Below are 55,266 nucleotides of genomic sequence, written 5' to 3'. Positions count from 1 at the left end.
AGAAAGGCAACTTCATGTAATGGAATTACAGTCTTTACAATCTTTGAGTCATTAAAGTCATTCCAGTCTTTGGGTCAGGAAGAGCTGGGTTCAAAACCCACCATTGGCATGGACCGGATGTGCTCTTATTGGTAAATCATGGAACCACTCAGTGTCCCCAGGCAACTCTCTTAACGTTAGATTGTTTACTCCTTCCTGACTTTTTGTGACCTTATTTAGGGGGTTTGGGGGCAAAGACCCTGCAGTGGTTGGCCATTTCCATCTCCAGCTCATTTTATAGATGAGGAAACTGAGGTACTGGCCTCCAATGGCAGTGGCTGTTTGCATTCCACTCTGTCCAGAAGGATTCCCAAATGGATCTGAACTGGTCCCAATGGCCACAGAGGTAAAATGTTGTGCTGTAACTAGTCTCCACATGGGCAGGGGTCCTTCACAAACTCCATCTTGTTCCCCTACTTCCCCATCTTGCCTAAAAAGGCAGAAATCCCTGCGTTCAAATGGCCTACCTTCTATTCCCAATCAGAGAACGTCAGCTGTGGGGCAGAGGTGTCGGTGGAGGAAAGGTTGAGGAATGAGCCGGAAGGAATCTTGAAACGCAGAATTGAGAAGTAGGGGAAGACGTGGGTTCAAGATGGTCCACGTAAGACAAGACCTTATGCTAGGTCAAAAGTGGTAGAGTTGGAAGAAACCTTGGGGATCCCCAAGCCCATTCTTTTTTTAATCTTTTCTTTATTAATGTTACTGAAGACACAAAGGAGGCCCACCCAGAGGTGAACTGAAATAGCCCTGGAGGGTCACAGGGAGGCTAGAAAAACTGGACCCATCTGTTCTCTGCTTCTTGAATCCAAGGGCTTGGCTCTTCTCTGGCTTCAGACAAAGGGCAATGGCCAGCGACCCAGCTGTGGCAGTCACAGGGCAGTGGGGGCCACTCTCTCTCTAAAAGAAAAGAAATGAAAATAAAGCTGGGGTGGGCATGGCTAGAAAGCCAGTTTCCTCATCTGTACCTGGGAGGCTGGGAGGATCAAATGAGATCACATCTGTGGAGTACTGACCACGTGCCCAGCCATCGATGGAGCGAGAGAAAGGCTGGTGGTTATTAGGAGTGATCGTTATTACGGGAACAGCCTGGGAAGGGCACTCCAAAGAGCACCGACTTGGAGACCAAGGTAGACCTGTTGGCCCAATGGCCTCCATTTCCAGAGCGAGGACCGTAGCCCCCAGAAAGGGAGTGATCTGGCCAAAGTACTCCACAGAGTCAGCAGCCTATTGGGGAATTATACCTGACCCTCTGGATTCCAAGCCCAGGGTAGTAGTAGTAACAGGAGGAATAATAATAACAATGACGATAGTCATATTTAGTACTTCTATAACACTCTAAGGCTTACAAAGGGCTTTTAAAAGATCATTTTCTTTTATCTTCACAATAATCTGGGAGAGAGGTCTATGTACGTATGATCTCCATTTTACAGGTAAGGGAGCTGAGGCAGAAAGGTGAAGAGATGTGTCCAAGAGTCTCTCGTGATTTGAACTCCGCTCTTCCTGACTCCAGGCTCAGACAGCTCCATGTAGGGGAGCACCACATTGCCATGATAACATGACAGAAGATGAGTCTGTGGTCCCCCAGGAGGGGCCCAGATATGTGAGCAAGAGGTCACCCAATCTCCCTCTCTGCTGCTGTTTCTCACTTTTCCCTCCCATCCTACATGTGGAGGAGGCAGAGAGCTCATTACCTGAAGTTGCCACCAGGAGATGCTACATCACCAGCAGCTGATCCGCCCATCAGTCCTTTAAGGCCTTGCTGGACTTTGGAGTCCCTTGGCTGTCTGGATTCCCCCCTCCCTCCCTCCCTTCCCACCACCTCCACTTCCAATAAGCAACAGAATTCTCAAAACCCCAGGAAATGTAGCAGCAAGGCAATGATCCAGGACAATTCTGAGGGACTGAGAAGAACATTTTCCACATCCAGAGAAAGAACTGCGGGAGCGGAAACCCAGAAGAAAAACGCCTGCTCGATCACATGGGTCGATGGGGATATGATTGGGGGTGTAGCCTCTAAGCGATCACCCTGGGACAATTATCAATAATATGGAAAGAGATCTTGATCAATGACACACATAAAAAGCAGTGGAATTACTCGTTGGCTACAGGAGGGAAAGAACATGAATCATGGAACCATGGAAAAATATTCTAAATTAATTCATTAAATAAAAATTTCCAAAAATAAATAAAAATAAACCCAGGAATTGAAATGAATGAACATAAAAGGCAGAAGGAATGTTAGGGGACATGCAGCCCAACCACTTCATTTTCCCACTTTACATAGGAAAGGACCACTGGATTTATCCATTAAACATGGAGTCACAGGTCCTAGGTTCAAATCCCACCATTGACATATTTCCTGTGTGACCAGTCTCAGTTTCCTCATTTGTAAAATAATGTCAGGCTAGATGGCTTCTAAGGTTCCTTTCAGCTCAAGAGCTACAATACTATGAAACTCTATCAGAGAGATGGAGAGACAGATGAAAATGAGATGGAGAGAATGGAGATAGAAAGAGAGATGGGGAGACAGAGACATAGAGAGGGACTTGCTCAAGGTCATACATACAGTCAGAGGCACAAATGGAGCTAAACATCAGGCCCCCTTCTTTCTCTACCCAGGCCATCATAGTTGCTGTTCAGTCATTTTTCAGTAATGTCAAATTCTTTGTGACCCCAATTGAGGTTTTCTTGGCAAAGATCCTGGAGGGGTTGGCCATTTCCTTCCCCAGTTCATCTTACAGATGAGGAAACTGAGGCAACAGGGTGAAGAGACTTTCCCAGGGCCATACAACTAGGGTCTGAGGCTGTGAGTCTGTGAACTTGGGAAAGGAAGTCTTCTTGACTCCAGATTCAGTGCTCTATGCACTATGGCTCCACCTAGCAGGCTGGCAAAGTCAATTCCCTGAGTCTCATTTTCTGAGATGCAGAATAGTGTCATGAATAGAGCATTAGCCTTAGTGTCTCAAGAAGATGTGGGTTCCAGAGGCAACTGGGTGGCTCAGTGGATTGAGAGCCAGGCCTAGAAATGGGAGGTCCTGGGTTCAAATCTGGCCTCAGACACTTCCCAGCTTTGTGACTCTGAGCAAGTCACATAACCCCCATTGCCTAGGAACCAATGCATAGTATTGATTACAAAATGGAAGATAAGGGTTTAAAAAAAAAGACAAAGATATGGGTTCCTTTGATCCTGTAATGCCACTCCTGGGTCTGTATCCCAAAGAGATAATAAAGGGGAAAGGACCTACTTGTACAAAAATATTTAAGGCAGCTCTTTTTATTGATGCAAAGAATTGGAAACAGAGGGGATGTCCATCAATCGGGGAATGGACAAGCAAATTGTGGTATGTGTTGGTGAGGGAAGACTGTTATGCTATAAGAAATGATAAGCAGGAGGATTTCAGAAAAAAAATGAAAAGATCTGCAGAAACTGATGCAGAGTGAAATAAGCAGAACCGGGAGACCATGGTACACAGTAACAGCAATATTGTACAAAGATCAATGGTGACACCTTGGCTCCTCTCAGAAAGGCAAACATCTGGGACAACCCTGAAGCACGCATGCTGGGGAATGCTCTCCTCCTCCAGGGAAATACCTGTTCAGTTGCGTGGATTCAGATGAGTTTTGGTTTTCCATGAGTGTGCCAATATGGAAGTGGGCTTTACATGATAATGTATGTGTGGTCCTGATCAAATTGCTTGCCATCTGAGTTGGGGACTGGGAAGGGAGGGAGAGAGAGAGACAGGTTGGATCTTATAATTTTTGAAAACATGTTGAAAATTATTATTGCATGTTATTGGGAAAATAAAATATCTTTGAATTAAAAAAAAAAAAGAAAAGATGTGGGTTCAAGTCCCATCTCTGACCTCTTCAGATTCCATCTGTAAAATGGGAATGATAATAACACTTCTCTCCCAGGGTTCTTATAAGGATCCAAGGAGATCCTCTATGGGAAGTGCTTTGCAAAGCATAACCCATTTTATAAATATTCCTTATTCTTATTATGACTACTAGACTGGTGACTCCGGTCAAGTGACTTAAATGTTCAGTGCCCTAGATAACTCTATGGCTATTGCTACAGATGAGTTTCTATCTGCTTTATGAAGAGAATGTCCATAGTGAGAGTTCTCCATGTGTATTGGAACATTGGTCTAGACCCAAAAAAGGGAGAATTACTTTCCTCATCACTCCATCTTTAAAAATGGGTGTACAGGGGGCAGCTGGGTGGCTCAGTGGCCTAGAGATGGGAGGTCCTGGGTTCAAATCTGAGCTCAGAAACTTCCTAGCTGTGTGACTCTGGGCAAGTCACTTAACCCTCATCGCTCGCTCTTACCATTCTTCTGCCTTGAAAACAATACTTAGTACTGATTCTAGGGAAGTTAATCTCTATGAAGCCATTCTATGAAGGAGGAGGCCTAAGAAGCCCACCACTGTATCCCTGTGGCCTTCTCCCAAGTCCTGGGCCTCTAGAGTTGAGGAATGGACATCCTTACCTTGCTGCGATGACTTCCACAGCATTACTGACCTGAGGCGGGAGAGAGAAAAGGAAAGTCATGTAAGTGGGACGAATGCCGAAGGAGACATTCCTCCTTCCTGGTGCAGAAAGTCCCACTTCCCCAGGTCTGTCTGCCTTTGCCACAAAGGGGAGCTCCCTCTCCCAAAGCATTCCTGTATCCCGATGATAGAGACAAATAGGCGACCGTTCCTGCCCTTGGGGAGCTTACAATCTATTTCATTTGCAGATGGTTCTGATCACGATGGAGTCCCTCCTCCAACAGAGCTCCAATCTGCCTCCCTGTAACTCCCCTGTGTGACTCCTGATTCTGTCCTCTAAGGCCAGGCAAGAACAAACAAATCTCTCTTCTCCATAACAATTCTTCAGGTACTTAATACAGCTCCCACACATGGGCTCCCTCCACCTTGAATCCTTCCTTCCCAGACCAACCAGCCCTGATCTTCAGCTGATCCTCCCATGGCCCGCTCATGAAGTCCCTCCTCATCTTGGTCGCCCAATCTAGACATTCTCAAGCTGGTCAATTTCCTTTCTGAAGTATGGTGTCCACACCAGGATGGCTTCTGAGCAAGACAGAGGGCAGATGGGCCAGCATCTTCCTCCCTGTGGATGCCAGGCCTCTTTGCTCCCTAATCTCTCCTCGCCTGTGTTCCTGGGCCCACTGCCTCCATCTTTAATTCCCTAGGTCCATGAACCTTGCTCTCTGACTCCCCAGACTACTGAGCCATTCGCTGGCTTTGAGAAGGAAACACGGCCGAATAATTGGGGTTATCCAAAAGGAACAGGAATAGCCTTAGGAGGTGGTGAGCCTCCCATCACAACTTTGGGGTTCATAATCATCTCTGCATAACCACTATATTACAGTGGGTGTTCTTTTCATGTACACATTAAGCTAAATAGCTTCTGAGTCTCTTCTAACTCTCTAGTGGTCTGATTCTGTGACTCTCAGATCCATAAAGCCTTCCCTGATTCTTGCCCAGAGCTCTGGTGCCTTCTTTCCAAGAGCCCCCTGGGCATCTCCCTCTGGACATCCAATCAGCAACTAAAACCAGCATGGCTATGGTGGAGCTGCCAGTTGTTCACCTCATTACACCCTCCCTCAGAAACAGAGGAAAGGCTAAGGACAAAGTTTGTCGGAGCTAGAAAGGTCTTAGAATAGGTTATGGCAGGGGGCAGCTGCGTAGTTCAGTGGATTGAGAGCCAGGCCTAGAGACAGGAGGTCCTGGGTTCAAATCTAGCCTCAGACACTTCCTAGCTGTGTGACCCTGGGCAAGTCACTTGACCCCCATTGCCTAGCCCTTACCACTCTTCTGCCTTGGAACCAATACACAATATTGACTCCAAGATGGAAGGTAAAGGTTAAAAAAAAAAGAATAGGTTATGGCGGAGCTGGAGGACCCTGTATGTTCTTGCCAATCTTCTAAGCTTTGTCTGACCTACTGGACTAATTGTGAGGTGGTCATTATTCTGATTCTAGCCCTCAGTGCCAATGCACTCCTCTGGACCTCGAGGTACCCTTGGAAGCAAGCATTACTGGGGCATGGTACACTGCCAAGCCTTAGGTCCCCCCAGGCCTCAGTTTCCCTTTGGCTCATTCTCCCTAAATGCCATCCAGCTCTGACAGTCTATAACTGTGATCTCTGAGTCTCCTGCCACAGGGCCCAGTCTACATCCACAGTCCCCAGCACTCTTTTTCAGTCCTTCAGGACCATGTCCTTGACTTCTGTCACTACTGATATTACCTCTCCAATATATACGCCCACCATCATCACCACCATCACCCACACTGCCACAAAGGACAGAATACCTGTTCAGGTAAGCCAGTCATACCTGGGACTTCATGACACCAACAAAGTACCCAAATGCTCCTGTCAAAACCACCCCTACCAGGATGCCAATTGTAATTCCTGCAGTGGCCCCACTGGGGATGGACTTTCCATAGAGAGCTTGGTTGGTGCCTTGATTGAAAGCTTCTGTAGAAGAGAAGGAAGAGGCAAAGATCAAGTCTGGACTGTGATAGACTATCCTTTTCACTGATCATCCCTCAGAATAGAAAATATCAGAGCTGGCAAGGGCCTTAGAACAGAAAAGAAGAATAGTTAATATTTATATAGTGCCTACTGTGTGCCAATATGCTTAACTCTTTACAAATATTATCTCATTTAATCTTCACTATAATCCTGGTACTATTATTATCCCCATGTTACATCTGAGGGAACTGAAGAAGACAGAGGTTAAGTGACTTGCCCAGGGTCACACAGCTAGTAAATGTCTGGGGCCAGATTTGAACTCAGGTCTTTCTAACTCCGGACTCAGCATCCTGTCCTCCATGCCACCTAGCTGCCCCTAGCTAGGATATCAGAGCTGGGAAGCCAGTTAAGACACCGAATTTCAGAGTTGGGAGATCCCTTAGGACATGGAACATCAGAGTTAGGAAAGATATGAAGAAACAGACTGTCACATTGGAGGACTGTAGGAACCACATAGTAGGATTTCCTTGAGCAGATGAGGCCTTCAGAAGACCATGTCTTCCCCAAAATCATAAGAGATAAAACTGTAGTGATTTCAGTCAATCAACAACCACTGTTCTGTCAAAGATCTAATCACAAAAACACTTTTGGTCAATCATAGGGATTCGTTTCATGCCATTCTTGGCACAGTGGATAGAGCATGAGTAAGGAAGTGAGGATGACCTGAACTGGAGTCTTGCCTCTGGCCCATACTGTTTCTGGGACCCTGTACAAGTAACTCATTCTCTCAGCATTCTATACTGCTAAGGCACAGACATAGGGTGGGTGTCAAACTATCATAGCGAATGATCTTTCCACCAATGCAATCAAAGGTCTGACACTGTCCCCCCAATTCCATACCACCCCATGCTTACAAGTGGCTGACAACCCATCAACCCCATGTCCACATAGTACAGAGAAGGACCAACCCAACCATGTTCTAGAGAATGGGCCTGTCCCTGATCTCTTCCTTAGCCACTGGACGGCTCTATTTTTTAGATGTAATGGCTAAGGCTGGATTGACCCTTTGAAAATCAGTCTTCAAGGTAGAAGGCCTGAACTAGAGGCTGTGGCTCAAGCATCATCTTCTATTTAAGGCCTTTCCTGATCTCCTCCAGCTATTAGTGCAAACCACTCCTATACCCCTCCAAAAAAAAGGATGAGGAAAAAACCATGCCTTGTATACATTCTGTTTAAACTCATTTCATAGGATGATAAATTTAGAGGAAGAGGGGACCTTAGAGACCATTGAGTTCACCTGCCTGTTTTTACAAATGGGGAAACTGAGATGTGAGAAGGTTAAATGTTTCTTGAGAAATGGTGTGACATGGTTAGGCTTGTGCTTGAGGAATATTGGCTATCTGTTACATGACATTGTCTCTCATATGACCTCTCAGGGCCTTGGTTTCATCTCTGAAGATCATGGGTTGGACATCTGAAGACTTTTCTACTCTTGACATTCTCTGGTTCTTTGTCAATATACCACGGATCTGTGATTTGGAGCTCTGTACATAGGCACAGATTACAATCTTTCTATATCTTATAATTTTAAGGAGTTCCCTAAGGTTCAGAGGGGTTGATTTTCCCAAGGTCTCAAAGCTAGTAAATCTCTGAGGCAGTATGTGAACTCAAGTCTGTCTGACTCCAGGTCCAATGCTCTCTTGACCATGGTAGGCTGCCTCTCTGCTTCCAATTGATTTCAAGAGGCAGAATCAGTTTCTCTCCAAACTTAACTACAAAGGACTATGGACTCTAATAAAACTAAATTGCTCCCTTCATATACTAAATGTTTGGTCCCTGTGGCAATAAGAGCAGTCTCTATATGACTGTAGGTTCTTTATAGGAGACAAGGTAATTGGCCTCTCAGCTGGCACAGACTGAAAATCTTACAATATACCTGCAGGGTACAGGAGAATCTGGTCTCTCACACTGTCAGCTGATTATCAACTCCAATCATCCTTACAGTAATCTTCCAGGGAAAAAGACCTTCCCTGATTCTGGACTCTGACTTCTGCCTCATCTTCAGGCTTTCACCCTCCAGCCTCTTCCAAGCCTGCCAAATGATTCTCCCTATAGACAAGATCAGACCTCATCCATCTCCTCTTTAGGGGCCTATCATGGATCCCTCCTTTGTCAGGATACAATATCATCTGATTCTTCAGGCTGGCATTCAGGACTTCCAGAGTTCAGTTCCAAACACCTCTCATTGCCCCTCAGGTTCAGCTTGCGAGTGTCTCTTCTTCTCTTCCTCTATCCTACCCCAAACCCCTACTCAGGTAGCTAGAAGGAACCTTAGAGGCCATCTAGTCCAACCCTTTCATTTTATAGCTGAGGAAACCAAGGTTCAGAGAAGCTAAACCGCTAGTGCCAAAACACTCAGAAAGTAGGTTGCAGTCAAAATTTGAATCTAGTTCTTTTGTCTCCAGTTCCACCATCTTTCCTTGCCCTGCATGGCCTAAAATGCCCTCCTCATCACTTCTGCATAGCTTTATCCTTCAAGGCTCAGCACTCAGCTCCCCACCTCTGCCAAGAAGACTGTCCCTGATAACTAGCCCCACCCATCAGGCCCTCAGACTGGCTGAGCCTTTTTTCACCCAGTCATAGAAAGCCTTTGGGAAGTGGGGTAGAGAAACACATGGGATACAGGGACCTTTTTGTGGTTCCCTGTTTTATTTCCCCAAGTAAGCTGTCAACTCCTTGGGGCAGGGCAGGGATGATCAGAATTCAAACATTTCTGTGTGTCCCATGGCATCCATATGTAATGCAAAGGGTAGATTGCCAGATTAACTTCATCTCACTTTTGATAGGTTTGCTAAATTCATGGTCCCAGGGAATGCCAATGAGTCAGGGTTTCTTCCCTTTTTCTGTGTCCTGGATCCCTGGGCAGCCAGTCTAGTGAAGCCAGATGCACTACTCTAAATCATGCCTTTGATGATGAATTAAAATCCATAGGATCACAAAGGAAACCAACTCTATTGAAATGCCGTTATCCACATTTTTTTTTAATTCAAGTTCATGGATTGTTATAAAAGGAACTCACGGAGACCTTAGCAACACTCTCAGGAAACTGTCATATTCTTCTGAGGCTGGCTATGTGTAACTGATTATAATATATTGAGATGGATTCTTTAACAATAGAACAGAAAAGAGAACCATTTCTTATAAAGGGGATTCTTTAACTGGCTTCTAATAAGACTAGATGGTCTCTCCCAACTTTGAAATTCTATATTTCCACTATAGATATCTTGCACACAGTTTTTTGCAGGCTGTCTTCCCCATTAGATTGTAAGCTCTTTGAAGGCAGGGACTACATTCTTGCCTTTCTCTATATCTGATGCCCTTTACACAGTGCCTGACATGTTGTTGTTCTTGTTCAGTAATTTTTTTAGTGCGTCCAGCATTTTATGGCCCCATTTGGAGTTTTCTTTGTAAAAATACTAGAGTTGTTTGACTAGCTCATTTTACAGATAAGGAAACTGAGACAAACAGAGCTAAAATGACTTGCCATTGTGAAGACTGGATTTGGCTCTCCCCTGATTGTAACAATGAAGATACTTGGCTCTTCCCTGATTGTGAAGATTTAAATTGTAACTCATATGTATTTTTAGATTTTAATCCCCATAAGTGTAAACACCCTACTTAAAAGTTAAGTATGGAAACCTGTCTATTTTTAGATTCAATCACAAAAAGTGCAAATATCCCACTTAATTGTGAAATGGAGGTCTGTGACCCACATGTTTGATAATGGGTAATGAATCAGAATCAACTAACTGCCTTCTGGGCACTCCTAGAGCAGAGCGCCAGCTGTGATTAGTAGATGTGTAATTAGGGGAAGTGATGCAAGAAAAAATGCCTTTAAAAGAGAGAGTGCTACACAGAGTTGGGGAATTCTTGGAGCAGAGTTCAACTTGGACTTCCACTTCTGTTGGAGGATAGTTCTTCATGCTTTTGAGTTGAGGCTGGTGAAGAGGGGCAGAAGAATCTGCTGACTGGACTGACACTTGGTGAGTGAAAAGCTGACTCTTAACTGCTGGATTTTCTGAAGAGACTTCCCAGGTCCTCGGCTTTGCCAAGGCCAAATGAAACTAATTCTCCCTGCCCCGAGGGGCCGGGAGCAAATTACTTAGTGCTCAAGCTAGATATCTTACCTTATCCTCTCTCTGATTTATTACTTCACTCTTTCTACATTTTGTAAATAAAATCTCTTTGGAATTAATTAAATTCCTGGCAACCAAACTCTTAAATAATTAAGTCCAACCCTTTTAAAAATAACACCTTTTCGCCCCTTACACTAGGGTCACATAGCTAGTGTTTGAGGCCAGATTTAAACTCAGGAAGATGAGTCTTCCTTACTCCAGGTCCAGTGCCCTTACCTGGCATATAATAGGCTTTTGATAAATGTTTGTCAAGTGACTAAATGATTCTCAAATTATTTTTCCAATACACAAGTGAGAAAACTGGGACCCAGGAAGGTGAAGGGATATGCCAAAAGTTACATAGCTAGTTTTACACTGGAGCTGGTGCTAAAACTCTGTTCTTGTGACACCATGACACTAGTGAGTCTCTTCCTGTTGTACCACACTGTCCTTGAGTAACCACTGGCTGGGATGGGCAGATATCTGTCTGCAGGGCCTACTGCATCCCAGGTCAAAGAAGCTCAATCCACAGAAGTCACAAGGCCCCAAGTAGAGCCTCTAGCCTCAAGGGAAAGCTGAAATTATCTGTGTTCTTTGGAATTTGGAGGAGGTAGTCTCTGGATGAAGGAATTTCTAATAAACAGAATGAGCCCACCCCAAATTCCACTTACCCGACACCTGGATCCTTGCCTGTGCTGTGCTTCTTTGATGGGTGATGATGTGGGAGGCCTCACAGGTGTACACACCTGAATTATCCAGAGAGACATCAGGGATGGAGAGATGTTGAGTTGATGGCTCAGGTGTCCCATCAATCTCCCACTTGTACTGAGCAGCAGGATTGGAGTCAGAGAAGCAGGAGATGGTAAGGGCATAACCCTCCACAAAGGTAGAGTTTGGAGGGGTAACAATGGGAATATCTGGACCATCTAGAAAGAAATGGAATAGCAATTAGGCACAGAGAATGAAAAGCTTCTGGCTTTTCTGTTTCTAAATCTTTAAAATGAGGAGCCAAATTGGATAGTATTTAGGGATCCTCTATGTTATGGCATTCCATAGTCTAGAGCAGTGATGATATAATAGTGAAGGCAAACCTATGGCACATGTGCCAAAGATGGCATACAGAACACTCTCTGTGAGCCTATGCCAACCCCTCCCCCAAGAGTTCATTACTAGAAAGGTAGAGGGACTCAGGCACAGCTACTCCCTTCCCCTTCTCCACCATGTCTGATAACATTTTTTCTCAGCATCTGATCCTCTGCCCAGCAGCCCAATAGAAGTGCACGAGGGATTAGGTGGGTGATTCACAGGCAGTAGAGCTAGATGGGAGCAGAGCACCGAGGCCATTCCCCTCCCCCTCTTCACCTGCTCTGAGAACATTTCTTCACTTTACTCATCCCTCTGCCCAGCAGTCAAATGCGAGTGCTTTCTCCCTCCCCTGTGTGGGGTAAGGAAAGGGGTAGTCTCTGTGGTACTCTGTGGGGAGGTAGAGCATGGCACATGGTCTCTGGGGGACAGGAGTGGGGCACAGCATGTGATCTCTAAAAGGTTTGCCATCACTGTTCTAGAGTCCCTCCCAGCTCTGAAATTCTCTGTTCTAAGAGCACTCCAAGCTCTGACATTCTCTGTTCTAAGGGCCCTACAAGTTCTTGTATTCTCTGTTCTAACATTCTGTGATCAAAGGCCTCTCCCAGATCTGACATTCTTGGTTCTAACATTCCTTCCAGGTCTAAATTCTATGATTTCCCTTCCAGTTTTGAACTTCTCTGTCCTACTATTTTCTCTATTTTGCCCTGTTCTGAAAACCCAACCTCTAACTTAGATTACTTATTAAAAGAAAATAGGGGGTGGAGATAGATATACATAGAATTTCTAGGAGAATCTAAAGAATTACATCTTTCAGAAGCCAGGCAGGGATTGGTGGCTATGTGAGAGAAACAACAAAGATGACTGTAATCAGTTAAGAGACCTGAACTGGGTGAGAGGAACAAGAAGTCACTTCTACTCTGTGCTTATTTCCTCTCAAAATGAGTTTAACAATATCTGCTGGACTTCACTGCTTAGAAAGCAAGAGAAAGGGGGCAGCTGGGTAGCTCAGTGGATTAAGAGCCAGTCCTAGAGACGGGAGGTCCTAGGTTCAAATCTGGCCTCAGACACTTCCCAGCTGTGTGACCCTGGGCAAGTCACTTGACCCAAATTGCCTAGCCCTTACCACTCTTCTGCCTTGGAGTCAATACACAGTATTGACTCCAAGACGGAAGGTAAGGGTTTAAAAAAAAAAAGAAAGAAAGCAAGAGAAAGTGGGTCACATACAGCCTTCCCTCCTTCCTAAGGTACCCATCATCACCGACACCATCATTACCATCTAACCATCTTTTTCTTCACCACCACCACTGCCACCATCATCACCATCAATTATCTTTTGGTTGGGAATTTGAATTATTTGTTCAGTCAGATTCTTTCTAGAGTACTGGCTAAGTGATCTCCCATCCCTCATCAGACATTTTCCTAGTTCTTTGACATTTCTCTGCTGTGTCCTTTTTGTGAGTTTTGTTTCCACTCCTATGATCAGGAACTCTCATTGATTTTCCACTTCCAAAAGGTTATTAAGCTTTTCAGACATTTTCCAGCCCATCCAATCAACAGAATAGGGAGCTGAGAGCACGAGTGGTCGCCTCTGCTCTCACGTCCACTCTCAGCTCAACATAGTTCCAAATAGCTTCCTTCTCTCTGCCCCCATGTACCACCAAGAGCTATACTTCTCTTCAAGTTTGTCTCCTGGACTCAGTGAACTGACTTTTAAAGTTCAACCAGAGTCTTCTCCTACTCTCCTTCATCATATTCCCTTGTTACCTTTCTGATTCATTCAAGAGACCAATATGCATTTCATAAAAAGATAACTGGGCATGGTATCATCTTTTACAATCCCTTTAATGCCCCCTCGGTGTCCTTTTCTGTAATTAGATCCTGATCCTCTTCCTTTTACTTATCTGTTCACATATGTGAATATCCCTAGAGGACAGAGTGGGATTTTCAAATTAGAGATTTAAAGCTGCAAAGTCCCTCAAAGGTCATATAGTTGACCTTCTTTTACATTTGAAGAAACTGAGACTCAGAATCCAGAAGGGTCATGCAGACAGTAACAGATGGCCAGGGCTAGAAGGAATCTGAGACCATCTAGTCCAGCCCCTTTCTTTTGAAGGTGAGGAAACTGAGGCTTAGAAGCCAGAATAGTCCTGCAGAGAGTAATCTAACTCTTGAGCTAGTAGGGGCCTCAGATATCCCTGCAAAGGCAGCTCCATTACAGGTCTATGAACTCCAGAATTGGTGTTCTTCTCACTGTCCCAGGGCAGTAACCCTGACTCCCAATCCAAAGCTTTCCCCCCCTTTGCCCCTCTGCCTCTAGAGTCTGGACAATTGCCTTCTGATGATTACTCTTCATATTCATGGTGACTCACAGATGACTTTGAGGGTGATTGGGGCTCTGGTACTGGCCACATCAGGGTTCCTGGCTTCACACTGGTAAAGGTCACTGTCGTTCCTGGTGACAACTTCCAGAGTAAGGATTCTGTTGTCTGGAGACAGGTCTAGCCCCTGGCGACCACTGAGGAGGATCTCACCATCATTGAACCAGACGATGGCCACCAGACTCTTTGGAGGAACACAGGTCAGGTTGACTGAGTCCTTGTTCTCAACTGGGCCTGAGTTATTGACCAGAACACCTGGCTGGGTCAGTGTCTCTGTGAGAATATGAAAAAGTAGGATTCAATATCAGTGGATATTTCTGGAGGGAACCTTTAGGATACCAAGGGAGGGAGGAAGGTTAGGCCCAACTGCATTTAACTCCCCAGGATCTAGCACAGTGCCTGGAACATATTGAATACTTATGGATTGATTGATAATGGAAATCCAAGATCATCTGGTTGAAGCCTTCATTGTACAAATGAGGAAACTGAAATCCAAGGAGATTAGCCTAAACCAAGGAGATTAACCAAACAACTAGCTTGACTTTACCAAGTCAGGAAGTAGAATATATTGGATTTAAATCCAGGACCTGTGGGCCACCGAGGCTTTTCTTCCTCCCTCTCTTTGCCCCTACTCCCTTTTCACCTTTAGTCAGCTACCAAGTCCTGTGGATTGCATTATCTCTACTACCTCTCTCTTTTTCTCTTTTGTTGTGGTTGCCATCCTACCTAAGTTCTCATTACTTGGACTATTGCCCCCTTTCCCCTCCCATATTCCCTCACCTGCCAAGTCCTATGGATTCTCCCATTCCTTTATCATCCCCTTCCCCCTCTCAGTGACTTTGGTCACCATCCTAGTTCAGCCCATTAGTTGGACTATGGCAATAGCCTCCATGTGGCTTGTCAACTGATTGGACAGAAGAGTTGAGAAAGAGTTGAAACAAAAGAAAGAGCCCAAGTCTAGCTTGGAAGCAATTTGGTGGACCCAGGAAAAAAAAAGGCAGTTGTTCTGTTTGGGGATGATTGACTCTCAAAGTCAATGGCACCAGAGATGATCATAGATTTAGGGCTGGAAAAGACCTCAGAGAGCATCTAGTGCAGCCTGTGCCTCAGTTGGAATCACTTTTCCAACCTTAACAACAAATGCTCACCTTGCCTCTATTTAAAGACCCCTGGTGATGGATGGTGAGCTCATGACCACCCATCCCACTTGGGGGAAGTTTCCCTTCTTCTGGCCTTAAACCTGCCTATTTGTTGCTTCCATTTATTTCTGGGAAGACCCAGAAAAGTTCAAGGAAAAAAGTGAATTTTTTCCTCACCTCCAAACTTCAAGAGTCTGTGATTTTATTCTGGGGCATCTCACCCCTCCATTAACAGAGCATGTGGCTCCCCTACAAAAGAATAAGTCTGATAGTCTTTTTTTAAACCCTTATCTTCTGTCTTAGATTGAGTTCTTAGTATTAGTTGTAAGGCAGAAGAGCAGTAAGGGCTAGGCAATGGGGGTTAAGTGACTTATCCAGGGTCACCCAGCTGGGAAGTGTCTGAGGCCATATTTGAACCCAGGAACTCCCATCTCTGGGCCTGGCTCTCAATCCACTGGGCTACCCAGATGCCTCCTGATAGTCTTCTGATAATGATTCTCTAAGGAGATTGGGCCCCAGAGGAAAAATCCATTCTCAAAATCTTAATAACATGTCAGCTTACACAATGCTAACATTATGTCTCTAGAGTTTCTCTATCTGTGAATCTCTGATTCTAAAATTCTATCTTTAACTTACCTACTCTGATCAATGCAATAAGCCATGACCATTCCAAAGGAACTCTGAGGAAAAATGCTATCTGCCTTCAGAGAGAACCCATGAACTCTGAATGCAGATCGATGCAGATTTTTTCCCCTTTTTTTTCTTTGCCTTTTCTGTGGTGATCCGACTAATATGTTTTACATGTTTACATGACTTCACCTGCATAATGAGTATCACATTACTTTCTTTCTCCATGGAAAGGAGAGGGGCTGGGGGGGGGGAGAGAAAATTTGGAAATGAAATAAAAATGGGGAAAATCAATGAACGAAAATTTCTGTGTTGCTGCTGTTGACAATGGATAGAGCACCAGATCTGGAGTTAAGATGACTCACGTTACTGGGTTCAAATCTGGCTTCATACTCTTATAAACTGTGTGACTTTATTAACTGTGTTTGTCTCAGTTTCCTCATAAAAATGAGCTGGAGGACTGCTTCAGTACCTTTGCCAAGATCACAAATAGTCAAATGTGACTTAAACAACTGAGCAGCAATAACAACCCCCCCAAAAAAGTTCCATGTTTATAAAATGCTCAAAGTCTCCTGGCACCCACTCCCCAAACTCAGGGTCTCCCCCATGCTGAGCACAGGCACCAAGGGCAGCCTCCCCACCTTGCACACATCCAATTTCAAACTATCCTGAAAGCCAATGCCTCCCAGAACCTCTTAGCACCTTAATATTTTGTTCCTTAGATATAACTTCTTTTTAACCCCTCAACTTCATCTTGGAATCGATACTGTGTATTAGTCCCAAGGTAGGACAGTGGTAAAGGCTAGGCAGTGGAGGTTAAGTGACTTGCCCAGGGTCATACCTCTGGGAAGTTTCTGAGTCCAGGTTGGAACCCAGGACCCCACCTAGCTGATCCTTGTGGTATCACTTCTTATACGCCACAACTTGCCTGATATACTGACTGCTATTTCTGCTGTGCTGTGGAGGCCAGAGTCGGGATTGGTTGCATGGCAAGCATAGACTTCCGACTTTCCACCCGAGATGTTTGGGATGAAGAGCTGCTGGCCAGAGGGCCCGGCAGTCCCATTGACCCACCAAATGTAGTGAGCTGCCGGATTAGAGCTGGCGAAGCAGGACAGGGTGAGGTTGGAACCCACGACAAAGTCTGAACCCTCGGGACGGAGCACAGGAGGATCTGGACCATCTGAATAAGAGAAGGGAAAGTTTCCATAAAAACTGGGCATCTAGTTGTGGGGGGGCCTTCCAGGGATGGATCGCCGGGGGCCACCAGCCAGTCCTTGCCCCTCTCTAAGCATTGAACAATCACGGAGCAAGTGCTTCCCACAGCGACATTCTACGGCCCTGCGTTCCCAAGATTCAAGGGTTTCAAGGGGTTCATCACCTGACTTCTAGGATTGAAAAGTCCTCATGATCTAATACCCTAAACTTTTACACATGCTGCAAGGCTGCCCCAGAAGTCCGCCCCTCGGAAGCACTGACGTCTTCCCTGAGAGCTAGAGCAGAGAACCTCGCCCGCCGGGAGATTGTCGACAAAACAGGCCAAGCTATTGTGCATAATGTGACCTAGAAGTCTTGTTTTTTATTAAAAAAACAAACAGACAAACAAACCCTCGGACCTTCCATCTTAGAATCAGTACTGGGTAGTGGTTCTAAGGTAGAAGAGCCATCAGGGCTAGGCAATGGGGGGTAAGTGACTTGCCCAGGGTCACACAGCTGGGAAGTGGTCACATTGGAATCCAGGACCTCCCATCTCTGGGTCTGACTCTCCAGCCACTGAACCACCCAGATGCTCTAGACCCTAGAGGTCTTGAAGAAACACAGAGTTGACTATGACTTGTTCCTATGTTATACCTGGGTGGAGGTCCTACTACCTTCATGTCATGAAAAATCTCCTAGAATTAGGAGGATGACAGGTTTTTATTAGCCTTCAACTTCTGTCTTATCATTGATTTTAAGTATCAGTTCCAAGACAGAAGAGTGGTAAGGGCTGGGCAATGGGGGTTAAGGGACTTGCCCAGGGTCACATAACTGGGAAGTGTTTGAGGTCATATTTGAACCCAGGACTGCCCATTTCCAGATCTGGCTCTCTAGTCGTCTAGCTTCTTGAAGTACATCAAATTTTTAACATTCTATATTCCTAAATTCTATGAGTCTAAGTTCTATTTTTGAAAATATTCCCTGATTGTAAAATTCTGTGTCTTTATGGTTCTTTAATCCCCTAGCACATAGAATAGTAAATAAAGAATTAATTAATTGATGAATATTTACAATTTAATAATATTTTAATATTTTATCTAATTTAATGCTATAATATATATTCTGTATTATATACAATAATATATAATTATATCTGAAAATAAACAATAAATGAATGAATAAATAAATAAATGAGCAAATAAATAAATAAATGGATGGATGAATGGATAAATAAATAAAATTGATAAATCAATCAATCAATACATGAAAGTTCATTTTTTAGCTTGGAAAATGGGTGACCCTGAAAGCCCACAAGCAGGGATTCATGAGTCTGGAACAACTCTGTCCCAAGTCACCCTAGCCAGGAAGTCACAAGACAAATCAGGAGACGGTGACAGACCCATCTTTAGAGCTCAGAAATGGAGAATGGTCACGTGAGGCTCAGAAAATACTGGGACATTCTAGGTGAGTCCCAAGGCTGGGGTTAGATGAGATTTCCATGAGAGTCTACAGGGGCCAAGAGCTGGGCTCCTTCCACTCTGCCCCAGTGACCTGCTTCTTCCCTTCTACCCACTATCAAGGGCTCAATGTTGCTTCTATCTTCCTCTCCTTCCAAGGCTATCCACAGCACATTTTAGCTTCTCCCAATTATAAACTCTTTATTCCTTGAAATTACTGTGTATTTACTCTTTTATGTATGTGTGTGTGCTGTTAAGATAATTTTCATTAATTTCTACTTTTAATATTTAAGAGGAAAAGGAATAATAAGTTTTTTTCCAGTCAGAGACCCCCTGCTAGGCCGCTTGGCAGTTAGAGACCCTCTCCTGAGTAGGTTGTCAGAGATCCCCTGCTGTGCCACCTGGCAGTTGGTGACAGTTAGAAGGGCATGACGGATGGAAGTTAATCAGTGGGAGACAGTTGCAAAGGGCTTTTGTCTCTGGGCCTCCTGGGGAGAGGGGTGTGTGACTTGCGGGATCTCTCTAGTTGGACACAGAGAAATGGAATTTATGGCCTTATCAGCCTTATTGATCATTGCTAACTTGGGTAGACAGGTAGTTCGATAGTGGATATATCATTAGATAGTCAGAGTAGAGAAGAATAGGCAAGGGCTGCAGCCTAGCAGAAGGTACTGCTCTCTGAGGCAGATAAATTTAGGGTTTTTTAGAATAAATTTAGTCAGGATCGGGCTCTTGGGCATAGTTACAAGCTATTATAAGATTACTCTCACTTTCCTCCTTCCTATTTCCTCTCTGTATTTTCATAATAATAAACTAAGTGTTTTGCATTTAATAAACTGAGCTACTGACTTTTGATCAAACTCCTGCCCCCCCCCCCAAATTTAACACGTCACGGTACTTATTCTCTAAGCCCCACATCACATAGAAAGTAAGTTTCTTAAGGACAGGAACAATCACTCTTTTCTTCTTTATATCCTCAGCAACTAGCACAGCGCCGGATACAGGGGGACAGGAATAAGAACTCTTCATGGGCACAGAGAACCCTTAGAAGAGGAAACTCCCTCTACCATGGCACATCCATGCCAGTTCTGTATCTTATGATTGTAGAACGGGGATCAGCCAACCATGACTTGTGGGCCAGATTCAGTCAACTGCCTGGTTTTATACAACCCTTGCCTTACCATTCTCAGCTTGAACATGGTGGCCTGGATTTGGCCCTTGGGTCATTGTTTGCCTAAAGACAGCCTCAAGAAACTAAATGATTTCCCCAGGGTCACACAGTTGATGTGTGTCACAAGTTAGGACTTGGCCTCAGATATTTGCTGGCTCCAAGGCCAGTTCTCTATCTACCATGTCATGTTTCTTCTCCTCTGTCACATAATAATACTTCACAGATGGGTAGATGGATGGATGGATGGGTGGGTGGGAATATGGATGGATGCATGAATGGATGGATGGATGGGTGGATGGATGGATAAGTGGATGGATGGATGGGTGAATGGATGAGTACATGGATGGATGGATGATGGATGGATAGATAAGTGGATGGATGGATGGGTGAATGGATGAGTACATGGATGGATGGATGGATGGATGGATGGGTGGGCGAATGTATGGATAGATGAATGGATGAGTGGATGGATGGATGAGTACATGGATGGATGGGTACATAGATGGGTAAATAGGCAGATGGATAATTAGATTTCGCATGGTGAGGAGACCAGAAAAGAAAGAACATAAAATGAGATTTTCCAAAAACCAATGACTATACCAAGTAGAGTGGTCTGGGATATGAGAATATCTCACCCCTCGCTATCTGGCAATGGTCTACTTTTCAAGAGTTTATTACACATCACTAATCTCTGCTTCTACCTTCCAAAGTAGCCAGCTTGCTATTCTCCATGCAGAAAACTCCATTCCCCAGCTCTATCCCACAATTGCCTTCCATCCTCACCTCCAGTTCCCAGAATCTCTAGCTCCCTTCATAGCTCTGCTCAGATGCTACCATCTACCCAAGGCCCTTCCTGGCCTACCTCCCACCATACCTAAATTACTTTGTGTTTTGTGTCCATATACTCTGTATTTGCTTATGTGGATACAAATAGTTTCCATCATTAGACTGAAGGGTAGGGCAGGTCCTTTTTTGTCTTTGTATCCCGAGCGCCCACCACAGTAACAGGCACATAGTAGGTGCTCAGTTATGGGAGTCACATAGTAGGGTGGGTGCCTAATTCACCTGACCTCTGGAGGCTGGCTGGGATCCTCCTCCCTCATCCCCCAGGACTCACAGGTCACATTGATTACAAAGGGGCTACTCGGGCCGAATGTGAGTTCATTGAGGGTCTCACACTGGTAGATTCCTGAATCATCCCTGCTGACCCTGGGGATGGTCAGCGTCCTTCTATCTGCAGACAGCTGGAGCCTGTCACTCTCTGTAACCAGTTCATTGTCTACAAACCAGCGAAGGGTCACCCCACTGCTCAGAGGGCTACAAGACGGGTTCCCTGAGCCCAGGTATTCGTCGGTCTGTCGTCTTGGGCTGTTACGTTCCGTGGGAACAACTGCTCTAGAGGAGAAATGCAGAGACACGGGCAATGGATTCATGGGATTTCGAGCTGGGGTGGTCTTAAGGGATCACGGGGGGCCAGCGGTTCTCCAGCTGCGGACCAGGAACCTCTGAGGATCCTGAGGCCCTTTCAGGGGGTCCCGCAAGTTCAAAATTATTTTCATAATCATACGAAGAGGTTTTAACGCCTGATAGGGTGAGGATCCATCGATATCATTGGGGAGGGCACGAAGAGTCACTGTTACACTTACAGTCTGATCGTCTACACCTCAGAAACAGGCAAACACGACAAATTGGGGTTCGATTTGTTTTGTGGTCCATTTTGAGACTTAAGAAAGTGATGGAGGACATGTCAATAATGCAGATTAAACTTAGTAGAGGATCTTGGCTAGGGTTGTTTTTTTAACCCCTGCCTTCTATCTTAGAATCGATACTTAGAAAAGCAGGAAGGGGGTAAGCAATTGGATTAAGTGACTCGTCCAAGGTCACAAAGCACCAGGTCCTCCCAACTCCAGGCCTGGATCTCTATCCACAGTGTTACCTACCTGCTCCTCCAGAGAGCTGGTGGTTAAACATTTACAAACATACCCCTAAATACAACCTACAAAATTAAAAGCTCTTCAGGATTCTCTTTTTTTTTTTTCAAGAGAATCAAGAGGACCTGAGATCCAAAGGCTTGTGAAGCACTAATCTAGACCAAAGTTCCTTAACCTTTTTACGTGTTGTGGAATGTTTGGCAGTCCGGCAACCCCTACAGACCCTTCTTAGACGAATGTTTGTCGCCTACATTCATAATTGAAGGAAACACTAAATTTTAGTTGGAGATTAGTGAAAATAAAGACAATGCCTGGTATGTTGTTGTTCATTTGTGTCTGGCTCTCCATGACCCTGTGGACCCATAGCATGCCAGCACTGGCCAAATGGTGTTTTTCTTTTGGCAAAAATACTGGAGTGGTTTACAATTTCCTTCTCCAGTAGATTAAGTTCAATCATGGTCAAATGACTTGAACAAGGTCACACAATCAGTAAGTGTCTGATATCAGTTTGAATTCTGAGTCCAGGTCCAGTGCTCTATCCACTGAGCCATAAAGCAGTCCCCAACTAACATTTATACAGTCTCACAATTCACCAATTCAATTCAATCAGTAGTTGTTGTTTTGTTTTTTTTTTAATCTTGCCTTCTGTCTTAGAATCAATACTGAGTATTGGTTCCAAGTCAAAAGGGTAGTAAGGAATACGCAAATAGAGCTATATGACTTGCCCAGGATCACTAGGAACTGAGGTCACATTTGAACCCAGAACTTCCCATCTCCAGGCCTGGTACTCTCTCCATGGAACCATCTAGCTTCCCTCAACCAATCATTATTAAGCACCTATTTTATTAGTCAATCAGTAAATAAGCATTTATTCAAATCTGGCCTGAGACACTTCCTAGCTACGTGACCCTAGCCAAGTCACTTAACCTTGATGGTGGAGTCCTTGCCACTCTTCTGTTTTGGAACTGAACTAAGGGAGCAGCGAGATAGCCCAGTGGATAGACTGCCAGACGTCGAGGCAGACGGCCACAATGAGCCGCGAGCTTTAGGAAGATAACTTTGTGACCTCGTCACTTGAATGAAATGGTTCTCTTCAAAGCATCAACAATCTTCCAGATCCAACACTCTTTTCTCAAGCCTCAGCATGCCTGAGTCCTCCTCCTGGACACTCTTCTCCAGGGATTCTTCATCCTCTTCCTTCCTGGTTCTCCTCCTTCCTGTCTCGTCACTCCTCAGTTTCCTTGGGTGGATCAATATCTGTCTCCTGCCCCTGTGGTGTCAGGGTTCCCTAAGGCTCTCTATACATTCTGTGTGTCCCTCTGTGACTGCGTCTCTGTCTGACTCTCTGTGTTGTCTCTCTCCGTCTCTCCATCTGTTTCTGTTTTTGTCTCTCTATCTCTCTGTCTCTTTCTGTCTTTCTGTCTCTGTCTCTCTGTCTCTGTATTTCTCTCCTCCCCACCCCTCATCTCTTTCTGTCTGTGTGTCCTCCCCCTCCTTCAAAATTCTCAGTTTCCCTCCAAATTTAACTCAAGTCCACCTTCTACAAGAGGTCTTTTCCATCTACTTGTCTGCCTTCTCTTGTATTTAGAAGCAGCTAGGTAGCCCAGTGGGTTGACTTCTGAGACAGAAGTTAATAAAGTCTCATCTTCCCGAGTTCAAATCCAACCTCAACATTTTGCTAGTTTTGTGACCCTGGGCAAGTCACTTATTCCTATTTGCCTCAGTTTCCTCATCTGAAAAATGAGCAAGAAAAAAAATGGCAAACCTTTCCTGCTCTGCTAAGAAGATCCCAAATAGGGTCACAAAGAGATAGACATGACAGAAATGACTGAACAACAACCACAATGGAGGCAGCTAAGTGTTCCAATGGATAAAGCTCTGGGCCCAGAGTCAGGAAGACCTGAATTCAAATCTGACCTTAGACCTTTACTAGCCGTGTGGTCATCCAGGAGAACAAATGATTAATAATCAAAGAACCACAGGACATCAGCACTCAGAGGAACCTTACAACAAAAAAGATGGGGTATCAGAAACCTTAAAGCATGGAATATTGGAACTAGAATGGAACTTAGAACATAGGATGGGGGGAGGGGGTCCAACCTAGGGGAAAAAATTATAACATAGAATGTCAGACTAAGGAATGCCCCTTAGAACTTAGAGTGTTAATGCTGGAAGAGAACTTAGAAAGAGAACACAGAGAGTTAAAAGTGGGAAAACCTTTAGAATATGGAATGTCAAAGCTGAAAGGGAACTTAAAAAGTAAGCCATGAAAGGTCAGACCTGGAAGAACCCTTAGAACACAGAAGACATGGGATGGAAGTGAATTTAGACCACAGATGACAGGATGTCTTACCCTTAGAAATAGAAAATCTTAGAACACAGAATTTCAAAGAATCTTTAGAGAGAGTCTAGTCCAATTCCTCTCTTTGCAGATGGAAAAACTGAAGCCTACGGAGTAGAAGGGACTTACCTACTGTCACACAAGTAATAAGTATGAGAGGCAGGATTGGAACCCAGATTCTCTCTTCCCACTATTCTCTATACCAGCATTGGTGAAGTCATGGCACACATGTATAGCAGGCATTCAGGGAGCTGCTCTGTTCTCCCTCTTCCCAGCACCTCAGGACATTTTTTACATGCTCCAGCCCTCTGTCCAGTAACCCAAAGCAAGTATTTCTCCCTCAATTCTCTCTGATTATCGAGGGCCTCACAGATTAGTCCTCTGGGCATTCAAACACAAAAAAGGTTCACCACTGCGGTAACTACCTCACTGTTAAGATTAAGAAATCTAAGATTCAAACCCAGATTTTTCTTTCCCCATCCTACTCATTATGAGCTGCCCTCAAAGCTCATATCCCCCATTTTTTACCCTCAGGACCCACAAGTTCTTAGCACCCTCACCTGAGGCATCATGCTTCTCCCCTAATCCCTCATTAGTTCCTCTGTGCCTACCCTCCATCATTTGTCTTCCTAAGTGGCTGTTCGATCAATTACAAATCCAGAGAGTCCAGGACCCTCTCCCAAACCCCTTCCCAGGAAAGAAAACCCTCCAATAAGACAGAGGCATAGTGACAGATGCTGGGTGAATGGCCCTGAGTAGAGGAAGAGAACAGGACCACCTACCATAGACAGGCAAGTAGACATTTGTAGACACCATATTTGACCCTGAGTCTGTTGGAAAGAAGATCTGGCGAATAGTATAGATGCCTGAGTCATTGAGGTGGGAGCTGGAAATATGCAGGGAGCCATCAGCCTCTGCTCTCTCTCTCCCAGTGTAGGCCTTCCCCATTGACTGGGTGCCAGACATGGATACAAAGGTGAGGATCTGTTGGGCCAGATCTGTGGTACTCCCTCGGAACCAGTTGAAGGACATGAGATCTTCTCCAATAAAGCCCTGGACGAAGAGGGTGATGTTTTCCCCTTCTACTGGTCTGGATGGGATTGGAGTGATGGTTAGTTCAGCAGGTGTCAGTTGGAGTTGGAAGCACAGAAGGAAGGCTGGGGTGTCAGGAAGAAGGGTGAAGGGTAAGAAAGGGAGAGGGAAGGACATGGTTAGAATTAGGACATGGGCTGGAACAATCTCCATTTAGCAACCTTTTGCCATCAGGTTAAAATCAACCCCAACCCCTAATCAGACATTCAAGGCCTCCATGTACTGACTCAAAACAACCTTTCCAAATTTATCCTCACTGATTCTCTTCCATGCATCCTATGCTTCAGGTAGACTCCCCTCATTTCTTCCTTTTTATCTCTGAGCCTTTGCTTGTATCAACTGCCATTTCCTCAACTCCCAAATTCCTACCTAACTCTTTTACTAGTAATTCACATGAATACACTGTTTTTGGATTTAGAAAGTGATTTCCTGGATAGCTAGAAGGCTCGGTGGAAATTATAAGGATGATTTAGAAATTAAGGCTTGTTATATTAGTTTAGAGATAAGAAGTAGAGAAGCTGGCTTGAGAAAGAATTGGAGTTTCAAACAGAACTGAAACTGAGTATCAGTTTCAAGTCTAAGGGTTTTTTCTGTGACAGTTGCTCTCTGAGTGTGGGAGTTAGTCTCTGGCAATTGGCAGAGTTATGCTCCCTCTCTGAGAACTTGGAGGAAGAAACACTTTTCTCTCTCTCTCCTGTCTGAGGTAGAAGGAAAGGGGGGAAAGATCTGAAGGAGCTAAGTGTTTTCCTTTTGCAACTTAGGAAACACTAGTGACTATCTATTGCTGATTTTATAGATTGTTTTCACTCTGAGAAAACCAAAGAAAGAACTGGTCTTTCTTTTGGACTCTGAGTCTGCTAAAGCTCAGAGTCCTAACTTGGTTCCTGCTTAGACTCAACTAGCTAGCCTTTGTTATTTTTATAACTTAGATATAAAGTTAAGAATTATTAGGATAATAGTGTTAGTTTATTTAGAATAGTAAAAATTTGGGTTAGTCAGATCAGGAAGGATCAGTGTAGCCTGTGGAAACAGGAGGAGCAGTTTCTTATAATAGAGGGTCAAGCCTTGAGAGGGAAATTCCTAGATTCAAATCCAGCCTCAGATACTTCCTAGCTGTGTGACCTTGAGCAAATCACTTAACTCCAAAATTGCCTAGACCTTACCACTCTTCTACCTTGGAACAAATACACAGTATTAATTATAAGGTGGAAGGTAAGAGTTTTGTTTTTTTTAAAAAAAGGAAAAGAAAGTGATATTCTGTAGGTTCAGTGCTAGACAATTTGGAAGCTGTGATTGGCCCCTGTGAAGAGGGGCAGAGACAAGAAGCCACTATAAAAGACCCTGAATTTCTGGGGCTAAAAAAGTCGACTCCGAGAAGGAAGTCAGCTTCAAGAAGAAGATTGGCTCAAGAAAGAAAGTTGATCTCAGGAGTCACCTTCAGCTCCAGTCATCTCTTGACTAGCCTCTTGGAGGGAACTTGGATGAATGGATAGCTGGTTTTCCCTTCCTGTCTTCTGGAAAGAGCTTAATTCTGGTTGAAGGTCAACAAGTCCTGGCTGAGTCAGCACCGGAGCAATATTTAGTTAGATAGGCTAATGTCTTCTCTACCCATTTGTATTTCTCTACTTTCACTCTTTCCACCTCTTTTGTAAATAAGAGCTATTAAAGATCATTTCAACTTTGAGCAATAATACTTTGAATTGGCGGCTACCATATTATTTATAATGTTCATATATTTTAGTCAACCATTAAAATTTAATTCTTACAATACAGAGGACTGGATTCAAAATCTGCTGCTTATGCTTAATACTTATGTGGCCATATGCATGTCATTCCACCCCTATGGATCTTACTTTCTCCATCTAAAAGATTAAGTTCCTTCCAGTTGTGGGTTTATGATCCTTCATACTTCTCTCATTGGGTGTCCTCTAGGATACTGTCTCAGGAGCTCCCAGGGCTCCTCGCCTTCCTTTGAGCCTCCATCACATTCAACTGCAACCATACACAAGCTCTCCTGTGCCCCAGACCTTGATAGGAACTTCCCCCTTCTCCCCTAGGAGGAGGTTTCAGGGAATCGGAGCTATGCTCAGATGCCCCCTTCTTCCCAGCAGCCTACCACAGAGGACTGACCCTTATCTCACTCTCATCCCTGACAACTGAGGTGAGGCAGAGGGATCAACAAGTCCCTTCACCATATTTGTCTAGCCCTTGAACTTCAATCTTAGAGTTCTTATTAAGATATGAAATAAGGATTTTTAAAAAGACTGCACAGAACCTGGATGGCTGCTAGCAATGAATGACCCATTTTCCAGGCCTGCCCTCCAGCCTTCCATGTCCTTGATTTCTCTCACCTGTGAGCAGGTGCCCTGGCCAGGGCCCATTCCTCTGGAAGTCTCCAAAAGGAAACTTCATGTGTTCATTCATCCTGCTTCTGATGAGCCCTGAGAGATGTCTTCATTCCCTGCTCAGAACCTTCCTCTGAAAAGAAAGAAGGGAGCCATGAAGGGCAATGGTGGCCCTGAGCTGCCCAGAGTTCTTCCTCTCTTAAGTCTCCAGATACCAATGGGTTGGGGCAACCCCAAAGTCCCAGAAAGAGTGGCTGAGCTGTGGCCCTTACAAACATTCTCTCCCCAGGACCTGGGACCTCTCATGGTTTCTCACCAAACTCTACAACCATCAGATTGATTGATCCCAGTGCCAGGCAAGAACAGGTAAAGAGGAGGGGATGATTGTCACTTAGCTGAGACTGAGAATGCCAGCTCAGCAGCAGCCCTTGTCCTTATTATCTCAGCCCTGGCACAAGTGCCTTTTGGTCTTCCAGGCTTCTAGACTCATCCTGGAATCCCCATATCCCTTCTACCAAGGAATATTCTCAGTAGTCATGTTTACCAACAAAAAGCCTGAGTTTCTTCTCTCCCATTTTATAGATGGAAAAGCAGAGGACTAGAGAGGTCCACAACAGCTGCCATCCCATATGACTGAGAGGGTGAAAGCATGAACATTTCCATTTTATAGATAACAAACTGATGATAAGATAAAGGATCAGATAAAGAAAAAGACTTGCTCAACATCAAAATCAAGAAGCCTGTGTTCCCAAAAAAAGTCTTCCCCTGGAGAAGAGGGGAAGTCTGGAGAGATTGTTTCATAACCCAGGGAAGGAGAAGGGAGACAGCATTTATTATGCACCTACTGTGTGCCAGGCGCTGTGATATGCACTTCATAAATTATCTCATTTGATCCTCACAACAACCCTAGGAGGGAAGTGCTTTTAGGATCTCCATTTTACCTTTTGGAAAACTAAAGCAGATAGAAGTGAAGTGACCTGCCCAGGGTCACAGAGGTAGGAAGTATCTTTTTTTTTTTTTTAAACCCTTACCTTCCGTCTTGGAGTCAATACCGTGTATTGGCTCCAAGGCAGAAGAGTGGTAAGGGTAGGCAATGGGGGTCAAGTGACTTGCCCAGGGTCACACAGCTGGGAAGTGTCTGAGGCCAGATTTGAACCTAGGACCTCCCGTCTCTAGGGCTAGCTCTCAATCCACTGAGCTACCCAGCTGCCCCCAGGAAGTATCTTAGAAAGATGTGAACTCAGAGCTGCCCAACTTCAGGTTCACTGTTCTATCCAGTGCCCCACTCTAGACAGGCACAAACCCATCAGGTCAGTCCAGACCATCCATCAGTTAACCTGAGGAACCCAACAGGGAAGGGGGCTCCGCAAATATACCTCTGCATTTGGATTTCACATGATAGTTATTCTCATTCGATCAGAAGGAAATAGGGTTCCCAAGTGGGAAGGGTGGGGGGAAGGAGAGAGGAAGGGAAAGAAGCATCCCAATGGACTGTAAGCCCCTCAAGGGCAGTGAATAGCCTCTTTTCTCCTTGTAAGCTCCAGTGCCTAGCACAGTGCTTAGCACAGAGTGGTGCTCAATGAATGCTCCTGGGGAAGTGAAATGGAGAAATTGCAGGGTTGTTTCTAGGGAGTAAAGATAAATAGAGCCTGGTGCATGGAATAAGATGAAAGATGGACATAAGGGAAAAGACTAGATGCTTTTGTGTCATAAAGGCATAATACTGATTTTACTTAAGATTAGATTAGGTTGAGTTCTCAGAGAAATTGATGCTGGCACAAAATCTAGCCAGTCATCAGTATTGACCTTGGCCAAGTGCTTTCCTCTCTCTCTGGGATCTCTGTCCAATAAGGGAGTGGTACTAGATCTTCTGCAAGAAGCTTCTCCCACATCCAGTGTTCCATGTTCTAAGAGGAATATAGGAGGATCAAAATATATTCCCTGCCTGCCTCCTGCCAACCTTGAGGAAACATGGCAGGACCAGCTTCTGGGGAGGCTGGATTCACCAATGAGAGTCTGCACTGTGTGATGATGAAGACTCCCAGGACTGACTGCCGAGAAGATACACAAAAGGCTTGACCTGCCTCTCCCCACTCCCTCCTTGATTGGTTGCAGGTCCATCTAGAAGGGATTTGAAGTGGCAGAGAATCCCTAGATGAGGGGGAACAGCCACCAGAAAGAAGAAACGGATCCCGTTTGTCAACTTGGCCAGCAAATTTTCACCAATACAGTACAGTGAAATGTAAAAATGGCTCATTAGCAGTCCTAGAAATGGTTTCTTGTCCCCCACAGGGCTTCCCTATTGGCCTCTCTCTCTGCCTATCAGTTGTACTGAATCCTGCACTGATGGGTGTGTGGATGGATGCACTCTGGGCTGCTTTTTCTACTTTCCACTGCTTTCTGTACAGGAGTAAGTTACGTGGACATGGATGACATTCTATGTTCAGGGCCTCTTTGTCAATTCCCCCTTTCTTAGAGGCCCTCAACAAGGGCCCGAAAGTCACATTGTCTCTGGGGGTCTGCAGTTGGGGGTTTAATGATCCAGTAAGTATAAGAAAATATTAATCCTCCCAACCAGAGGAAGCTGCCTTCAGCCACAAATCTGATTCAGGATGTGGGTCCAGGATAAGGAGTGGTGGGCACTCCCTCCAGCAGGGTCTTTCTTGGACAAGAATTCCCCAGCTCTAATGCTCTCTGTTCTAAGGCTCCTCCTAGCTCTGACCCTTTGTTCTTCCATCACCCTTTAGAAAGCAACTAACTGTAGTCACCTACGGTTTGTCTGAGTCTGCTCTGGTCATACCTGGGCACCTTCCAGGAATTGTTCAAACATCTACAGGGGGAAACAGAGTCCTGGAGGAGAAGCTACAGGTGGGGAGGCCATGGGTGGGCCAATACTAGAGCAGGAAGCTTATTCCAGCCCCCATCTTATAGCATAGTTTAGGAAGAACTCTGATAAGCTAGAGAACGTCCAGAAGAAGATGATAAACAATGCACGGTTGCTCCTAGCAGTCACCTCTTGTCCTGATTGAGGGGCTGAGCCCTCCGGTCAGAAAGCCTTGGGAAAGGGGCATCAGGGAGCAAATAAATTCATGGAGTGGCAGGACGTCAGCCACCTTTTTCTCCTGGAGTCAGGGGCACATGTGCCCAGGAGGGCATAGGACCTGGCACAGGACGGGCTCAGTCTGCTTGCAGAAGAGGCTGCCAGCCTCACAGCTCGTGCTTTTCTCTCTCTCTTTCTCTGGCCTGCTTTTTGCTATTTCATAAAGAATTCTAAAATTAAGAAACTGTCTCCAGAGAATTTTAATCACAACGTGATGATCAATTGAATGAACTGGGCGGGGAGAAGATTCAGGGGAGACGCCATGCCTGGGGAAAAGGGATCAGACTTCACCTGCTTGGTAGAACGTGTAGCAATGAGGGAAAGCTGCAGACAGGGACGTTTAGGCTTTGTGTCAGGACAAATGTGCTAGCAATTAGAAATGTCCAGGAGGGAGATGGACTGCCTCAGGGGGTGATGGGACCCCCTTCCCTTGGGATCTTCTGCAGAGGCTGGAGGCTGCTTGTGAAGATGACACAGAGGGGCTGCTGATTTCACCTTTGCAGTATCTCTTGAATGCAGCCCTTCCTCTCCTCTGACACTGCCTCCTCCCTGGTGCATCTCTCATCACCTCCCACCTGGACTAGTACAGAAGCTGCTGGTGGGTCTGCCTGCCTCCAGGCTTCCCCCACTCCAATTCACCCCAGACTCCATCCAGACACAAAAGGATGTTCCTAACTCTCAGGTGAGGTCACATCCTGGAAGGAAAACTCTTAATCCAGCTTGGGCTGATCACTCTGGCTTTGGGTGCCTCTTTCCTTGGAATCCTGGCATTATGAGCACATGCCATCAGGCACTTGGTGTCCTGGTCCACAATGGTGCCTCAGTAATAGACCCAATTATAGAAATGGACGCCTCCTCTCACCTCACTTATATCGTATTCACTGGTGGCAAAGTATGACTCAGGTTTATGGGTGGATGGTTGGGTTCTGATTATTCTTTTTTATTAACCAATACTAAGTAGAGGTCCCAAGACAGAAAAGCAATAAAGGCTAAACAACTGAGGTTAAGTGACTTGCCCAGGGTCATACAACTAGGAAGTGTCTGAGACCAAATTTGAACCCAGGACCTCTTCTCTCTAGGTCTCCATTTCTATCCACCAAACCACCTAGCTGCCGCCTGTTTTGACTATTCTTGCTTTTTCCTTCTATTGAGTAAACATTAAGATTATTACAGCAGTCCCCCACCTCTACAACCAAAGGCTACATTCCCAGACCCCCAGCCGATGCCTGAAAGCATAGAGAGGACCAAACTCCCTAGAGACAGTTCTCACCTTAACTGATAACTTTACTGTTTGGTGCTCTGCTCTCTGCCTGCTCACAGCCCTCAGCTCAGGACTCCCAAACGTCCCCCCACACATCCCCCAAAAAGCCTCCCAGTGAAAACAGAGGAACTGATGGGGAGAGGCCTGTGGACCTCTCATAGTCTAGGCAGAACTTTGATAAGCTAGAAAATGTCCAGAGGAAGATGGCCGTATTAGTACATAGACAAGAACCTCCAGCTCCAGCCTTGTGATTGAGAAGTTAACAGCCATTTGTACCCCTTTTCGGTCCCCTTTCCCTTTGGTAAGGACAGGCAGCCTGGAGGCAAGTTCTTTGTTTTACCTGGAGATGAGGCCATGGAGTCAGTCACACGCTGCCATGTTGGGAAACACCACCGCTTTGTGCAGCCATTCTAAACTTTATGCATCCTCCTCTTGTCCTGATTGGGGTCTGAATCCTCCAATCAGAGAAGCTCGGAAAAGGGACATCACAAAGAACATAAATTGAAGGAGGGACAGGAAGTCAGCTCCTTTTTTTCCTGGAAACCAGGACTCAGGAGGGCCCATGATCTGGCTCAGAGTCATATCGTTCTCTTTCTCTGGCTACTTTTTGATATTTAATGAATAATTATACAATTAAGCTACAGTGGTGAGAAGCAAGTACCAGAGCTTGGAAGAGACTTCCCAGGGCAACCCAAGAGGTAAGTGAGCCGGGATTCAAACTCATTTGGGGTCTTGGGGTACAAATAACTTACTTCAAGTCGTAGGAGAGCCCAGGCTCAGACCAAGGAGGTCTTTTTCCTCCCCCCCACCCATTTTCTCCCCTAGAGAAGAGCCGTTGGATGTAAGAATGGAGTAAGGAGCTTGGTGTGGGCAGTGAGGCCAAGGTCTTGTCCAAAGAACTGACAATTCAAGCCATTTCTCTGGTGAGAGAACAAGCTTTTTTGAGCGAGGGAGGAAGATGGTAGAATGACCCTGGTCATGAAGTGGCCATGGTGATGGAAGGATGTTGTGACAGAATGATGTAGTGATCGAAAGGCTCGGAGAAGCTTTCAGAGATGCCTTTTCTCTTGATTAGTTACTAAAGAAGGGGTTATTTGTTTGGGTGGTTGTTCCCAAGGAACTGGGGTCATCTTTCCCATAATTCACCTTGATCTGTGTAGCCTTACCCATGATTCACCTTATTTCCCCACTCAGGGAGAGAAAACTACAATGCAAATGGGTGATAAAGATGCTAAATACCCTGGGGCAACTTCAGGTTACTTTTGACTGATTCTGCACAGACTCCAGAGGAGGAAAAGTCCCAAGTTTGCTGATCCCTCTGATTGACTGGTTGCAGAAATCCTGCCTAAATTTGAAACTATGCCCAAAGGGTGCTAAAAGACCACCTACACTTTGACGCAGCCATAGCACTGCTTGGTTTGTGCCCCAAAGAGATCATAAGGAAAAAGACTTGTACCTCTGCATTTGGATTTCACATGCTAGTTATTCCCATTTGATCAGAAGGAAATAGGGTTCCAGAGTGGGAAGGGGGGGAAGGAGAGAGGAAGGGGGGCTTACAGTTCCAAGGAAAGAGGCACCCAAAGCCAGGGTGATCAGCCCAAGCTGGATTAAGAGTTTTTCCTTCCAGGATGTGACCTCACCTGAGAGTTAGGAAAGTCTCTTTTGTGGCTGGATGGAGGCTGGGGTGAATTGGAGTGGGGAGATTCTAAGATGGCAGGTAAGGGTCTAAAAAATAGAATTGCTAGTGGGTATCAGTTCCATGGCAGAAGAGTGGTAAGGGCTAGGCAATGGGGGGATGGGAGACCTGGGAGGGGCTCTGAGCCTGTAGAAGGGAATTCCAGTCAAGGGAACTTCCCAAAGGAAAGGATGGATTTGGGAGTTGGCCACATGGTGTCAATTCACATTAGCAAGCACTTGTTAAATGCCTACTGTGGGTCAGGCACTGAGATAAGCACTGAGTTTACCAAGAAAGGCAAGAGAAAGCCCCTGCCCTCAAGGAGCTCCTTGTCTAATAGGGGAGACAACAGGCCAAAAAATGATGTTCAAATAAGACCTAGACAGGATAAAATAGAGAGCACCGAAGAAGGACAATACTCGGGACTGGAAAAGGCTTCTTGGCTCCAGGAAGCCAGGAGGCAGAGACAAGGAAGGAGAATGGGCCCAGACTGGAGGACAGCCAGTTTGGGGAGGGCTTGCAGTGGAAAGGTAGGGGGAAATAGGGAGGGGGGGCTGTGGCTTGAACAGAGGCAATATGTGTTCACTTACGGAAGATGATGCTCAGGAGGAGAGAATCGGATCTATACTGCTAGAAGACTAAGGCTGTCAGACCCTGCTCCCAAGGATCACCAAACCTGAAGTGTATCTACATGACTCAGTGAATAGAGAACCCAGGAAGTCCTGGGTTCAAATCTGACCTCAGATACAACCTAGTTGGGTGACCTTGGGCCAGTCACTTTATGCCATTGGACCTCTGCTCCTCATCTATAAAATGAGGGCATGGGGCCCCCAGGGTCCTTCCCATCCATGTTCCTATAATACCATGAGCCCCACCTCCCATTCTGGGAGATTCCCTTCATTCCCACATTTCATAACACATCATGGGCCATCGACATTGTGGCCACACAAGAAATGCACAGCTTTGTTGTTTACAAATTTAAAAAGAATGACATACTTTAGGACCTTCTCCACAGAAGACTCCCCATCCCCACCCCCTGGTAGGGTGATGAAACATAGGAGGCTGCCTAACATGTGTTGGATTGATAGAATTGAGTTGAATTGAGTTGTTCATTTTGTAAGTGTAAAGTGATTTGAACCCAGTCACCCAACTAGTAAGTAGTTCAGTTGGGAGGGGCACAGTGGTGTCAGAACTAGGAAAGTTGCTATTGTATGTGGCAAGGTGGAGATGGAAGCCAGCCTTGGGTTAAACTGACTGAGTCAGTGGTGGGGGGTAGGTGTGGGAGAGGGCCAGAGAGACTAGGGGTGCCATGGCTAGGCATGCCCTCCTAGGGTCACTGGGTGTTAAGATCAGAAATATCTGAGAGGGGGCAGCTAAGTAGCTCAATGGATTGAGAGCCAGGCTTAGAGGTCCTGGGTTCAAATCTGGCCTCAGACACTTCCCAGCTGTGTGACCCTGGGCAAGTCACTTCACCCCCATTGCCTAGCCCTTACCGATCTTCTGCCTTGGAACCAATACACAATATTGATTCCAAGATAGAAGGTGAAGGTTTAAAAAATAAAAAAAGAAATATCTGAGAGCCCTACGGGGAGTGTCCCTCTTAGGGGAGGTTTAAGGGCAAGGTTATTGGTGATTCCATTCAGAGATGTAGCACCCAGAATTTTAACTAATTAATGATATGAGACCATTTCCCTGAGAAATAGCATCATGTATTAATGGGGAATGTTGTCCACTAATAAAGAATGGGTCCTATCATCAACCTCTCACTCAAAAGACCTTCAGTGAGCCCTGACTCTCTCTTTTCTAGGAAGCTATGTCCTCTTTCTGATCGTCCTGACAGTTCATCTTTTGGACCTCTCCTGGTATTTTCCCAAAGCAGTTTCAGCTTTTGTTGCTACTATGCCACAATCTTGGCTATGCCCCCTCCTCTGGTATTCCCAATTGGTGGATATTTCAAAAGAGGAATTGGACTTAGAGGACTCGTCGCAATTGAAATTCTCTAGAGGCAGTATTTCTTTTTTTAATTTGAAGTTTTTTATGTAATTAATTAATTTAGAATATTTTTCTTTGGTTCCATGATTCATGTTCTGGCCCTCCCCACCTCCCACCCCCCTCCCACAGCCAATGAGCAATTCCATTGGGTTTTACAAGTATCGTTGATCAATATCTATTTCCATATTATTAGTATTTGCACCAGGGTAATCGTTTAGAGTCTCCATCCCCAATCATATCCCCATTGATCCATGTGATCAAGCAGTTGTTTTTCTTCTGTGTTTCCGCTCCCACGGTTCTTTCTCTGGATGTGGATAGCTTCTTTCTCATAAGTCCCTCAGAATTGTCCTGGATCATGGCATGCTGCTAATAGAGAAGTCCATTACATTCAGTTTTAGAGGCAGTATTTCTTAACTTTGTGTTTATTTATTAATTGACCAGTCAAGTTATCTACAATCTGAATGAGCACCAAATAGAGTAAACAGGGCAAAAGAGAGTAAAGGCCTCTTCTGAAGCTCTTTATATACCCCTTGTGACCTCACCACACAGTCTCTCCCCTCAACATCCCAAGACATCTCTGATTGGTAAATAGTCACTGGTGATATAACTGTTTGGTTTCAGGGGATGATGAGTTAGGCCAGTAACCAGGTTTAGGAAGGCTACCCAAGCCCAGGGCAGGCAGAACCAGACCCTGAGCTAATAAACAAAGACCACTATATAACACAGGGACAGTTCGGGATTTAATAAACAAGGGAAGCTGAAAAGGGGATTTGGGTTCATCTAAACTAATGTGAATCTACCTGTACCCACCAGATCTAAAAGTCCCTTCACAGGGATTTCTTCTTAGTGAACTTCCTACTCTAATTCTTCCTAACCCCAAATCTCCAGTACCTGATCTTAACTAAAACCCTCAACTAAACTCCCTTTAGTTGGATTTAAGGAAAGGGTCTCTGTAAGTCTTCGTTAGAACCAGGGAAGGTCTTAGATCTAAAAAGGATCCAGACTCGATCTAGCAATCTCTGTAGATGGATCAGGTTCACCAGGAACTGCCTCAACAGCAATCAGGAATCAGGAAAGGACAGAAAATTTGCAGCTAACACCTCCAGAGATTCTCCAGAGAGCCAGCTAACAGCCCTGGTCCCAGCCTAACCCTCCTTCAAAGTTCCAGGATCTTCCTGCTGGTCTCTTGCCTCTTCTCTCTGAACACTTTCCTTACAACACTGAGGAGGTGGATTTAGAGAGCTCAACTCCTCCCTCATTTCTTCATCACAAGAGGAGAGTGTTTTTGCTTCAACCCAGAAGACACCACCACATTAAGCCACATGGAGACCAACATGGCTGACAGAGCTGTTCTCCTGGGGTCAAAGTTTGCTTTGCCCTTAGTCATCCTTTTAAGGTCTAAACAAAAGAAGGGAGGTTTCATAGCCTGGGGGAGAAACTGTTTCAGCCTCATCTTAGAATCAAACTGTTCTTAGACAGGCTAAAGAGAAAATTCTTTCATCCCATATCACAACTCAATCTTAATTTTCCACACTCAACTCCCTCATTTCTCATCAGAGCTGAGATGGATCTTTCCCAGAATAGGCAAATGCCCACCCATGGGTGAAAGTTCACCAGTTAGGAAAATCTTGCAGACTTGCCCTTCTCTGACAAGTTAAGGAATTGACTGCTGGGGAGCTCATGAAGGTCAGCCCAGTTTAGACTGGACTCTTTCAGCCTGACCTTGGAAGGCCAAAGGGCTTGGGGGAAATCAATAATTCCCCATCGAAAAATTACAAATAAATAATATAATTCAGCACTAATTTCCCCAGAGAGTATACTGGGTCAGTTGTAGGTCATGATGAAATGTGCCTAAAGAGGAAGCTGGAAGAGGAGCTGTTGGTCAACTCAGCCCATCTTAGACAGATAAGGAAACTGTCATGCAAGTAATAAATTGGAAAGGAGAGAGTTGAGTTCAAGTCCAAGCTTCTTTCCACTGTCCCAGGATGACAAGAGTGGACTAGATGACTTCTAAGGTCTCTCAGAGCCTTGACATTCCTTGTTCTAAGACCCCTCTAAGATCCAACATTCCGCAGTCTAATGTCTTCTGGTAGCTTAGTACAGTGGGTAGAACACTGCTTGAAATCAGGAAAACCTAAGTATGAAACTAACTATGTGACTCTGGGCAAGTCATTTTACCTCTGTCTGTCTCAGTTTCCTCATCAGTAAAATATGAATGATAATAGTACTTCCTTCCCAGGGCTATTGTGAGAATCAAATGAGATAATAGTTATTCAGTGCTTTGCAAACCTTAAAGCACTATATAAATCCTAATTATTATTATTCCATGTTCTCTTATTTCTGCAGAAAAGTTTTTTCACATATGAAAATGATCACCAGTCTCAAATTCTACACATGTATGAGAATGAATCACAGTCTCCAGTTCTTCATACATATGAAAACCAAGTTAAGAGTGGGATGGCAACCGCCCAGATAGGAGCATCTCTTCTGGTCTCTGTTTCCTTTCATGCTCTCCTGTGTCAGTGGGCCTGTCTCTTCCACCACTCCTGTTCCTTTCTCTAGAGAGAGGATACTCAGGCTACCCCTCAGTCCTAACTCAGAATGTTGATGAAGAAGAGCCCTCCTCTAGAATGGAAGGAACTTTACATTACACCCCCCCCAATAATTTGGTACCTATTTAATATATATTTTATGTGTGTATGTATATATATATATATATATATACACACACACATGCAAGATTTTTGAAAAACCAAATAGAATATAAACTCCTTGAGGGCAGGGATTCTTTCACTTTTGTCTTTGCATGCCCATTTGTCTGGCACCTGGTTCTTAATAAATGTTTATGGATTGACTGGCTTCTTGAAGGATGCTGGGAGCTTTCTTTAAAGGGTTGGGGGCATATGGGACTGAAGAAGGTACAATTAACATCTATCCATCTCTACAGAGCCACAGTTTTGCCTCAGCCTCCTCCTCAACCCTGTCTGAGAAAACTTACCAGATAAGTACAGAGACAATTTGGAAAAACACCTAGACCCCAGGGGAGATGTATGCTTTGACTTCAGCCAGTCCCCTCTTGCCATCATCATTGTGATGGTGGATGAGACCACCACTACCCAAGAAGACTTGTAAGAAAGCCTGTTTTCCAACCTGGCTCCAGCACTAAAGGGATCCAGCACTGAGAGCTGAATGGGACCTCAAAGATCATCTTGTTCATCTCCTTTTATGGATGAGGAAACTGAGCCCTGGAAAAGTTGAGACTTGTCTAAGGTCCCACAGGAAAGAAGAGGCAGAGCTGTGGGACTCTGAGCATGTGTCTTCAGTCTCTGGATCTCAGGTTCATAGAATGAACCTTGGAATGAGAGTAACTTTAAAGTCTGGAGTCAATTTAGCAGCCACTTCTTAGAGAATCCAGCCTTAGTTGGAAAACTTCTGACATTCGGAAGACAAGTTGGTGTTCCGTTGCTGGACAGCTCCCACCGGTAGGAAATCCTTCCTTGGGTTAAACTAAAACTTACTTCTCTATAACCTTAATTGGCCCCTCCCAACCCTTACATTCCCTGTTCTAAGGACCTTTCCAGCTCTAACATTCCCTGTTCTAAGGCCCCTCCAAAGTCTGGCATTCCATATCCTTAGACCCCTCACATCTCTGATATTTTATGATTGTATGAAAAGTAGTCCAGGCTCCAGGCCATGTGGGCTCAGAAAAGTGCAAAGGATGACAAGAGTTAAGATTTGCGGGGAATTGGGAATGGTCAGAATAAGTTTGCCGAGAAAGAAGGATATAAATGTCATCCTGAAAGATAAAGAACATCTCAGGAAAGGGAAATGATCCCTGAGAGATAGAGTAGTAAGAATAGGCTTTCTAGCTGCAGAGGGAGGGTGTCTTGGATAAGTCCCAATACACTTAGAAACCTGGAGAGGGTTGGTAGGAAAGAGAAAGGCATTCCAAGTAGGAAGGGCTACCCAAGTAAAGACTGTGAGGACAGTCTTTGGAAGGGGAGCTGTGGGGGAGATAGAGATAGATCCTTTCCTAAGGCTAAGAGCCTTTCATCACTCAGAACCCCAGAGTCTGAGCCCTCTCTTTTTGATCCCAGGAATTAGATATCCCCAAAGTGGATGTCTATGACCAGACCATCCATCCAAGAAACCATGATGGAGGAAAGATGTCCCAGAGCTGATGTCCTCTGTTGATCCAGGTGCCATCATGCTGGAGCAGGAGTTATGGGGAGAAAGCCTTTGGAGACAAGTCAGAGACAAGGAATCCCTCTTCAAGGGTTGAGCCAGGGATCTAAGTTCCCACTGTCTCCAACCCCTAGAGCTAAACCCAATAAAAGCACTTGACTCCAAAAGGAGTTGTATTCTTCCCTCCACCCTACCCATGGAAACTCTCATACCTTCTGGTTGCTAATCCTTGGTCCCTGTAGAAGGGGAATTCCCACCCCCCTCTCCCCTAGACAGACTTTGTTCTCACATTTCCCTTTTAGATTTGGTTCTCTTTGCCTGGATAGAACCCAAAGATTCTTGCAGAGAAAGAACAGCTTTGAGTAGGCAGCAATGAGGACTTCCAAGGGTCTGTCAGACTCTTTTAGGTGAAGTGTGATTGTTTTGCTTCTGGTATTTGAAGGCATGATGGTAGAAGGTACTTCTAGGTACAGTAAGGGAAGGAGAGAAAGCAAAGAGTTGGCAATTCATGAAGAAAATGAGGTGTAGCACTGGATGAGGCATATTCGTAGGGCTAGAAAGACCTGAGTTCAAATCCAGTCTCAGACACTTAATTGGCCAACTCATTCAACCACTCTCTGCCTGTCAATCACCTTCTGCCTCTTTCCTCATCTGTAAAAGGGGGTAATAAATAATACCACATCCTTCCCAGAGTTATTGTGAAGCAAAAATAAGTTAATATTTCCTCAATGTTCTGCAAACACTATATTGATGTTATCAATGTTTATTATTAGCATGTTACTTGAACTAAGTGAAATCCAAGAAGTGGGGGTGGGGGGTATAGGAGAAACCACTTCCAGACCTCATTTTTCACTTCTGCAAAACAGGAGAGTTGTGCAAAGTTCCTTCCCTCTACTGATCTGATTAAATTCTATGAGGTCGTGCAAAGGATCTGGGTGTTAGTGCCCTCCCACACCATGGAACCATTAGTGCAACTACAGGAGGGCCAGGAGGGGAAAGCTGAGTCTGATTCCTTATTATAACTTTCTGGTTCCCTGGAGTTTCACCAAAGAGGCAGGGCAGTGGGAGAGAAGGGAAGAATCTAGTCACAAGCATTAGGCTAGGAATGAGTCTGGGACCCTATCCAAGAACACTCAACAACAGAAAAAAATCTGGCCACAAATCAGGACTATGAAACAAGGACATCTATTGTCCATTCCAAGGATCTAAACAGAAGATCAGAGCTGAGAGGGATGTTGTTCCAATTTAGGTTCTAGAATGTCAGAGCTGGGGGCAGCTGGGTAGCTCAGTGGATTGAGAGTCAGACCCAGATATGGGAAGTCCTGGGTTCAAATCTGACCTCAGACACTTCCTAACTGTGTGACTCTAGGCAAGTCACTTAACTCCAATTGCCTAGCCCTTACTTCTCTTCTGTCTTAGAATGATACTGATAGAAAGTAAGGGTTTAAAAGAAAACATTCTACAGCTGGGATCTAGCGAGCAGACAAGTTATTTGGCAACCCTTCCCAAAACCTCAGTCCCTTTGCCACCCCTGGTCTGGAACCAGGTCTTACCCACCATCAATTCATAAGGGGAGGAATGGGTGCTGGGATGAGGCCTGGTTGGGACAGGAAAGGAGTAGACAAGAAAAGCATCAGACTGTGTCATGTACCTATTCCCATCCTGAAACATCCACCATGTAGAGGAGAGACAGTGTGTTATAATGGATAGAGCACTGAATTTGGAGTCAAGAAGATTTGAGTTCAAGTCTCACCTGGAACATTTACTAGCCCTGTTACCTGGGTAAGTAAAAAAATATCCCTGGGCTTCAGCTTCCTCACTTGTAACATTAGGGACTGGATTTGAATTTGAATTGTGTTGGATTAGACCCATGGTGGTGAACCTCTGACACGTGTGCCAGAGGGGAGCACTCAGCCCTCTCTATGGGCATGAGCACCATCACCCCAAAACAAAGTTTGCCAGAGTTTGTTACTAGAAAGCCAGAGAGGGATGCAGGGCTAGGCTGCTCCCCTTCCCCTCTCCATGCATGCCCAAGGACATTTCTCATATCACCCACCCCCTCTAAAAGATTCACCACCACTGGCTTAGACCATATTTGAGTTGAACTGGTTTGAACTATATCAAATCATACTGGAAGTTGAATTAAATTAGACTGGGATTGCCCTGAGGATACCCACTCACCCCTGAATATTCCTCTATCTCTTAGGCACCCTTCTTTCACTGGCAAGTTCCTCCTAGGACCTCCACTTTGGGGAGGGACCGAGGATGGCTATCAGTCATTCTCCCTCCAGATTTCACCATCACATCTGTGATAAAGGTGAAAAGGTTTGCAATTTGCAAAACTGTTGCAAAAAACTGAGAAATGCAAACCTTAGGAATGATTGACAGTGGCATGTGACCCTTGGTCACATGGAAACCTGAGCCTGAGGATCTGGGAATATTCTATGGACCAACAGTTTGTCTTCTGAGTGTGTCTGCTCTCCTTAAATGACCTACTCTGCTCTCCTGGAAGACCTTGAGAGAAGTTTGCCTGTGATCAACAGAGGAAGGAGTTTTTCTGGTTCTAGCTGCTGGCAGCATCAGTCTGGATTTACTTGAACATCTAACAGCAAAATATCCTGGCTCTTTTTGATTTGGACTCCTGTTGTAAGATTGGGATATTTGGGAAGTTAAGGTTTTCATTTAGTAACATAGTTAATATAGTTTAGTTAGTTTTAAAATAAGAATAGGTATATCCCTAAACCCTTATTCCTTTCCCTTCCCGAACAATGAAGCAGATTTATTTTTATGTTTTCCTCTTGTTTCTCCCTTACCCCAAATCCTACCTTAACACATCCATCCAATCATGGGTAGGTTCCCCACTCCCTGCTGCTCAGAGAATGTTCTGTTTTATTTCATTTGTAGCCCAGAATTTATCCTACTAAGAACTTAATAAAGTCCGTTGCTTGCAATCGAATTTAAATCATAATTGCCCCAACCAGATTGAATGGGATCGGACAGGTCTGGGGTCCCAACATTCCTCTCTCATCCCACCTCTTACTAAGCTCCCCCAGCCTTGGTTTCCTCACCAATGAGGAATGAAGAGGATCACTGGCTGGCCTCGGAGGTCCCGTCTTGTGTCCAACGATCACAGGTGTCTCATCCTGGCGTCTATTGCAGATGAAGAGCTGAGCATCAAAGAGGGAGCCTCCCACAGCCCACCGGCGGCAGAGCTGATGCTCCAGTCATTCCCAGAGCTTGGCCTGGGAAGCTCTTTGCCCTCTAGTCTACTGCTCTGAAGCTGTCCCAGAAAGCACTTGGACCATTTGGGCAGCCATGTGGCCCCTGGGGGAGGTCATGAGGGGATGATGCCCACAGCCATAGGGGAGGGACAAGGAGGATGAAGACAGGAAACCTCAGCTGGCCCATGTGATCATGTAGGTGAAGGAAGCTTCCCTGGGAAGACGGAGCAGAGAGGAACCTCAGGGCCCGTCTGACAGGGTCATGGTCAGGACCAGTGTGCGGAGACCAAGCTTGAGAAACCTCCCTGGCTCGGCACAAGATGGGCCTCGGCTTCCTCCCTTCTGGACCCTGGAAGGCCCTCCTGCTCACAGGTGAGAGAGAAGAGCCTCCTGTGCCCCACGTCCAGCACAAGGCAGAGGGGAGAAGATGGCCAGCCGTGAAAGAGGGGAAGAGGGTGGCTGGGATGGAACTCCTTCAAAGACCACTCACTGGGGAAGAGAGAGATACAGGAGACTCAGGGGGAGGGAGGGGGGAGTGCGGAATCAGTCCTCCTCATCTATAAGACTCAAGCCTGTCTATGCCATAGTGGATAGAGCGCTGAGAACCTGGGTTCAAATCCCACCTCAGACCTTACTAACTGGATAATCATGGGCAAGTCACTCAGCTTCTCCTTGCCTCAGTTTCCTGATGTGTAAAAGGGGAGATTAAAACAGTGCCTACCCCCTCCAGCACTGTTGTGAGATGTAAATGAGGTAATATAAGTTTAAAACCTTTATTTTCTGTCTTGGGAACAATTCTAAGACAAAAGGGCAAGGGCTGGGCAATGGAGGTTAAATGTCCAGAGTCACACAGCTAGGAAGTGTCTAAGACCAGATTTGAATCCAAGTTTTCCTATCTTTATCCACTCTGAGATAATGTACTAAAGTCCTTTGCAGCCTTTAAAACACTAACGTGGGCAGCTGGGTAGCTCAGTGGATTGAGAGTCAGGCCTAGAGACGGGAGGTCCTAGGTTCAAATCTGGCCTCAGACCTTCCTAGCTGTGTGACCCTGGGCAAGTCACTTAACTCCCATTGCCCAACTCTTATCACTCTTCTACCTTGAAACCAATACATATAATTGATTCTAAGGGAGAGGTAAGGATTTTTCAAAAAGATAGGGAAACTGGAGCTAGGAAAGAGGAAAAGAGTAGCCCAGAATGGTATAGCAAATCCCAGAAGTGCATCTCCTCTAATATTTATCATTTTCTTTTGGTCACGTTATTCAATCTGATCGATATGAGGTGGTGCCGCGGAGTTGTTCTACTTTGCATTTCTCTAATCAGTAGTGACTTAGAGCATTTCTTCACGTGCCTATAAATCCTTTTGATTACTTTGTCTGAAAACTGCCTGTTCCTATCCGTTGACAACATCTCATTTTCCAAACATGGGCTTCTGCCTCTCAACAAACCAGAGAAAGAAGACACACCTGTTGGGCATCAGGAGACTGAAAATTGAGATCTGACTCTGCCACGGGGACATGAGTCAATTGAAAAATCATTTCCCAGACTCTGGGCCTCAGGTGGAAAAGAATAGCTTTAGAGAGATGGTCCTTAGAGCAGTGACTTTCTACGTCTATACTAAGGTCCCTTCTACTCCTGACATTTCCTGTTCCAAGGGAATTCCCAATATTTGACATTCTCTGTTCTGAGGTAGCCCCAGCTCTGGCCTTCCCTGTTCTAAGAGTTCTCCAGATCTGGCCTTCCCTGTTCTAAGAGTTCTCCAGCTCTGCCTTCCCTGTTCTAAGAGTTCTCCAGCTCTGGGCTTCCCTGTTCTAAGAGTTCTCCAGCTCTGGCCTTCCCTGTTCTAAGAGTTCTCCAGCTCTGGCCTTCCCTGTCCTAAGAGTTCTCCAGCTCTGGCCTTCCCTGTTCTAAGAGTTCTCCAGCTCTGCCTTCCCTGTTCTAAGAGTTCTCCAGCTCTGGGCTTCCCTGTTCTAAGAGTTCTCCAGCTCTGGCCTTCCCTGTCCTAAGAGTTCTCCAGCTCTGGCCTTCCCTGTCCTAAGAGTTCTCCAGCTCTGGCCTTCCCTGTTCTAAGAGTTCTCCAGCTCTGGCCTTCCCTGTTCTAAGAGTTCTCCAGCTCTGCCTTCCCTGTTCTATGAGTTCTCCAGCTCTGGCCTTCCCTGTTCTAAGAGTTCTCCAGCTCTGCCTTCCCTGTTCTAAGAGTTCTCCAGCTTTGGCCTTCCCTGTCCTAAGAGTTCTCCAGCTCTGGCCTTCCCTGTTCTAAGAGTTCTCCAGCTCTGGCCTTCCCTATTCTAAGAGTTCTCCAGCTCTGGCCTTCCCTGTTCGAAGAGTTCTCCAGCTCTGGGCTTCCCTGTTCTAAGAGTTCTCCAGCTCTGGCCTTCCCTGTCCTAAGAGTTCTCCAGCTCTGGCCTTCCCTGTCCTAAGAGTTCTCCAGCTCTGGCCTTCCCTGTTCTAAGAGTTCTCCAGCTCTGGCCTTCCCTGTTCTAAGAGTTCTCCAGCTCTGCCTTCCCTGTTCTATGAGTTCTCCAGCTCTGGCCTTCCCTGTTCTAAGAGTTCTCCAGCTCTGCCTTCCCTGTTCTAAGAGTTCTCCAGCTTTGGCCTTCCCTGTCCTAAGAGTTCTCCAGCTCTGGCCTTCCCTGTTCTAAGAGTTCTCCAGCTCTGGCCTTCCCTATTCTAAGAGTTCTCCAGCTCTGGCCTTCCCTGTTCTAAGAGTTTTCTAGCTCTGCCTTCCCTGTTCTAAGAGTTCTCCAGCTCTGGCCTTCCCTGTTCTAAGACTTCTCCAGCTCTGGCCTTCCCTGTCCTAAGAGTTCTCCAGCTCTGGCCTTCCCTGTTCTAAGAGTTCTCCAGCTCTGCCTTCTCTGTTCTAAGAGTTCTCCAGCTCTGCCTTCCCTGTTCTAAGAGTTCTCCAGCTCTGGCCTTCCCTGTTCTAAGAGTTCTCCAGCTCTGGCCTTCCCTGTTCTAAGAGTTCTCCAGCTCTGCCTTCCCTGTTCTAAGAGTTCTCTAGCTCTGGCCTTCCCTGTCCTAAGAGTTCTCCAGCTCTGCCTTCCCTGTTCTAAGAGTTCTCCAGCTCTGGCCTTCCCTGTTCTAAGAGTTCTCCAGCTCTGCCTTCCCTGTTCTATGAGTTCTCCAGCTCTGGCCTTCCCTGTTCTAAGAGTTCTCCAGCTCTGCCTTACCTGTTCTAAGAGTTCTCCAGCTTTGGCCTTCCCTGTCCTAAGAGTTCTCCAGCTCTGGCCTTCCCTGTTCTAAGAGTTCTCCAGCTCTGGCCTTCCCTATTCTAAGAGTTCTCCAGCTCTGGCCTTCCCTGTTCTAAGAGTTCTCCAGCTCTGGGCTTCCCTGTCCTAAGAGTTCTCCAGCTCTGGCCTTCCCTGTCCTAAGAGTTCTCCAGCTCTGGCCTTCCCTGTTCTAAGAGTTCTCCAGCTCTGGCCTTCCCTGTTCTAAGAGTTCTCCAGCTCTGCCTTCCCTGTTCTAAGAGTTCTCCAGCTCTGCCTTCCCTGTCCTAAGAGTTCTCCAGCTCTGGCCTTCCCTGTCCTAAGAGTTCTCCAGCTCTGGCCTTCCCTGTTCTAAGAGTTCTCCAGCTCTGGCCTTCCCTGTTCTAAGAGTTCTCCAGCTCTGCCTTCCCTGTTCTATGAGTTCTCCAGCTCTGGCCTTCCCTGTTCTAAGAGTTCTCCAGCTCTGCCTTCCCTGTTCTAAGAGTTCTCCAGCTTTGGCCTTCCCTGTCCTAAGAGTTCTCCAGCTCTGGCCTTCCCTGTTCTAAGAGTTCTCCAGCTCTGGCCTTCCCTATTCTAAGAGTTCTCCAGCTCTGGCCTTCCCTGTTCTAAGAGTTCTCCAGCTCTGGGCTTCCCTGTTCTAAGAGTTCTCCAGCTCTGGCCTTCCCTGTCCTAAGAGTTCTCCAGCTCTGGCCTTCCCTGTCCTAAGAGTTCTCCAGCTCTGGCCTTCCCTGTTCTAAGAGTTCTCCAGCTCTGGCCTTCCCTGTTCTAAGAGTTCTCCAGCTCTGCCTTCCCTGTTCTATGAGTTCTCCAGCTCTGGCCTTCCCTGTTCTAAGAGTTCTCCAGCTCTGCCTTCCCTGTTCTAAGAGTTCTCCAGCTTTGGCCTTCCCTGTCCTAAGAGTTCTCCAGCTCTGGCCTTCCCTGTTCTAAGAGTTCTCCAGCTCTGGCCTTCCCTATTCTAAGAGTTCTCCAGCTCTGCCTTCCCTGTTCTAAGAGTTCTCCAGCTCTGGCCTTCCCTGTTCTAAGACTTCTCCAGCTCTGGCCTTCCCTGTCCTAAGAGTTCTCCAGCTCTGGCCTTCCCTGTTCTAAGAGTTCTCCAGCTCTGCCTTCTCTGTTCTAAGAGTTCTCCAGCTCTGCCTTCCCTGTTCTAAGAGTTCTCCAGCTCTGGCCTTCCCTGTTCTAAGAGTTCTCCAGCTCTGGCCTTCCCTGTTCTAAGAGTTCTCCAGCTCTGGCCTTCCCTGTTCTAAGAGTTCTCCAGCTCTGGCCTTCCCTATTCTAAGAGTTCTCCAGCTCTGGCCTTCCCTGTTCTAAGAGTTCTCTAGCTCTGCCTTCCCTGTTCTAAGAGTTCTCCAGCTCTGGCCTTCCCTGTTCTAAGACTTCTCCAGCTCTGGCCTTCCCTGTCCTAAGAGTTCTCCAGCTCTGGCCTTCCCTGTTCTAAGAGTTCTCCAGCTCTGCCTTCTCTGTTCTAAGAGTTCTCCAGCTCTGCCTTCCCTGTTCTAAGAGTTCTCCAGCTCTGGCCTTCCCTGTTCTAAGAGTTCTCCAGCTCTGGCCTTCCCTGTTCTAAGAGTTCTCCAGCTCTGGCCTTCCCTGTTCTAAGAGTTCTCCAGCTCTGGCCTTCCCTGTTCTAAGAGTTCTCCAGCTCTGCCTTCCCTGTTCTAAGAGTTCTCTAGCTCTGGCCTTCCCTGTCCTAAGAGTTCTCCAGCTCTGGCCTTCCCTGTTCTAAGAGTTCTCCAGCTCTGCCTTCCCTGTTCTAAGAGTTCTCCAGCTCTGGCCTTCCCTGTTCTAAGAGTTCTCCAGCTCTGCCTTCCCTGTTCTAAGAGTTCTCCAGCTCTAGCCTTCCCTGTTCTAAGAGTTCTCCAGCTCTGGCCTTCCCTGTTCTAAGAGTTCTCCAGCTCTGCCTTCCCTGTTCTAAGAGTTCTCCAGCTTTGGCCTTCCCTGTCCTAAGAGTTCTCCAGCTCTGGCCTTCCCTGTTCTAAGAGTTCTCCAGCTCTGCCTTCCCTGTTCTAAGAGTTCTCCAGCTCTGGCCTTCCCTGTTCTAAGAGTTCTCCAGCTCTAGCCTTCCCTGTTCTAAGAGTTCTCCAGCTCTAGCCTTCCCTGTTCTAAGAGTTCTCCAGCTCTGGCCTTCCCTGTTCTAAGAGTTCTCCAGCTCTGGCCTTCCCTGTTCTAAGAGTTCTCCAGCTTTGGCCTTCCCTGTCCTAAGAGTTCTCCAGCTCTGGCCTTCCCTGTCGTAAGAGTTCTCCAGCTCTGGCCTTCCCTGTTCTAAGAGTTCTCCAGCTCTGGCCTTCCCTGTTCTAAGAGTTCTCCAGCTCTGCCTTCCCTGTTCTAAGAGTTCTCCAGCTCTGGGCTTCCCTGTTCTAAGAGTTCTCCAGCTCTGGCCTTCCCTGTCCTAAGAGTTCTCCAGCTCTGGCCTTCCCTGTCCTAAGAGTTCTCCAGCTCTGGCCTTCCCTGTTCTAAGAGTTCTCCAGCTCTGGCCTTCCCTGTTCTAAGAGTTCTCCAGCTCTGCCTTCCCTGTTCTATGAGTTCTCCAGCTCTGGCCTTCCCTGTTCTAAGAGTTCTCCAGCTCTGCCTTCCCTGTTCTAAGAGTTCTCCAGCTTTGGCCTTCCCTGTCCTAAGAGTTCTCCAGCTCTGGCCTTCCCTGTTCTAAGAGTTCTCCAGCTCTGGCCTTCCCTATTCTAAGAGTTCTCCAGCTCTGGCCTTCCCTGTTCTAAGAGTTCTCCAGCTCTGGGCTTCCCTGTTCTAAGAGTTCTCCAGCTCTGGCCTTCCCTGTCCTAAGAGTTCTCCAGCTCTGGCCTTCCCTGTCCTAAGAGTTCTCCAGCTCTGGCCTTCCCTGTTCTAAGAGTTCTCCAGCTCTGGCCTTCCCTGTTCTAAGAGTTCTCCAGCTCTGCCTTCCCTGTTCTATGAGTTCTCCAGCTCTGGCCTTCCCTGTTCTAAGAGTTCTCCAGCTCTGCCTTCCCTGTTCTAAGAGTTCTCCAGCTTTGGCCTTCCCTGTCCTAAGAGTTCTCCAGCTCTGGCCTTCCCTGTTCTAAGAGTTCTCCAGCTCTGGCCTTCCCTATTCTAAGAGTTCTCCAGCTCTGGCCTTCCCTGTTCTAAGAGTACTCTAGCTCTGCCTTCCCTGTTCTAAGAGTTCTCCAGCTCTGGCCTTCCCTGTTCTAAGACTTCTCCAGCTCTGGCCTTCCCTGTCCTAAGAGTTCTCCAGCTCTGGCCTTCCCTGTTCTAAGAGTTCTCCAGCTCTGCCTTCTCTGTTCTAAGAGTTCTCCAGCTCTGCCTTCCCTGTTCTAAGAGTTCTCCAGCTCTGGCCTTCCCTGTTCTAAGAGTTCTCCAGCTCTGGCCTTCCCTGTTCTAAGAGTTCTCCAGCTCTGCCTTCCCTGTTCTAAGAGTTCTCTAGCTCTGGCCTTCCCTGTCCTAAGAGTTCTCCAGCTCTGGCCTTCCCTGTTCTAAGAGTTCTCCAGCTCTGCCTTCCCTGTTCTAAGAGTTCTCCAGCTCTGGCCTTCCCTGTTCTAAGAGTTCTCCAGCTCTGCCTTCCCTGTTCTAAGAGTTCTCCAGCTCTAGCCTTCCCTGTTCTAAGAGTTCTCCAGCTCTGGCCTTCCCTGTTCTAAGAGTTCTCCAGCTCTGCCTTCCCTGTTCTAAGAGTTCTCCAGCTTTGGCCTTCCCTGTCCTAAGAGTTCTCCAGCTCTGGCCTTCCCTGTCCTAAGAGTTCTCCAGCTCTGGCCTTCCCTGTTCTAAGAGTTCTCCAGCTCTGGCCTTCCCTGTTCTAAGAGTTCTCCAGCTCTGGCCTTCCCTGTTCTAAGAGTTCTCCAGATCTGGCCTTCCCTGTTCTAAGAGTTCTCCAGCTCTGCCTTCCCTGTTCTAAGAGTTCTCCAGCTCTGGGCTTCCCTGTTCTAAGAGTTCTCCAGCTCTGGCCTTCCCTGTTCTAAGAGTTCTCCAGCTCTGGCCTTCCCTGTCCTAAGAGTTCTCCAGCTCTGGCCTTCCCTGTTCTAAGAGTTCTCCAGCTCTGCCTTCCCTGTTCTAAGAGTTCTCCAGCTCTGGGCTTCCCTGTTCTAAGAGTTCTCCAGCTCTGGCCTTCCCTGTCCTAAGAGTTCTCCAGCTCTGGCCTTCCCTGTCCTAAGAGTTCTCCAGCTCTGGCCTTCCCTGTTCTAAGAGTTCTCCAGCTCTGGCCTTCCCTGTTCTAAGAGTTCTCCAGCTCTGCCTTCCCTGTTCTATGAGTTCTCCAGCTCTGGCCTTCCCTGTTCTAAGAGTTCTCCAGCTCTGCCTTCCCTGTTCTAAGAGTTCTCCAGCTTTGGCCTTCCCTGTCCTAAGAGTTCTCCAGCTCTGGCCTTCCCTGTTCTAAGAGTTCTCCAGCTCTGGCCTTCCCTATTCTAAGAGTTCTCCAGGTCTGGCCTTCCCTGTTCTAAGAGTTCTCCAGCTCTGGGCTTCCCTGTTCTAAGAGTTCTCCAGCTCTGGCCTTCCCTGTCCTAAGAGTTCTCCAGCTCTGGCCTTCCCTGTCCTAAGAGTTCTCCAGCTCTGGCCTTCCCTGTTCTAAGAGTTCTCCAGCTCTGGCCTTCCCTGTTCTAAGAGTTCTCCAGCTCTGCCTTCCCTGTTCTATGAGTTCTCCAGCTCTGGCCTTCCCTGTTCTAAGAGTTCTCCAGCTCTGCCTTCCCTGTTCTAAGAGTTCTCCAGCTTTGGCCTTCCCTGTCCTAAGAGTTCTCCAGCTCTGGCCTTCCCTGTTCTAAGAGTTCTCCAGCTCTGGCCTTCCCTATTCTAAGAGTTCTCCAGCTCTGGCCTTCCCTGTTCTAAGAGTTCTCTAGCTCTGCCTTCCCTGTTCTAAGAGTTCTCCAGCTCTGGCCTTCCCTGTTCTAAGACTTCTCCAGCTCTGGCCTTCCCTGTCCTAAGAGTTCTCCAGCTCTGGCCTTCCCTGTTCTAAGAGTTCTCCAGCTCTGCCTTCTCTGTTCTAAGAGTTCTCCAGCTCTGCCTTCCCTGTTCTAAGAGTTCTCCAGCTCTGGCCTTCCCTGTTCTAAGAGTTCTCCAGCTCTGGCCTTCCCTGTTCTAAGAGTTCTCCAGCTCTGCCTTCCCTGTTCTAAGAGTTCTCTAGCTCTGGCCTTCCCTGTCCTAAGAGTTCTCCAGCTCTGGCCTTCCCTGTTCTAAGAGTTCTCCAGCTCTGCCTTCCCTGTTCTAAGAGTTCTCCAGCTCTAGCCTTCCCTGTTCTAAGAGTTCTCCAGCTCTGGCCTTCCCTGTTCTAAGAGTTCTCCAGCTCTGCCTTCCCTGTTCTAAGAGTTCTCCAGCTTTGGCCTTCCCTGTCCTAAGAGTTCTCCAGCTCTGGCCTTCCCTGTTCTAAGAGTTCTCCAGCTCTGCCTTCCCTGTTCTAAGAGTTCTCCAGCTCTGGCCTTCCCTGTTCTAAGAGTTCTCCAGCTCTGCCTTCCCTGTTCTAAGAGTTCTCCAGCTCTAGCCTTCCCTGTTCTAAGAGTTCTCCAGCTCTGGCCTTCCCTGTTCTAAGAGTTCTCCAGCTCTGCCTTCCCTGTTCTAAGAGTTCTCCAGCTTTGGCCTTCCCTGTCCTAAGAGTTCTCCAGCTCTGGCCTTCCCTGTCCTAAGAGTTCTCCAGCTCTGGCCTTCCCTGTTCTAAGAGTTCTCCAGCTCTGGCCTTCCCTGTTCTAAGAGTTCTCCAGCTCTGGCCTTCCCTGTCCTAAGAGTTCTCCTGCTCTGGCCTTCCCTGTTCTAAGAGTTCTCCAGCTCTGGCCTTCCCTGTTCTAAGAGTTCTCCAGCTCTGGCCTTCCCTGTTCTAAGAGTTCTCCAGCTCTGCCTTACCTGTTCTAAGAGTTCTCCAGCTCTGGCCTTCCCTGTTCTAAGAGTTCTCCAGATCTGGCCTTCCCTGTTTTAAGAGTTCTCCAGCTCTGCCTTCCCTGTTCTAAGAGTTCTCCAGCTCTAGCCTTCCCTGTTCTAAGAGTTCTCCAGCTCTGGCCTTCCCTGTTCTAAGAGTTCTCCAGCTCTGGCCTTCCCTGTCCTAAGAGTTCTCCAGCTCTGGCCTTCCCTGTTCTATGAGTTCTCCAGCTCTGCCTTCCCTGTTCTAAGAGTTCTCCAGCTCTGGGCTTCCCTGTTCTAAGAGTTCTCCAGCTCTGGCCTTCCCTGTCCTAAGAGTTCTCCAGCTCTGGCCTTCCCTGTCCTAAGAGTTCTCCAGCTCTGGCCTTCCCTGTTCTAAGAGTTCTCCAGCTCTGGCCTTCCCTGTTCTAAGAGTTCTCCAGCTCTGCCTTCCCTGTTCTATGAGTTCTCCAGCTCTGGCCTTCCCTGTTCTAAGAGTTCTCCAGCTCTGCCTTCCCTGTTCTAAGAGTTCTCCAGCTTTGGCCTTCCCTGTCCTAAGAGTTCTCCAGCTCTGGCCTTCCCTGTTCTAAGAGTTCTCCAGCTCTGGCCTTCCCTATTCTAAGAGTTCTCCAGCTCTGGCCTTCCCTGTTCTAAGAGTTCTCCAGCTCTGGGCTTCCCTGTTCTAAGAGTTCTCCAGCTCTGGCCTTCCCTGTCCTAAGAGTTCTCCAGCTCTGGCCTTCCCTGTCCTAAGAGTTCTCCAGCTCTGGCCTTCCCTGTTCTAAGAGTTCTCCAGCTCTGGCCTTCCCTGTTCTAAGAGTTCTCCAGCTCTGCCTTCCCTGTTCTATGAGTTCTCCAGCTCTGGCCTTCCCTGTTCTAAGAGTTCTCCAGCTCTGCCTTCCCTGTTCTAAGAGTTCTCCAGCTTTGGCCTTCCCTGTCCTAAGAGTTCTCCAGCTCTGGCCTTCCCTGTTCTAAGAGTTCTCCAGCTCTGGCCTTCCCTATTCTAAGAGTTCTCCAGCTCTGGCCTTCCCTGTTCTAAGAGTTCTCTAGCTCTGCCTTCCCTGTTCTAAGAGTTCTCCAGCTCTGGCCTTCCCTGTTCTAAGACTTCTCCAGCTCTGGCCTTCCCTGTCCTAAGAGTTCTCCAGCTCTGGCCTTCCCTGTTCTAAGAGTTCTCCAGCTCTGCCTTCTCTGTTCTAAGAGTTCTCCAGCTCTGCCTTCCCTGTTCTAAGAGTTCTCCAGCTCTGGCCTTCCCTGTTCTAAGAGTTCTCCAGCTCTGGCCTTCCCTGTTCTAAGAGTTCTCCAGCTCTGCCTTCCCTGTTCTAAGAGTTCTCTAGCTCTGGCCTTCCCTGTCCTAAGAGTTCTCCAGCTCTGGCCTTCCCTGTTCTAAGAGTTCTCCAGCTCTGCCTTCCCTGTTCTAAGAGTTCTCCAGCTCTGGCCTTCCCTGTTCTAAGAGTTCTCCAGCTCTGCCTTCCCTGTTCTAAGAGTTCTCCAGCTCTGGCCTTCCCTGTTCTAAGAGTTCTCCAGCTCTGCCTTCCCTGTTCTAAGAGTTCTCCAGCTCTGGCCTTCCCTGTTCTAAGAGTTCTCCAGCTCTGCCTTCCCTGTTCTAAGAGTTCTCCAGCTCTAGCCTTCCCTGTTCTAAGAGTTCTCCAGCTCTGGCCTTCCCTGTTCTAAGAGTTCTCCAGCTCTGCCTTCCCTGTTCTAAGAGTTCTCCAGCTTTGGCCTTCCCTGTCCTAAGAGTTCTCCAGCTCTGGCCTTCCCTGTTCTAAGAGTTCTCCAGCTCTGCCTTCCCTGTTCTAAGAGTTCTCCAGCTCTGGCCTTCCCTGTTCTAAGAGTTCTCCAGCTCTGCCTTCCCTGTTCTAAGAGTTCTCCAGCTCTGGCCTTCCCTGTTCTAAGAGTTCTCCAGCTCTGGCCTTCCCTGTTCTAAGAGTTCTCCAGCTCTGCCTTCCCTGTTCTAAGAGTTCTCCAGCTTTGGCCTTCCCTGTCCTAAGAGTTCTCCAGCTCTGGCCTTCCCTGTCCTAAGAGTTCTCCAGCTCTGGCCTTCCCTGTTCTAAGAGTTCTCCAGCTCTGGCCTTCCCTGTTCTAAGAGTTCTCCAGCTCTGGCCTTCCCTGTCCGAAGAGTTCTCCAGCTCTGGCCTTCCCTGTTCTAAGAGTTCTCCAGCTCTGGCCTTCCCTGTTCTAAGAGTTCTCCAGCTCTGGCCTTCCCTGTTCTAAGAGTTCTCCAGCTCTGCCTTACCTGTTCTAAGAGTTCTCCAGCTCTGGAATTTTTTGTTCTAAGGGTCCTTCCAGCTCCAGCATTCTCTGCTCTGTAGTAAACAGCTAAGTCTGCCTAAGCTGCTTCATCTATAAAGAACATCCTGGTAAACAGATCCAGATATTTGCAAATATACAGTCACAAGTTCACCAACACACACACACACACACACACACACACACTCAGGTCTCGGCACACACTCATGGATGTGGTATCTAGAGGACACCAAACTAGCCCCAGCATTCTGAAAACCAGAATCCGTTTCTCTTCTGTAAAATGTAAAAGATTATCCTTGCCCTCCCTCCCTTCAAGTGCTGTTATTAGGAATATTCTTTTTTGTTGTTTTTTTTTATCCCTCACCTTCTGTCTTGGAGTCAATACTGTGTATTGGCTCCAAGGCAGAAGAGCAGTAAGCGCTAGGCCATGGGGGTCAAGTGACTTGCCCAGGGTCACACAGCTAGGAAGTGTCTGAGGCTAGATTTGAAACCAGGACCTCCCATCTCTAGGCCTGGCTCTCCATCCACTGAGCCACCCAGCTGCCCCCAGGAACATTCTTTGTAAACATCAAAGCACAAAGGCGAGCTATTCCCAGGCCCAGGTTTTTAGTCCTTAGCTAGCTCAGTGAAGTACCATTTTATGGACCAAGAAATCAAGGCCAGGAGTGCCTCAGTGCCTTGCCCTGGGTCATACACTAAGTAAGTATCAGAGCCCAGATCTGATCCCAGGTACTCTTTGCAATAAGTGCTCCTTCCACCAGGCCAAGCTGCCTCCCTGGAGGCAGATATTGGCTTACTTTCCAGGAATAAAGAAGACTGAGGACTTTCCATCCCTCCTCTCCTTAGATGAATGGACTTGGAGTCAAAACACCTAAGTTTGAATCAGAGCTCTGATGTATTACTCTGAGCAAATCTCTTCTCCTCACTGTACCTCAGTTTCCTTATCTGTAAAATGAAGGGGGGGTACAATTGGGTGGCTCGGTGGATGGAGAGCCAGGCCTACAGACGGGAGGTCCTGGGTTCAAATCTGGCCTCAGACACTTCCTAGCTGTGTGACCCTGGGCAAGTCACTTGACCCCCATTGCCTAGCCCTGACCACTCTTCTGCCTTGGAACCTGTACACAATATTGACTCCAAGATGGAAGTTAAGGGTTTTAAA

The 55,266-nt window shown here is 46.5% G+C and overlaps 1 protein-coding gene across 7 annotated transcripts; it reads right to left on the bottom strand.

Moving 5' to 3' along the window:
- Positions 1-736: 736 nt before the first annotated feature.
- LOC130453960 (pregnancy-specific beta-1-glycoprotein 7-like) lies at positions 737-27,588 on the bottom strand. 7 transcript variants are annotated; one of them, XR_008911647.1, is made up of 9 exons: positions 27,465-27,588; positions 24,804-25,178; positions 16,853-17,107; positions 14,150-14,431; positions 11,366-11,620; positions 6,380-6,522; positions 4,530-4,561; positions 3,632-3,753; positions 829-936 (listed from the first exon to the last, which is right to left on the bottom strand). XR_008911647.1 is itself a non-coding variant. In XM_056796382.1 (8 exons), the coding sequence occupies exons 1-8, from the start codon at positions 27,535-27,537 to the stop codon at positions 909-911; spliced, it is 1,443 nt and encodes a 480-aa protein (XP_056652360.1). In that variant the 5' UTR covers positions 27,538-27,588; the 3' UTR covers positions 799-908. The 7 variants fall into 7 exon arrangements, 5 of the variants coding, with proteins under 5 accessions (XP_056652361.1, XP_056652360.1, XP_056652363.1 ...); XM_056796382.1 differs by lacking the exon at positions 3,632-3,753 and having other exon boundaries at positions 799-936; XR_008911648.1 differs by lacking the exon at positions 16,853-17,107.
- Positions 27,589-55,266: the final 27,678 nt, after the last annotated feature.

Source organism: Monodelphis domestica, chromosome 4 (assembly GCF_027887165.1).
Source record: "Monodelphis domestica isolate mMonDom1 chromosome 4, mMonDom1.pri, whole genome shotgun sequence".
Lineage (NCBI taxonomy): Eukaryota > Metazoa > Chordata > Mammalia > Didelphimorphia > Didelphidae > Monodelphis > Monodelphis domestica.
Note: the sequence above shows the minus strand (reverse complement) of the source record. Positions and strands in the feature narration are given on the sequence as shown.

What these genes read in the sequence shown, in the direction of transcription:
- LOC130453960 (XM_056796382.1), bottom strand. Translation starts at nt 27,537, where the DNA reads ATGAATGAACACATGAAGTTTCCTTTTGGAGACTTCCAGAGGAATGGG. An exon ending in AATAGCAGTCAGTATATCAG is followed by an intron (nt 14,432 to 16,852) that starts GCAAGTTGTGGC and finishes ATATTCTCACAG; the next exon opens with AGACACTGACCCAGCCAGGT. An exon ending in GTGGAAGTCATCGCAGCAAG is followed by an intron (nt 937 to 4,529) that starts GTAAGGATGTCC and finishes CTTTTCTTTTAG; the next exon opens with AGAGAGAGTGGCCCCCACTG.